We start from the raw sequence: 63,215 nt of genomic DNA, 5'->3' as shown, positions 1-63,215 counted from the left end.
ACATATTTAGCTTAGTCCTGGACTAAACTGAGTTTCGTATGGAGAATTTCCATTGGAAATATAATTTAGTCCATGTCTGTGAAACTGGCCCCATGTGTGAGCTATTTGTCCCATTTGGAATGTCTTGAAATGGGACAAATGTTGGTTTTGTATTACGTCATAGATAAAGGTAGCGGTAAATGGACATGTGTAGATGGTTTATTTACCTGTGAGAAGGTTCCTCTTTGTAATCTAGTCACTAGCTCAGCCACTGAGATGCTTACTACCGCTCGGAGTGGTAAATGGACTGCATTTATATAGCGCTTTTATCCAAAGCGCTTTACAATTGATGCCTCTCATTCACCAGAGCAGTTAGGAGTTAGGGGTTAGGTGTCTTGCTCAAGGACACTTCGACATGCCCAGGGCAGGGTTTGAACCGGCAACCCTCCGACTGCCAGACAATCGGTCTTACCTCCTGAGCTATGTCGCCCCTAGAGTGGATTTGCAGTTCTGTTTGGGTGCAAACCTGCATAGGTTTCAGGGACGGTGGTTCTGCATTCAGAGGCTTTGGATCGTTCCTCTGGTCATTACTGTGCACCATCACACAGTCATACAACAATACTTACTCAGTCAGTATTCCAGAACATTCCTTGACAGTCTGAAGAGAAGTAAGACTAATAAATGTGTTACGTTAAGACATCTAATAAATGTACATTTTTAAATTAATGTTTTTACTGGTACAGTTGTTTGAAATCATATGCATATCATTTTTCTGCTTTTTAGCATTCGCCTTTGTCAGTGTTGTAGCACCCGTTTGAGCTCTGTCACCTGCATCAGAAATAACATAGCACATACCAGTAAGTCTACCAACACACCCAGCTCGCAAAATTCCTGAATCTTCAGTTACTTTTTCCAATCTATTTCAATTTCAGTTTAACTGGATGATAATGTACTAGGTTTAATTTCTGCAAATCAGCCAGGGTTTGAGACCCCTGGTTAATTTAAGACAATGAACCCTGCATGTAAAGCAAATCCCAGGTACTGATGCACTGTGGTTATTAAACGGTATTACGGCAAAGCGGGGCTGCCTGTATGGGTAAAATCAGTGCGTGTCCGCACTGGCGCGAGCTTGTTGCCGACTGCGCAGATGGGTAGACAGCAGGTCCCGGATGCTTCCCCGCTCTACCCGCTCCCCCCGCCCCCTTTGACATGATAATGGGTACAAATTGATGAAGACGTTTCACTTGCTTTCTGACACAATACACAAGCAACCCCCCCCCCCCCCCCCCCAGCGCACATTAATCACCGGCCGCTGCCTCCTCGCCGCCGACAGCTAGCTGTCTCGTTTAATCCGCTATTTTTGTCGTCCCGCGGACAGGCTCGTGCAGCTAACTGCTATTGTGCTGCTGGAAATCCCCGTCATACTCAACAGCTTAATTTGTTCTAATGAAGTCCGGGTTTACCAATTAGACACTGTCACACAGTACCCTCGCAAAACAAATTGCGTGCTCAAAAACCACGCGTGTTCATAAAACCACATGTGAACACCCAACATATGAAGAGTACACATGTGAATTATATAAATAATCACACTTACATAATGAGAGTGGAAAATGGTAACCACTAGCCGCTGTTTCCACGGCAATGTTTTTGTCATCCAAGGCACTTGTATTGTGTCACAAAATTAAAACACTGTGTTTTAATTTTGTGTTTTTTCAATTCAATTCAATTTCATTTGTGTAGCACTTTGTGTAGGGCATCGTCACAAACCAGCGTTCACAGTGATCAGGGCCTGAACACACCATTATGAGTTATGTACTGTCACTTCAAGTAAGAAGTTAGAGTGCCTGTTATCTACCGTGTGTTATCTGTACGTGTTATCTGTCTGTACGTACAGACGCGGGAGGAGACGCCACCACGTGGCTAAATACTTCTCAAAGCTCTATGGTTCTTTTGAGCTGTGGTCGTTGGCGATGCACTTTTTGGTGTTTGTCTCCCACTAGTGGAGGTATAGTAATACTGTAGCTTGAAAAAACTAGATATAGTATGTGAAAAAGTCAGGTCAATTTGGCTCAAGGATCATATATATATATATATATATATTTCTAATAAATATGCATACTGTTGAAATATAGTACACTTAGAAATGCCTATAAATCTTGAAATACTAAATGCTTTCATAATATGGGCAGAACAAGTATTCAGCTATACAGGCACTAAAAGTTCAATGGTGGTAAATAAAAATTAATTCCATTAAAATATTTAGAAAAGAACAGATGAAAGTTAAATAATTGAATTTGTCTGCCCCAGTATGTATATAGGCATTTATTTGTAAACAGATTACCTAATGAACGCATTTACTTGTGTTATTTCTTGAATTAATTTGCACATTTGAATTAATTTGCCTAATTCCATTTGCCTAAATTATAAATCAATCAAGCATCAAACAGAAACTAATCATGTTGATTATGTTTGTATGCAAAAAATAATAATAATAATAATGAAAATACAAGGTATGACAACAAGTATTCAGATGTTGTTTATTAAGCATGTTTGGCAGTCACTGTTTGTGCCAATGAATCAGGTCAGGTCAAAGATCATTTCCATGACAACCCACCCATTTTCTGTGCTACACACTGGATATTTACAGTAGTTGCCTTGAAGGTGAGCAAACAACACGAATGCAAAAAATATCTACAAAAACCGGAGGACATCATTTCCTTTTTTAAAGCGTCCATTTAAGTTGTTTCATTTTCCAGTGATGTAATCTAGCTAATCGTTTTTTCTTTGGTTTCACTGGCACGACTCTACTTAATACTCCTCTCCCTCCTCGTCCTCTTCAAAGGAGTCGATGCCCACCTCTTCATAGTCCTTCTCCAGGGCGGCCATGTCTTCTCTGGCTTCGGAGAACTCTCCCTCCTCCATGCCCTCCCCCACGTACCAGTGAACGAAGGCACGCTTGGCGTACATCAGGTCGAACTTGTGGTCCAGACGGGCCCAGGCCTCGGCGATGGCGGTGGTGTTGCTCAGCATGCACACGGCTCTCTGGACCTTGGCCAGGTCTCCCCCGGGCACCACGGTGGGCGGCTGGTAGTTGATACCCACCTTGAAGCCGGTGGGACACCAGTCCACAAACTGGATGGAGCGTTTGGTCTTGATGGCGGCGATGGCTACGTTCACATCTTTGGGCACCACGTCGCCGCGGTAAAGCAGACAGCAGGCCATGTACTTGCCGTGACGGGGGTCGCATTTCACCATCTGATTGGCTGGCTCAAAGCAGGAGTTGGTGATCTCGGCCACTGAGAGCTGCTCGTGGTAGGCCTTCTCAGCAGAGATTACTGGAGCATAGGTGGCCAGTGGGAAGTGGATGCGGGGGTAGGGCACCAAGTTGGTCTGGAACTCTGTCAGGTCCACATTCAGGGCCCCGTCAAAGCGCAGGGAGGCAGTGATGGAGGAGACGATCTGGCTGATGAGCCGGTTGAGGTTGGTGTAGGACGGGCGCTCAATGTCCAGGTTCCTGCGGCAGATGTCGTAGATGGCCTCGTTGTCCACCATGAAGGCGCAGTCGGAGTGCTCCAGGGTGGTGTGGGTGGTCAGGATGGAGTTGTAGGGCTCCACCACAGCTGTGGACACCTGGGGAGCTGGGTAAATGGCAAACTCCAGCTTGGACTTCTTGCCAAAATCAACAGAGAGGCGTTCCATGAGCAGGGAGGTGAACCCAGACCCAGTGCCACCACCAAAGCTGTGGAAGACCAGGAACCCTTGGAGTCCAGTGCATTGGTCTGCCTTTGAGGAAGAAGAAGATAAAAAGACTTGACTGGTGCACATTCATTTAGCCCTTTGAAGATTCTGTTCTTGGGAAGGTTTTTTCAACATTCTGAGTCAGTGTTCTAGAGCTCCATTGCTTACCAACCACCGGTAATTACTGCAACGTCAGCATTAGAATGTTCAGTTAAGGACATTCTAACCACATATTTGTGATCTCACACCTTAAATGGCTAAATAATGTCCTTCATCATTGCCTGTTCACGTTGCTACCGTAACAAGGTGCACAATACCTTTCTTAAGACAGGTCATCACCTGAGAATTTACATTTTATAGTAATCATACTTCAATGGCATTTACCAGTTTGCGTATCCGGTCCAGGACTGAATCGATGATCTCCTTGCCGATGGTGTAGTGTCCGCGGGCGTAGTTGTTGGCGGCGTCCTCCTTGCCTGAGATGAGCTGCTCCGGGTGGAACAGCTGGCGGTAGGTTCCTGTGCGTACCTCATCTGGAGGGGGGGGGGGGGGGAAGTGTCCAATTAACATTTCCAACTATATTGTGACAAACAGCTAGTTAGCCGCAGAACAGCTGCTGATACGCTACATGGCCAAAAGTATGAGGGTTCCCCTTCTAATTAGCGTGTTCGGCTCACCCATCGCTGTCAGGGGCATAAAATGAAGTATACATTACATTACAGGCATTTAGCAGACGCTCTTATCCAGAGCGACTTACACAACTTTTACATAGCATTTTTACATAGTATCCATTTATATAGCTGGATATATACTGAAGCAATTTCGGTTAAGTACCTTGCTCAAGGGTACAACGGCAGTGTCCGACCTGGGAATCGAACCTGCGACCTTTCGGTTACAAGCCCAGTTCCTTACCCACTGTGCTACACTACGGCCATGGGATCTCCATAGACAAACATTGGCAGTAGAATGGGTTGTACTGAAGAGCTCTGTGACTTTCAACGTGGCGCTGTCATAGGACACCACCTTTCCAACAAGCCAGTTCATAAAATTTCTGCCCTGCTGGAGCTGCCCCTGTGAATTGCAAGTGCTGTTATTGTGGAAACGTCTAGGAGCAACAGCAGCTCAGTAGGCCACACAAGCTCACAGAACGGGACCGCTGAGTGCTGAAGTGCACAGCGCGTAAAAAAAATCACCTGTCCTCGGCTGCAACAACCCTCTACCAAGTTACCAGACTGCCTCTGGAAGCAACGTCAGCAGGAGAAGTGTTTGTCGGGCGCTTCGCGAAATTGGTTTCCATGGCCGAGCAGCTGCACGCAGCGCTAAGCGTCGGCTGGAGGGGTGTAAAGCACACCGCCGTTGGACTCCGGAGCAGTGGAAATGCGCTCTCTGGGACTGGAATGCCGTCTGTGAGCCAGGCCTTGTCACCCAACGTCAGTGCCCAACCTAACTAATGCCCCGGAGGCTGAATGGAAACGAATCCCTGCCGCCAAGTTCCAAAATATAGTACAAAGCCTTCCCAGAAGAATGGAGGCTGTTGTAGCAGCAAAAGGGGGCACCAACTCCATATTAACGCCCATGGTTTTGGATAAAGATTTTCAACAAGCACATGTGGATGTGATGTTCGGGTGTCCACATACAATTGGCCATGTATGTACCTGATTTGATAACAGGGAGAAACCATGTTTCTTTTTTTGTTGCTCACAACTGTAAGTCAGTAAACTGTTTTTTTCCAAAGGCTGAGGATATCATTTTCACAGAGGGATGGTATTTCTTATAGTTAGATGGTATTTATCATACAATTATTCCACTTCTCTAAATATTAATTTAACATCATCAGGAGGACCAATAATGAATAATTAAATATTAAACTTTCAAATAGGATAAATATTACAGTATTTGATTTCCTAGATGAGAACCCACGCAAACTGAAAATGAGAATGGGCAACAGATGAATGGCTATGTTCTTACAGTCACACATCACAAATCCGTTCTAAAGGACAGAGCTGCCGTTGAACGCCATTTTGAAGAACAGAGCTGGCCACTGGCATAAACCCTCCATGCGGTCATTTAAAGCCACAAATGTCCCCATTACTTCCAGGGGCCACAACAACACTGCTGTCTAGGGCCACCAAAAAACCTGGGGCCGGGGCTCAGCTGAAGAACTGTGACCAGCTCCCATGGAAATCTCTCATTCTGCAACAAAAGGCAGAGTGGGTAGATCCCCTTCAAACAGAACCTCTCTCCTTTTCTTATAAAAAGGGCAATTACCATCCACAAAACAGAGTGCGAACTTCCTGCATTCAGTAGATGAACATGTATGTACACGACAACGGGCGAAATCCTGAAGCACGTTTAACCCCTTCTCCAACTGCCATAAGATTTAAATAAAGCTAAATTAAACTTCCATCAGAAAAACTGGCCCTAGCACACTGCAGTCAGGTTAAACTTGTGCATGACCGAATAAAAATAGACATTAGGTCACACCTAAATAATCAGTTGTCCTCGGCATCAGCTGAAACCTGTTCTCTGCATTTTGAATTTGTAAATATATACTTCCTGTTCTACTCGTCTTACATTTTTACCTTCTAATGCCTTACAACAGCCACAAAAAGCACAAACGCACTAGTCACCAATGCGGTTTCTCAGGACAGAACAGTAGCTTCCAACCCTGGCCCTGGAGAGCTACAGGGTCTGCCGGTTTTCACAGTGACTCTGCACTTCATGAATCAATTAGAGCAGTTTGATTACACAGTTAACTCAATTCACCTGGCGTCTTGGGTCTCAACTGGGTGCTGATTTTAAGGCGAAAAAACAAAAACCAGCAGACCCTGTAGCTCTCCAGGACCAGGGCTTGGAGACCACTGGACCAGAACATACGCACACGGACGCGCGGTGTTTCCCCGCGGACTCACCGATGACGGTGGGCTCCAGGTCGACGAAGATGGCGCGGGGCACGTACTTGCCGGCGCCGGTGTCGCTGAAGAAGGTGGTGAAGGAGTCGTCGTGGCCGCCCACCGGCTTCTGGCTGGGCATCTGGCCGTCCGGCTGGATGCCGTGCTCCAGGCAGTACAGCTCCCAGCAGGTGTTGCCCATCTGGACGCCCGCTTGCCCCACGTGGACCGAGATGCACTCGCGCTGTCGAAGAGAACGACGCCACACGTTCGTATCGCGCGTTTCAGCGGAGGGTTGCCGCGGTTTCGGCGTTGATATGAAATTGGCCTGGCCTTAAGTGGCCTCAATTTTGCTTTTCAAGACATGCCGTATTTCACCACTAGGTGGCACCTGATATATATATATATGTGCTAAAGATTTTTGAATAACCCGTTTTAACTTGTGATGGGGGGTCCCTGGATCAGAAAAGCTTGAAAACCTTTGGGTTGGATCACCTACACCTGGGTTAGATCACCCACAGGTAGAGCAGCCAGGTGTTCTCAGGGCTTGTGGAAGGGAGGTCGTAAGTCAACTGAAACAGTCATAATCTTATGTAGATTCTGATTCTGCATTGTGTGAATGATAACTACCCTTTTGCAAGTAATTTCTTCTGCGTACTGCTCTTCTGTGTACTAAACCACAGAACTGAGGTTTCCAAAGTAGTACCAGAAGCCTTTAGGCACTAATCTCAAAATGCCATATAAAACACAAGTTCTAGTCTATGCATTATAGTGTGCAGCCACTAATGGGAAAATCACAATTCACATATCACATGACACGGAACGACCTCTTCATATGAACTTTATAGCGTCAGTTAACACGGCAACATTTCATTGATGTTTCAAAAGCCGAATTGTGTTGTTGAATATTGAAAGAAAGGTTTTGTTGAAACCTTTGCTCCCACTTTTACCTTATAAATTCCCTTCAGCTGTAGGCTCTGAATGAACTACGCCCAGATCTCTTATCGGGTCCGATCGGGCCAGGGAAAAGTACATATTTACTGTGGCTTTATTTACCCGACTGTTTGGCGGCAACTCGGCTAGCCACGCCCTCTCTTCAGAGTACACATCAACCGGTTCGTCCGTGTGAGAGCACTGTAAGTATGTGACGAATTCGCTCGAGGAGCCCGGACTGGTTTTTTCAGAGCGACAGTATTTGGAGCATGCAGACCGCACAGTAGCAGAGAGCCGATGGGATCTGAGAAAGATTTGTGAGTATAAGGAAGGCAGCGTAGTATAACAGGTAGTAGGGAACTGGACTTGCAGCCCAAAGGTTAGCAGGTTCGACTCTCGGGTTGTATCCTTGCCATTGCACCCTTGAGCGAGGTGCTCAACCTCAGTGTGTATCCAGCTGTGAAAATGCATGCGATGCAAAAATGGTAAAAGCTGTGAAACAACTAAACCAAAAGTCCTCTCTGGACTCTCTTGTTAACTCCATTAAGCTGCAAAAACTTAATCCCAGATTCAAGATCAGGTTTTGTAAAATCATGACGTATATTTGTGTGTCCATTCAAAAAAACAGGTACAGTCTACAGTACAGACCTGGTGATATGGGGTGGGTGGGTAGGAGTGGGGGGGGGGCGGGGGGGCGGGCGGGCGATGCTTGCGGCGAACTCTGAGCTGGAAATAGCCCCCCACCTCTGAGGAGGTGCCCCAGTTCTACTGTACGTCTAGAGAGCACCGTGACCCAAAACTGCGTCCAACTTTCCCACAATCGGGGACTTTCTTTTATTTCTCCCTCTCTCCTGAGGACCAGGGGCTTCTATTTTTAACACTGTTCTGTCACAGCTGTTCCTGTCCCTCCAACCTGACAGGACAGACAGACTATGCGGGAACATGTGATTTCCCCGTTTGGGCATGAGGGCCCAAGTCAGTTGGCAGCTATTTCAAGGAGACTCTGTCTGTCTTCTCTCCTTAGTGTGCGCACGAAAACTAGCCAGGCCTCGCACACCGCAGAAGTCTAAATGGCAATCTAAACAAACATAAAACTCCAGTGTCGGACAGTGGACAGGTGGCTACTGTTTGCTTATTGCAGTACGTCAAGTGTCTTCTGTAAATGATTGTCGGTCACATATGCTGTCAGCATAGGCAATTCGCTGCTGGTTCCAGTTAATGCGGCTTTACGAAGTCTACGCTGGACCGAGCCAGTCGGAACCTCTGACTTCCCGTTCCACCTGCAAGGAGTAGGGCAGGGAACGCCCAAATGCTAATCAACGTCTGGCGAGGAACGCAGCCAAGTCTGCAATGTGCTGCTCTCGATCTCGTAGCCTACGAACTCCTAAACTACTCTCGTTTCTGACGTCAAGACCGTGCATGCACAGTCTTGCCTTCAGAAACAGGAATAGTCTAAAAGAGGGCATTGACGTTAATATACGTAGGTGTATCCGTGCAACGCAGTTACCAGCAGAATGATAGAAAAAGTACATGAGCTCATTATTCTCTATCTCTGCTGTAATGTATATCTAATTATTAATGGACCACAGTTTTATTCTCCCTTTTTCTTAAAAACGGCAATTACCATCCACAAAACAGAGAGTGAACTTCAGTAGATGGGAGAAATCCTGAAGCTTGTTTAACCCCTTCCCTGACTGCCATAAGATTTAAATAAAGCTTAATTAAACTGCCATCTGAAAAACTGGCCCTAACGCAATGTAATCCAGTTAAACTTGTGGATCACCAAATAAAACAGACATTAGGTCACACCTAAATAATCAATCATCCTCTGCATCGGCTGAAATCTGTTCTCTGCATTTTGAATGCAAATATACTTTTCTGCTCTACTTGTCATTTTTACCTTATAATGCCTTATAACAGCCACAAAACCATGAACACAATCATTAATGGAGTTCCTCATTTTAATATCTCCACATATATCACTGTCATATCACTGGCTTAGGGATGGTGGATGACCTGGGGTGGGCAACAGCCACCTAAATAATAAATAGTAGCTTGGTCCACCCATTTATCTTGGCTGAACCGCACCCAATTGTACATGCCCACCAAAGTAGTCTGGCCCAACTAGTTCTATTTCTGCCTCTCTCTCTCTATATATATATATATACACACACACACACACACTAAGGGACAGTGCATTACCTTTAGTGCGTTACACTAAGGGTAATGCACTGTCATTCTGGGAAATCGCGCCCCGTCTGGTAATTCATTACCACTGCATGTACGGAAAAATAGCTTGCGATGCGTCAGCGCTCACATTATTAGAACAGGGATTACAAAAACTCTTGCGACAACTCTGCTGCATTGCACCGAGTGCCGCTCTGGATGTTGCAATAAGTAATAAAATCCGTACAGATAATGCTGCCATTGGTCGCAGCAGCTGTAATGAGCTATAATTAAACTCTTGTAATAACTATTTTAATAATCTCTGAAGGTTGTTCATATGAACTGGCACCGCGTCCAGCCAGTCACTACGTTTATTCAGGGAAATGACAACCGCGACTGGTGTTGCCCGCACATTTTAAGTGCGCACCTTGTTAACATTGTTATAATGTACTGTACTGCTCAGGAAATTCAAAGAACATCAGGCACAATTAACATCGGAAAACACTACAGTTCATATTAGAAGAGTTAGAATGGCTCATAAGGAGAGAACTCTTTCACGCAGTGTATAAATGATAAAGGTAATGTTTTTGAGAGAGAAAAATAACTCACCATTTTGTTTCTGTGTTGGTCTTTCTTTAAAAGTAAAAAATATAAATGGTTTAAAAGCGAAAAGTGCTTATCAGTTGAACTCCTCACAGTACACCTTCAATGTGGTCTCCGTGAGCTAGTTGTACCAGACTGTCGGTTCTGTTTTTAGGTTATATAGCCGACTGCACCGAGCGGAACTGCGAAGGAGGGGCGCTATCGGCACTCTCGCGCACTCACGCGCATGGCGTAATAATAATGGTGGACACTGAAGACTAAGCGCTTTACCGCAACGGGAAAAAACTGCTGAATTTATTTGAGAATATACAGCACGGAAAAGTTTTGGGTATGCATAAGGTAGTAATGTCTGATTCATCAATCGTATACCATCATTAACAAGATGCTAACTGGGGAAAATAAATGTAATTTTGTTTCTTTACCTAAAACCTATACAAGGTGTCATATCACAACGAATAACGCAAAATACATTCATTTTAACCGTGCCAAATTACAGATTATTACTATCTGTGAATCAAGAAAAGCAGGTCAAGAATTTGATCAAATAATTTAGCTTGATTATGAGTGATAGTGATAAATATAATGAAATACAACAAGTTACTGAGAAGGTGCCTGACATACACACACACACACACACAAACACACACATGCACGCATGCATGCATGTACGCACACACACAAACACACATGCAAGCATGCATGTACACACACAAAGACGACACACATGCACACGCACACATACGCATGCTCGCGAGCATGCGCGCACACACACACACACTTACTCTCCAACAAACAGCAAGGCCTATGCTCAGTGGAGAAAAGGAGGGCGTGTGTGTGCATAGCTTTAGGGGTGTGTGTGAATTAGACTGTTATTGTCTGTAAACAGGAGTGTGGGTGGGGCCCCCGAGGTTCTTTAGACCTTGTAATAAACCTTGTGCTTACTGCTGCAGTGTAGGGTTGGCTGCTTTTCTTGTTGTGTAGGTACTATAGCCATGAGTCCAACGGGATTTCATTCATTACAAGAAGAGTTTCATCATCACCTCCAATGAAAGACTATACAGAGCGTATTTAACATTCCCTGGATAGTAATGGTCAGGTGGAAGTCTACCCACTCTAACTCAGATTTGAATAGTGAGGAAAGGAAACAGAAAGTTGGTCTTTCCCTTTTAATAATGGCGCCCTACTTTACTAGCCAACCATAAAAATGTCAGACTGCCATTTTATATGTCAAGGTGGTCATTTCCTTTCCCCAACATTTAAATGGCGGCACAGTCAATACTATGCAGTTTTTATATTTTACCACTAATGCTGTCACTGCTTACCACTGTCACGGAACACAAGCTTAAACTACACAGATGGTATTAATAAATCTAATTTTAAAAAGTTTTTTGAAAGTTTGAAATTTGTGCAAAGCCCTGTCATCTCAGTTTCCTCTTCGGCAACTCTGAGCCCTCTTTACATATGGGGCGGGATTACCTAGAGGTTACTCTACACTGGGAATCTGGTATCTGGTAGCATGTGCATAATTATAGGCACATAGTGCACTTGAGTTGCTGTCACACGAATAGAAAGTTAGGCCTGCGGGCCATTTGTTATTTAGTTACCCTTTATTTAGCTAGGCTGCCCCCTAGAGGTAAAATTATCTCTGATACAAGACAGTTCGATATAGCAGTGAGTTCAGCAAGAAAAAAAAGAAAAAAAACATAAGTATTTCCAATCTGTGAATTATTTATCATCAGCTCTGATTTGACATCTGTAAAATCCAAGCAGGTGCAAGAGTAATGTTTGCCATTTCATTTCTTTGAAAAAAAATTTAAAAATCAAATAATTCCATGAAAATATGCTTTGCATTGGCAGCCAGGGGCATCACACGCACATGCACAAATGCACACATACACACACGCACGCACACACACACACACACACACACATACACACACACACAGGGGCGTCACAGTGTGGGGCAACAGTGGAATTGACTACCCAGGGCCCCAAATCAGAGGGTGGGGGGGGGTGCTCAAAAGGCCCGGACTAAAACTTGCTTTAGTTTTAGTTTCAAATTTAGGGGAGCTACAGAGACTGCATATGCAGACTATCGTGCTGCACCACTGTTGGCAGCCATCTCTCTCTTTAATCTGACATGGTGTTGCAGCTGGAATCTACAGAGCCAGGAAGGCAAGTGTCAGTCACAAGAATACCATTCCCTCCTGCCTCTTCTTTTTCCCTCCACGACCACTAGGGGACAGCGTATATGCACTTGTCAATCTATGGCTTTTTAAGAACAGGGAAGTTCAATCCAGATGATGATGCACAATATTCCACTGATCCACACAGACACAGTTGTTAAAGGGGTCAAGCTAAATTTAAGGCTTTAAGATGTGAGATCACAAATATGTAATTAGAATGTTCTGAAGTGAACATTCCAATGCTGGTGTAACAATCGGCACTGGTAATAGAAACCGATGGAGTTCTAGAACACTGCCTTGGAATATTGAATAAGCATTCCAAAAAACCTGCTCTTCAAATGGTTTAAAGTGCTTTTGCATATATCAACAGTATTTGAAGTCCGAGCTCTTGTTTGTTGCCAGAATGCAAATACATGATCAAACAAAAGAAGCAGATCTGAATCCTTAAAATTATATTCCCCGCAAAGGTGAAATAGCAAACATATTTTGGCTTCAAATCGCAAAATAAATGTGATTTGATTAAATACATTTTGGGCAGAAAGTGCAATAGTCTACACTCCACATTTCATATTCTATGTCGGTAAATATGAATGTTAGTAATATGAAATATTATGGTCTGTGTCAGTCAACAGAGCCCACGGGGGGTTAAGTGTCTCTGAGCCTCTAAAGAGGCCATCAAAGGCCGACACAAGTAAATGTGAATCATGGCTGTCTGGACCTCAGGGCGACAGAGTGACTCAGCAACAAACAGCAGCAGCAGCAGCAGCAGCAGCAATGCGCAGGGGATCAGCTCCCTCCGTCTGGTTAATGTGCCCTGAAGTCTCATTTTCATCCTGACGGCTCTGCAGTGCAGCCCGCTGAATATCTGTGTTATCTGTGATCGTCATCATCATTATCGCACACGAGCAGATCACAGAACTGTGACTGACTCTGTCTTGGCAAATGGTAAATGGACTGCATTTATATAGCGCTTTTATCCAAAGCACTTTACAATCGATGCTGCTCATTCACCAGAGCAGTTAGGGGTCAGGCGTCTTGCTCAGGGACACTTCGACACGCCCAGGGCGGGGGATCGACCCGGCAATCCTCCGGCTGCCAGACAACCGCACTTACCTCCTGAGCTATGTCATCTTGTGTTCCGGGTTGCCAGCTTCACTCTTAAGAAGATGCAGAATAAACTGGTTCTGAGGGCACGGTGTTCCACCAGACCCCGATATACCCTCAGCCCGCTCAAGAGAAATTGTTAAGAGGTTAAATATAGGCCACGCAGGACACGGCACGCTAGGTTTTTCTCAAGCACCATTTCGAAAGTACACTGTTGAAACTCAGAGGAGAAAAATCCATGTTCAGAAAGCAAAAGTCCTCCCCCTAGTATTCTGTACCAATGACCTGGATTTGTATAATTAGCACAATTCTGCAAGCCAGGAGGTTGAGCTAATTAGTGAAAGCAAAAGCAGGACTTTTATTTCCTGACCCCTGGACTCTCCGCCTCTTTTGAAACCGCAGGTAGATTGCTGCTCCCGTGGTGTTCAGCTCACAGTTACTGATTCAGGGCCACAGGGAATATTTACGACTCAGCCAAGCACATGCTAGACTTTTATTGGTCCACCTACTTTGGTAACAAATTAGGCCATAAGTAACTAATACAAAAGAAAGCATACTATAGTACACACAAATTTATCACGTGTAAAAATGGTGTCTGTACAGTAGTAATGGTTTTCCAGCTTTCTAATTATGCGTGTACCAGAGAAATTTGCGAGAATAAAAAATTGCAATGGGAGATTGCAATCATGGACCAGAGGGGAGAGAGATTGCAATAGCGAATTCCAATTTTTGGATTTGCTTCGGACACCCAAGGACACAACGCGTTGCCGCAAGTGCCATATTATAGTTCCCTCTGATCAGGTGAAGTACACAGAGTAGAGACTCGGTGAGTGAGTTCACAGCCTACCTGTTTCTATGGGATCCTGTCTTTCTCTAAATACTACAGGAGTGCCCTGGGCAAAGAGCATAGGGAAAAAAAATAACAGCAGAAAGAGTTCCTGGGGAAATTAAGGACTCACTGGCCAAGCTGAGGAGAACTGCACAGAGAAAGAACACAGACAAAGAGGAGTGAGGAATGCTTTAGCATACGCATACCAGTGTCTCAACTCTTAATACCCAACACAAAGAACATAGTTCCCCTCCATTCATTTCATGAATGTGGTTCTTGAAGCACTGCATCAAGCTCAAATAGATGTGAACTTTCTCTGAGACAGCAGAGTATCTTTTGGCAAAGAATATCTTTTTAGCCTGTCTGTGTTTTGGCGTTTTCTGTTTGGAAAAGATACTGTTTGTATTTATTTTTATTTTCCCAGTTAAAATAACAAGGTCCTAGCTTAACAAATTATTCCCCCCACCCACCCAAAAAAAAAAAAAATACTGGTGTGTGGTTCATTTCACTTCCGTTTTTTTCTAGCAGGAATGTATCTCTGTCCATGTAGGCCTGGCAGGAGTTCAGATGGACAATGCATGCTGGGAGCTGTAGTGCCTGGAACATGGGATCCGACAAGATGGTTGGAGGGGGAGATGACTCCTTCAATACCTGCTTCAGCGAGACTGGGGCAGGCAAACCTGTCCCCCGTGCTGTCTTTGTAGACCTGGAGCCCACCGTCACTGGTAAAAGGTAACCTGTCAGATTGTTCACCTGAAAATGTAGAAATATATCAACATTCTGCATAATTAAAACATTATATCCTCAACCTCAGAACCAGTGATTTACATCAGCTGCTTCACTCAAAGCAACTCACCGCTCGTAACATCAAACGCTCAATGTCATACCACTTGGCAATAACAGTTTCCTTTTCCCACCAGACGAGGTGCAGACGGGTACCCACCGCCACCTGTTCCACCCAGATCGGCTCATGGTGCCAACAATTATGCCAGTGGGCACTGCACCATTGGCGAGGAGATCGTTGACCTGGCATGAGACAGAACACGCAAACCGGTGAGAACCCAGGCCAATTTAGCAGATCCACAAAAACATTGTTAAAACAACGTTGACACTGTGCCCCTGGTATACCCAGCCAACACAAAATGTTCTCACAGTGTTACTGGAACGTTTTGTCAAGTGTTCAGCCGTTTCATCCTCTTGAACGTCATCAAATTGTGCCTTCCCAGCATGCTAAGGGTGCACTGACGCACACCCAGGGTAACCTTTCGAGCCCCATTTTCCTTTCAGGACACACACACTGGTGCTAATTTCGCGCATGATAAAACCTGAGGCATTTCAATTTTGAGGAGTCGGATTGGCAAACGGGCTTCATGACGTGCACTGTTAGAGCAGGAGATAGTGCTCGTCCTTGAAATAGGTGTTACAACTGCAATCATTCGAAGTTAACTGAACGTGGATCTACTCTTCTCTTATTTCATTAGTATCACAATTCTGAAAAATTTGTTAAGACGTGTGCCTGAAAATAAGTAATAGTTAGAAAATAGTTGTGATAAGTAAGACACAAGACCATTTGTTCTTACTTGGTATTGACCTAGCTCCCAACCTTTGGCTCCAGAACTGCACATGGTTATAGTTATAGTTTTATTTCCTCGTGGGGCTAAAGGCCCTGGTGTTGAAGGACAGCAAGTCTTGCCTGTAATTTAAGCATGCTCTCAGAAAGCTCCTGTGCCTTTGATGAAGCACCTTTCCTAAATAAGGTCTCCGACGTCACCCTGCATTCCACAAAAGAAAAGAAAAAAAAACTTTTTTTTTTTTGTTCCATTTTAAAAAAATTTTAAAAAAAAGAAAGAAGGAAAAGACCAGTATCTTCTCAGGGAGCTGGTGGCTTTAATGAGAAAGTAAAATTTCTCTCACATCGTAGCAACAATTCAGCACAGACTCACTGAGAATTAGGTTAAGATCATTTATTTATAAGAGGTGCGGACAGTGAAATGTGAGCAACTTGGCTTTCATCACTTATAATATTATAATATTCAAAACATCTGACTGCTAACAGTGGTCGTCATGGAAGACCATCATTATAGTCACATATGTTACAGGTTGGGAACTGTAGCTGTAGAATATCTGCTGAAAGAATAGAATGTATAGCATTGAATAATAGTTTTTTACTGGAACTACAACATGCATGTCTAGGGCTCTGGACCAATCGCTTTTAGGCACTGCGATACCATTCATTGGCACTCCATGTTTTGCATATTTTGCTGACACATCAGATGGTGAATGGTCAGTAACTGAAAACCACAGGAGGCATAATATACACCCCAAAATGTAATGTAATGTAAAATGTCTCATGTATTTTTTTTTACTTTCACTGACCATGTAAAACTTACTGCCACAGCAGCACTGAGAACTGTCCCTACACCTCTCTATAAATACTTTAATGGGAAATCAAATTTCTTTTTTTTTAAGTCAGTCTGGTAGAAATAATATATCAGTCAAAGACGTTTCTTGGTGTCGTTGAAATATGTATATTGTGTAATGTATTGGAATACAATATACATACTGTATGCAGAAAGATATTGGCATGTGTGTGTGTGTTGGCGCCAGACTGAATTCACTAAGTGTTTTCTGCCACAGGTTTCGTGTGAGGCCTGGCGCTTGCTGTCAAGCTGTCTCTGATTGGATGTGTGGTTGCCATGGATACCTGGACACACTGCTATATCCTGCGAGACCCACCCCATGTGTGCATCGACAGGAAATGATCAACGAACCCCGAGGTTAACTTGAAAGGTCAAAAAGCTTTACCTTACTCCATGAAGGAATTTCAAAGCATATTTAATGACAAATGGATGTTCAAATTACAGACCCGATATGGTTTTTTTTTTTTTTTTTTTTTACGGTACAAAACATCTGCAGGTGAAGTGTTTTTGTTTAAAACACTGGCTATCTAGCAGTTCAGTCAGCATTCCAAAAATAGTTGCAAGTTTCTCTAGGCAAGCATTTATCATTCCGGTTTGGCTCTCCTAGCTGGTCACCACAAGCAAAAGGGGGGGGGGGGGGGGTTTCAAACCATTGTGCTTGAAGAGTATCTTCTATTCAGTATTAATTCATGGCTGTGTACTTGTTCTACATGGCCGCATACTGATTTGTTGTTCCTTTCATTCGTGTGCGTCAGCTGAAGTCAGCTGAGTAAAGCCGGTTTGTTTAATCTGAAAACCCACCTTCTCACTGGCTGGCTCTCGTCCCCCTCGTCCCCCCCCGCCCCCCCGCTTGCATGGTGAGCAAAAGCTCTACGGTAGTGTGTTTACAAGACTCGTATGCCCTCTCCAAATATCAATTAATCAGTGCCTAGTAACTGAACCGGCTAGTCTGAATTACTAAAGAAGACTGGGTAAAGTGTTTTAAACAGAGGGTGTTACATAAGCAGAGATACCTGAACACCAAGGCTTGCTAAGTATAATGGAATTCTCAGAAAAGAATGGGAATTGGGAAAACGTGGATATCCTGCTTCCCAGACTCCACACGGACCGAGAATTCTTCCATGGCATTCCTGACTCAGTTGGAGATGCCGATCCTGATTTCCCATTGATGCGTATATTGGCGCAGAGAGTTAAAGTTTAAACCTTGCGCAAGCGTTTGTTATTTTCAGTGTTTGCACTTGCGTGTTTTTCGCATTTCAGGAAACACACTCATTTACTTACAATGCCGGAAATTTGCAAGTAAAATTCACAAGGGCAACCTGCAGGGGAGAATGCTTAAACCCGGATACAATCCAGGCCCCACTACTCTCTTGTTCGAAGATGTTTATTGGATTGCCAAGTTTGAAGGTTTGTGTTGCAAAAAAAGAAAATGGAGAACATAATTTTTCTTTTTTAAACCCTTTTTTATATGTAAAAGTAAATTTTCACCTTTTTCGCGTTGTTCAGGATGACTACATGTGATTGGACGCACACCAAAATAAATGTTTGAACATCTGATCTGAATATATTTTGAAAACTCCTGTTAAAACCAGTTCTGCCAGGTCACTCTGCAGTCAAGCTATTAAAACCAATCCCATTCAAAGAGCATTCAGCTGTTTATTTAGACATAAATATGGTTAAGTGAAAAGCCAGTGGGACAGAGTTGTCTGTTCGGTGCCTCCCCTCCCCCGCCCAGCTCCCATATGTCTCAATGCAACCAGGTTTCCTCCCTCCCACTGTGACATCACAAAGAGACAGCCGTCCGTGTTCCATTTCTCCTTTTCCACAAGCATGGCTCTCCCCCTTTTTCAGGGGAATTCATTGAAAAATAAAACACTGTCCAGTTTTTACACAAGTGTGACTGCCCACTTCTCTGCAAAAAAATAAATAAAATAAAAACAAGAGCAACCACTAATCTGCAAAAAAAGAAATAAAGTAAAAACAAAAGAAACCATTTACACTGTTACATCCCAACAATTATTAAAACAGTGAATCATTCCTTATTTAAGATACCTGAAATGTGAGTGTGAAATCTTGTTGAATAAGAGATTGATTGTCCTTTTGTCACACAAGTGAAGTCTGTGTAAGAGATCGGGGCTGAAAATGAGCCAAAAGGGGAAATAAACAGGGTGAAACTTCCCTTCATTTCAAAGGTGAAGCTACAATTTTAGCCCAAGGCTATGTGCTGCGGCTCTGGTTCCTGTTGGTCGCTTAACAATTCGCTCTCCCTGTGGGTGTGGCGGTCGCTCCTGCATTGTCTCCGTCACCTCCTGGTGAGCAAGCTCAGAAAATCACCTGACCTCACTCCCAGAGAAAAAGAAAGAGAAAGAGATATGGGGGCGGGCTTTGGACCCTTTGAATTTAAAAAAGGGGTTGCTTGCTGACGTACGGGGACGTTCACGCGAACGTACGCACATTCGAGCACGCCGTGCATCTCTAAATTTATGGACAGCTTTCGTGTAAATACTGTGCGTGGTGAGGCTCTTCCTCACTGGTCTTCCTCACAGGATCTCGGTCCTTGTGGAAGAGGGAGTTTTGCTCCTTGGAGAAGGCCGGCCCCCTTTTTCTTTTTTTTTCCCTCTGCTAACTGTTGCTCCCGCCAACAGGGAGCCGACTTCCTGTTCCTCCTCCCTCCCTCCACCCTCTCCCTCCGCCCCCCGCCCCCACACTATAAAAACCCCGCCTCAGCCCAGTCTCTGCATTGCTGCCTTCTTTTCCCGAATCCTCAACGTTCGCCAGAAGGAGAATCTAACAAAATGGTGAGTGCTGACGTAGATGAGATCTGAATTCCGATCGTCTTCGTCTTTTCAGCTCTACGTTCTCCTTTAGCGCGCAGGCAACGTAGAAATTACCCTCTGAAAATGAAAGATGTTTAAATGTGCTGCTTGGATTTTTCATTTATTTATTATTTATTTTTTTTTATTTTTCTGATTCTTACGCCGGCGAATGAATGATTATTCTTGCAGACATATGGAATAATGCAGTCTAAATGTGCCTGTACGCAGAGAGCAGGGAAACAACAGTGTTGCTGCGGCTGTATTCTTTTTCGGTAGAGGCAGGATGTGCAGTAAGATGGAGGATGAGAGAGAGAGAGAGAGAGAGAGGGAGGGGGGGAGAGAGAGAGAGGGAGAGCCCTGCAATACCAAGAGTTGAGCAAAGCTAACAATCCCCTCACTCAGCTGGTCCTGAGCCTTAGTTCCCCACATTCACTAAAGCCGCGTTTTCACCGCAGGAACTTTACCCCAGGACTAGGAACCTTTTAGCCGCGTTTCCACCAAAAGTACCCGGAACTACTTTTCAAGGAACTAAAAGGTTCCTTCAGCCCATTGTTGTCTGCGTTTCCACCGCGGTCTAAAGTACCGCGAAGATTAGGCAAATTAGCCCACTGACGTATGAAAAAGCGACGTTGCCGTCGGTCCATCTGTCCTATGATTTCTTCTGTAACCCCATACTACCACCGAAGTAGCCTACATTATTTTCTAATAACCGGGACAGAACGGAGGGGTTTATTCCACTTATATACAACGGGTTACCAACAATGACTACATATGGTTACTTTTGTATTTATTGATTTTTATCGATTTAATCACCTGGAATTGAAATATTCTTCTGCAGCCGTTTGGGCATATTTTACCGTTGTCAAGCAAAACTGTCATTGGTAGTTGAACTTGGACCGTTGTTATGCAACAAATAGGATATAACAGGCCAATAGTCAGATTGTAACTGTTTTATACATCCTCTCAAACACGTTCATTCTGTTTTTATGCGAACATTCACTTTCATGTCTTGACATCCGAGGGGACAGAATGCATTCACATTTCCAATATAACTGGCAATATAACACTTACTGATATTTTTGTATATATTTTTATATTTTTTATATAACAAATTCACATTCTCGGATTCATTGTATATAGTTGTATGTTGTAACCACTGCTTTGGCAACACAAGTGCCTATATTTGTCATGCCAGTAAAGCACCTTGAAATTGAAATAGAGAGAGAGAGAGACTCACGCTGCAGTGTAACTGCGTGCTCTCTCTCTCAGAGCCCACGGGCCAGACGCCAGGAATCGCTGGCGCAGTTTGTCCCGGCAGTCCATCCTTTACTCAAGACGTCCTTCATTTTGCTCGCGGATTATTATTTTTTCTCTCTTCCGAGGAAATGGTAGCCTTTGTGTAAGTCAGACGTGTTAAGTTAATACGGCTTATATGGCAGGGCACCGGTTATTTTTCCAACTCTCCTGGTTTTACCGCAAAGGCAGAGGTTGTTTATGGATGGGGGGGAGGCTGAAGTTTTTTTAATTGTGCGCGAAGCCTTAAGCCTTTAAGCGTGGAGAGAGGTGCCCTGGGGGCGAGCGAGGGATCCGGGGCGAGCGAGCGAGAGAGAGAGAGAGAGAGAGGGATGACGAGGGTTTTTTTTCTTTTTTTTTCTTTTTTTCTTCCGCGGCTCTTGCGCGCTCAAATCAGATATCCGTAGCAACAAAGCAGGGCGGGCCGGGCCGCATGGCCTCGGTGGGGGGAGGGGGGAGAGGCGCCCCCTTGCCCTCCCCCCTCCCGTCCTCGGGGACACACTGGGGGTGTTTTTCCGCTTTCGCTCGGCGCAGTCTCCGTGAGGGACGGCCGGGGCGACGCCCGTCATTTTTCCCTCACGCGCGCGCGCGAGAGAGAGAGAGAGAGAGGGAGAGAGAGAGGGAGAGAGAAAGAGAGAGAGAGAGAGAGAGAGAAAGAGAGAGAGAGAGAAAGAGAGGATGAGGGAATGTGCGCGGTGACGTCGCCTCCCCCCCCTCCCCTCCCCCCCCCCCTCACACAGCCACAGGCAACCCGAACACTAAAATCTCTTTTTCTTTCTGCGGCGTGTCTTTTTTTTTTTTTTTTGCTAACAGAGCTCATTAGACTGGATCGCAGTTCAAGGGGCCTGCGTTTCTGCTTGTCACACGCATAGCTTTTGTGTTTTAACCTGTAACAAAATACATGTAGTGAATCTGTGAAAATCTGTGTGATACAGGGAGGACTCAAATGCCGTGATATGACAAAGATACTAACTGATATTACAAAGATACTAACTGATATTACAAAGATACTAACCGATATTACAAAGATACTAACCGATATTACAAAGATACTAACTGATATTACAAAGATACTAACTGATATTACAAAGATACTAACTGACTTTTCAGATGGTAAAAAACCTTTAGGGAACTGGTGATTTATGTCGTTGGGGCAGGGTAGAGTGGGGTGAAGAGGGGAGGGGAGGGGAGGGAGGCACACTGTGCATTTGAGCCGCAGAGGGCAGTTAGGCTGCGAGAGAACAAAGGAAAATCCCAGCTAATCGATTGGTTCAGATGTCATGTCCTTCTGCATGACTAAACAAAATGGGAGTCCTCTCTCCTCTTACCGCCATTAGCAGACTACGGCACTTCAGTTTCCCCCCCCCCCCCCCCCCACTCACAAAGGGTTCATTATACAGGTCAAAGACAAATAGCAGAAGTATTGCTTGTACAGTGTGCTTAATGATTGTTACAATACAACTTTGTTCTTCTTCCAAAACCTTGATCAAATAATAGCTCAACAGATGGAAGGCGGAGGGCAGTCTCTCAGAGTGAGGGTGGAGATGGAGGATTATCTGTTCCCAGCCCCTGAATTGAAACCCAGCCCTACCCCTGGGGCAACATCTGCCACTGATAGTGCTGACTGCGCACCATTACCCCAAAAAACCTGAGCCCCTGCTGTCTGTGCACACATGACCACTCAGCTCCTTTTTTTGTTCTGTTGCATTAGCGAGCGGTTCAATGCGAGCTTTCTACATACATCTGTCTCTGCCTGTCAATATGTCAAAATCACGGTCGATCGACTCTGCAAGAGGGCACACATTCTCAACACAAATGTGTTTAAAAGCAACACGTAGCATGTCATTTTTTTTAAACACACCTCCATGTCAAGTTATGGACAACACATTTTGTGTTACTCTCAACACAGTCCGTGTTCAAAAAAAAGGTCACCCATTGTAACACATAAATTGTATATTTGTAGCTCAAAAAGCAGCAGCTTTGACACAAAATGTGTTGACAGTAACAGGAAAGGTAGTAACCCACATCCTTTTTCAGAGTGTCACACATCTTAAATTAATTACCTTGCGTTCACATGGTAACCCTGTCCTACTTTCTTTCTTCCTTTTCAGCGTGAGTGTATTTCTATGCATGTCGGCCAAGCCGGTGCCCAGATGGGCAATGCATGCTGGGAGCTGTACTGCCTGGAACACGGCATCCAGCCGGATGGGCAGATGCCCAGTGACAAGACGATTGGAGGGGGAGACGACTCCTTCAACACCTTCTTCAGCGAGACCGGGGCGGGCAAACATGTCCCCCGTGCCGTGTTCGTAGACCTGGAGCCCACCGTCATTGGTAAGGAGTCTCTACATTCCCACTTGTAATGTCCACCACATAAACACTCGGGTCTCATTATTTTATGAACTGTAATGAAAGTACAGCAACATCTCTGCTGAGTGGACCTTGGTTTTGGTGATTATGTCAGCACATATTAAAAACCATTTTGAGTTTTTTTTTTTTTTGATGATGATGATGATTATTATTATTTTTGTAGTTGCTAGGCTATAGCACTGGCTAACGGTTCTCTCTGCCTTTCCCCACCTCAGATGAGGTACGCACAGGTACCTACCGTCAGCTGTTCCACCCAGAGCAGCTCATCACTGGCAAGGAGGACGCCGCCAACAACTACGCCCGCGGACACTACACCATTGGCAAGGAGATCATCGACCTCGTACTAGACAGAACACGCAAACTGGTGAGCCACCTCTTCTAAATGAGTATTATTCTGTGGATAATTACTTTTTTCCCCCCCTGTACAGAAACAGAAAGGCCATTTTCAATAAGCATCTATTACAGCCTACATATTATTTGTTTAAAGAAGTAAAGAAATCCTCTCCATTCCATACTACAGGCAGACCAGTGCACCGGGCTCCAGGGTTTCCTGATCTTCCACAGCTTCGGCGGTGGCACTGGGTCAGGGTTCACCTCCCTGCTGATGGAACGCCTCTCTGTCGACTACGGCAAGAAGTCCAAGCTTGAGTTCGCCGTCTACCCAGCACCCCAGGTGTCCACAGCTGTGGTGGAGCCCTACAACTCCATCCTGACCACCCACACCACCCTGGAGCACTCCGACTGCGCCTTCATGGTGGACAACGAGGCCATCTACGACATCTGCCGCAGGAACCTGGACATTGAGCGCCCCACCTACACCAACCTCAACCGGCTCATCGGCCAGATCGTTTCCTCCATCACTGCCTCCCTGCGCTTCGACGGGGCCCTGAATGTGGACCTGACAGAGTTCCAGACCAACTTGGTGCCCTACCCCCGCATCCACTTCCCACTGGCCACCTACGCCCCAGTAATCTCCGCCGAGAAGGCCTACCACGAGCAGCTCTCAGTGGCTGACATCACCAATGCCTGCTTTGAGCCAGCCAATCAGATGGTGAAATGCGACCCCCGTCACGGCAAGTACATGGCCTGCTGCCTGCTTTACCGCGGCGACGTGGTGCCCAAAGATGTCAACTCGGCCATCGCCACCATCAAGACCAAACGCACCATCCAGTTCGTGGACTGGTGTCCCACCGGCTTCAAGGTGGGTATCAACTACCAGCCGCCCACCGTGGTGCCCGGGGGAGACCTGGCCAAGGTCCAGAGAGCCGTGTGCATGCTGAGCAACACCACCGCCATCGCCGAGGCCTGGGCCCGTCTGGACCACAAGTTCGACCTGATGTACGCCAAGCGTGCCTTCGTTCACTGGTACGTGGGGGAGGGCATGGAGGAGGGAGAGTTCTCCGAAGCCAGAGAAGACATGGCCGCCCTGGAGAAGGACTATGAAGAGGTGGGCACCGACAGTGTGGGGGAGGATGAAGAAGAGGGAGAGGAGTACTAATGAAGAAGACATTCCCCAGGCTCACTGACCCCTCCATTCCAGTCCCACAGCCACTTCCGGTTAGCGGTTGCTGCATTCAGCTGTATTCTGAAGGGTCAATTTTAGGAATCATTCCAAAGTTTTAAAGCTTAGAATATTCTTGCCACATGTCAGGTTGAGTCCATGTTTTCAATAAATACCGAGTTGAAAGTAATACAATGTATTTTTCTATTATTTCATGTTGGGGAAAAAGGTCACATTTAAAAATGGTATATTTTTGTAACTTCAGCTTCCACACAAAAAAATTGCACATTTGAAACTTCAGGCCAGAAACTATATGAAAACAACATGCCACTCAAGTGACTTCTGCATTTTATAAACGCTGACAGCACAAAAATTCCACTGAGGAACTGAGAAACCAGTTTCCTAAATGAGGTTTTCTCTGAAGGGTCATTAAAGCTGCAGTATCTCTAACATATGCTTACATATAATAAAAGCTTACATACAATAAATACATAATTCATGTCAAACAACTTTCTAAAAATCTAAGAATGTATCTCCACATAATTTCACATAAATGTGGAACTAATGATTTATTTACAATGAATAATTATTGCCTGAATTAATTTGTTTTGCAAGAAAGATGTGTTTCCAAAGTAAGTATTACGACTCATTTAATCTGATTCCAAATGGCAAAAATATCAATTCCCAAACATTCATGCAAATGGACCAGATGTACAAATACAAATCATTACCTCACTTCCTCCATTGTTTTTGTGAAACTTATATTCATATTTTACATTCCTCTTTTCATGAGGCAGTGAGGCCCAAGCCTTACACTGTAAGCCTGTGTACTGACCACTTGTGAACATGCTGGAAAAATGCAAAGATTACATGGTGATCCTAGGGCTCCATGCAACAGAAAACAATCTACCCTTTGTCTTGTTAGTGGCCTACATCTTGACCAACCTTTTCTGCCCCAAGCAACAGTTATATTCACGTTTCACGGTTTAGGGAAGGGGTGGTCAGTTTCAGTTTCTGGCTACGACCTTGCTACTTTTTGTTCCTCGTTTAAAAAACTGGCCCGCGCACAGCACAAGCAAGCCATGGCCGGAATCAAAAAGCTCGGTAGAGTTAAAAGCGGGGAGAGATAAGAACACGCAGACACCATTACAGATTTAAGCAAACGATGAAAAAGAGGTAACACTGGATGACATTTTAGTGAGTAGCGACAGAAGAAAGTAAAGAGGTTCATCCGTTTGGGAAGGTCTTACCCTGGGATTTCTAAAATTTCTAGGCAGCTGTCTCAAGTCTGGCAGATGACTGTATTCTACAGCAGTTGGAATCAATGCGATGGAATATTTTCCAAATATGTGCACAGTTGTCTAGTTTTTTTTTTTTTTTTTTAAGGCCTTACAAAGAAGATTAACTCTATGCAAGCACAGTTGTGATCTTGTGACTTGCTTGTTAACATTAGTTTTTTGTATGTTAACAATTTTGTACCCAGTTTAATTCAGTTCACCACACATTCTGTACTCTCAGAAAAAAGGGTAATATGAAAAGGTTCCCATAACGGCATGCTTGTCACTGAGGTACATTTGGGAAATGTGTTCCCTAAAGAACAAAAAATTCTGACAGTGAGTACTGTATAACAAGAGCTAATCATCTCATTGCACCAGAGCTGTGATGTGATTTTTTAAGAATTATTATTAAATGTGACTGTACTACAAACCTTGGGCATCTAATTGACCTTCACCCAAGTATCTATTTAAGCATTTATGCTCCCCTGCCAAATGAAGAAAAATTACTCTTGTGGTGGTCAACTGGTTCTGAATTTCATGCTAAATTTTGCTCCATGCTATTGTCCCTGAAATTACACATACATTCATTCCACACATCAAAACGTAAGGTCTGCTCACTTTTCATGTGGGATACATCATTGATATGACAGTAAAAAAAATTTTTTTTTTTAAACATTAGCTATTTAATGGTAATTTCAATCAATTCTTGCGGGAGCAATGTGATTTTAAATTATGTGAAACCCACAACTGAAGTGAACCCTTGCTGTACTATAGGCCAATGACTTTATTTAAAGCTTTTGGTAAGTGTGTTTACAATGAAGATTTAACAAAAATATATCAGTGTTATTATTGTTGTTGTTGTTATTATTATTATTTATAAAATGAAGATCTTTCTGCTTTTACTAAATATTACAATGTAAGCTATAATAATTATAAGATGCAAGCTTTTACGTATATAAGGAAGTAATTTGTAATAACAAAATAACAACAACAACAAAAAAGGATAGTAGAATGAAAAATGGAAAAACACTTAATGTTTTCACGTAGGCCTAATACTCAAAAGGCGTTCCACTCAAAATGCATGTTAGAAGCGATTGTAGCGTCTCCATGGTAACCAAGATGGACAAAGGTTAACTAACGTTACTGTAACGTTATACAGTTTATGGTTAGTCCACTGATTTCTTATTTGAATGTAACATAGGTTGCTATTGAATAGTAACTACCGAGTGTTAGCTATTTTGCGAATAAGAACAATAACATGAAAAAAACATGTATTTTAACCGGGGACAGTTTCTCAACACAAAAAACGGCTAGGCCGTATAAGCCTAGTCTACCTTGTTAGCAAGCCGTGTGTTTTGCTGTCGCCAACCTAAAGCTGTTATGAATAGCCAACTAACTTTAAGAAGTTTTTTTTTTTTTTGTAGTAGATTACTACACTTGAAATTTTAGAAAATAAGTAGGCTACGCCACATTGCTGTTTACGTTGATGTGGAGCGCTGGCTTGCTTGTGGCGTCACCTTGTGGTAAATGTATCCTAATAGTCCATATGCTTTAGACTAGAGTTATAAGTAGTTGCACCCAATATTGTCGGCCAGACTTATTTTTATCACCGCGTCTTTAGTGTTAATTTAATTGCATATATTCTCCTCGGTGCTGAACAAATAATGCATACTTATAAGTAGAAGCAGATTTGTACAAAAAAATTGAACTTACGAATACTACAGTTGAAATATATTTTAGTGTGTATGGGCTATTTCAATATGTGTTATCTAGCGAATTGCTTACCGAGTGCAACCTGCCACTTAATCTTCATAAAATTACACCACTTACAGGACGTTTAGGCTACCGTTACACCCCCACAGTGACACCTATTCTTCTTTATGCTGCAGGCTATTTTCTGTTTCTTTTTTGGACTTAAATTGTTGAAGACTGTGATTTTTCTGAAGCAGCCCTTTGTTTTTAATTTTTTTTAATTTATTAAACTTGCAAATAATTTAATATCTGATTTGACGGTGGTGCAAAATGTTCATAAATGGACAATTATCCTGGAGTGCCCTCTTTTGGCCAAAGTAGAACGGTTGCATAAAGTAGAAGTCAGTGAGCCACTACACTTCCTTAAACAGATAGTTCAGCTGTTTTTTATACGATTGTCCCATACAGTTTCTATGTTCATTGAGGGATATTTTAGATAAGACAGCCAACTTTACAATGGCTGCAATAGTGGCGTAAAGCAAGAAAATAGACTTCAAGTAGGCCTAACTCCGGAGCTGCTTGTACAGTGACATTATTTTTCCAGGGGCTGCGAACAGATTAGTTTTATAGCTCTCTTAATAATTATGGTTTGCACTTACAGAGCGTATTTCATCTCATGGTCTCAAAGTTATTTGCAGTGAACGAGTAAGCTCACCTCAGCCATCACCAATGAGTAACACCCACCTGGCCATTTTGCACCAGAATGTTCACCAAACATGCTCCTCAGTGGAGACAGAGAGTACATTTTCAGCCGATCTCTGTAACCAAATCTTAACGTCTTAACCTCTAGCTCGTTAGTCAAACCATTATTGAAGGTACTTTAGCAAGCTTTCACGCAGAAAGCATGTGCATGCGCGCACACACTAAGCCCTCCGGCACGTGCAGGATAGTCTAGCCTACTGCCCGACCAGTATATTTTTAGTAATAATTGTTGGGGCCTATAACTATTCCAAATACAACACTAACATAACAGTGCCAAGAATTATTAGCTCTGTATTTATTTTTTTTAATTTCCCGTTATGCTTAAATTGTTGACTTTAATGTAGTTCCCCAGGGTGAAGTGGAGAGGCCACGATGGCCCAAATAATGAACGTGCTCCATAGAATTAGCTGGTAATGGTTTGTAGGGGGTTGCAACACGCTTATTCATGTGTCTATGGTCAGTGCAATCTGGAAGCTAACAAAAATCATTTCTAATTAGAAAAAAGGGCACAGACAGCATCTTGCTGGACAGAAGAAGAAAAGGTAAGGTATCTGCATAGTGTTTAGTGCAAGACTATATATACTATATTTGACTACATTGCTATAATCAGCTAATATGTCACTACAGTTTAATATTTTTGATGCACCTGTTTGTAAACATTCTGATTCTCAATTGGTTTGGATTTTTTTAATGTCTCTGTATATTGGAATATGTAGCTACTTCATATCTGTATGCCGAGCTAGGCCTAGTACTCTATCTGCAGCTAGCTTTTATTAGTTTCAGTACACGCAATCCTACATTGGTTCTGGCATAGAACATTCCAGTATTAAGTAAATGTCACGACACAGTTAACTTGCTGCTTGGAGTGTCAGTCGTTGGCAGTGTTGTGAGGTCAGAGGAAGTGTGTTCCCCCGATTGTTTTGAGAGACAGGTGGCCTGGAGAAATTTCAATATTTCCGGCCCAATTGTCTCTCAAAACAATTGGAGGAACAGAGGACGATGTACAGTGTTAAATCGACTCTTACGGAGTACATACTTGTACTCTACTCTGCTTGAGTTGAATTAACACCGGACATTTTGCTATGAAGAGGAAGGAGGCTGAATTATAACTTTTCAATTTTTCCTGTAGCCTACCTATTTCTACAAATATATTCCGTGGTTTTCACGGAAAGATGCACAATTTAATTCGCGACACACTGTATCTGACTGCACCCACGGTGGATTTTCAAAGTTACCCAACTATTAACAGAAAATAGTAACCGAGGCTTTTTTTTAAACCTGCACCTTCATCTTGAAAGTTTAAGTATTTAGGTGAGAAAAGCCGGGACGGCAGGGCAACCTTGGAAAAGTGTACGCGCATTTATTGCCGCTAGGGACATACCCATGCGTTTAAAAAGGAACAGTGTAGAGATCCTTAACCTACATGAAAGAGTTATTTATTAGATCTGAGTTAGCTACGTTAATGTAAATATAGTACGTGTAAGTATGCTGTGTTCATATGTTATGTGTCATATGTTACAGAGCCAACGATCATGTGAACAGCAACCAAAAGTGAAAGAGATTCGGAGTCCTATAAAACCAGTAAGATTCTCCAGACGCAGATTGTCGTAGCCTATAACTGAAGTGCTTTGTTTTTGGTAGGTTCTTGAAGTCTAGTAAAGACATGGTGGATTATTATCACGTTCTGGGAGTACCGCGAAATGCCTCCTCGGAAGATATAAAAAAGGCGTAAGTCGGCGATCCTTTGTTGTCTTGAATGGTTTTGTGGTTTGAATGTTAGAAACTTTTAATAAACGGATTCTGCAGTAGTAGTTTAGTATACATTAACCAATGCATGCGTCGTTTAAAATGATTATTAACCATAAATTGTAACACAGCGGTATGTAGTATTGGGCACTCTATAAACTTACTCATAAAATTGCATAGAAAAAAAGATAGGCATAAATAAAAGGCGTGAGATAGGAGAACGCGTTGCTTGTAGTACAATTAACCGCTTCACAGTGATCTGAGGGTTGTTTCCAGTGGTTAATATTATGCCCCAAAGCTACAGTATAAAACTGAAAGCGAAACTAAAACTAGCGATGGAAAGCAGGCAAACTTACAAAAACGCGTTTGTCTGAGAGTTAAACGCTTTTCAGAACTCTACAGTGCCCCCACTTTGGAGCATTTGCTAACTGTAAAAATTAATTTAGCGCCTGATCTACGAAATCGGACGCATTAGTGCGCTTACGAAACAGGGTGCATTAGTGTTCTCCTTAGTTTTTCAATTTACGAAGGCCGAGTTCGTGCTCCTTGGAAGAACAAATGTTCTGCTTGTCGGGGTTCCGTTGTCGTAGCCACTAGATAGCGATATAGTGGTGCACAAAATATTTTTTCCCCCCCTGAATGTAGCCTAACTTCGTCAAAACGGCGATAAAATGTTGCTGTCACGGCAGAGGTTCAAACTCCAAAGTGGTGGTGGAAAAAAAAAGACAGAGCTCAGTTTCACCTTTGAATAGTCTAGAGGGGGTTTCCAACCTTTTTGGATCTAGGGATGTCCAACCAAGCATAAAGGCATTCTGGGGACCCCCATTAGTTATAAAGTGTTACATTAAAAAAAAATATTCTTCAATCAATACATTGTATATCAAGTCTGGTCAATAACCCCCTACACTACTTTCAAGTTCCCCCAGGGGTCAGTGGACCCCCTTGTTGAAAACTCTAACCTGTACTCCACCCTAAAATTTGAGTGCCTGCTTTTACGGAAAAGTTTTTTCTGTTAACGCACGCGCGCGCGTGTGTGTGTAGGTATAGGAAGCTAGCCCTACAGTATCACCCAGACAAGAATCCAGATAGTAAGGAGGAAGCGGAAAGGAAGTTCAAGGAGATCGCAGAGGCCTACGAAGTTCTGTCTGACAGTAAGTACTGCTCTGCCCGCTCCAGGCCTCGCTCCTCAGGGTCCGAATTGGGGTTAGGATCGGGGGGGATAACAGGCCTGAGTTCTCATTTAATATAGTCTTGTTTTTTCTGCTTACTTCTTTGCTTTCATGTTCAAAACGTTGCTCTGAACTCATTCTCAGGTTCAAGGCGAGACGCTTACGACCACGGCAGCAGCCATGGAAACCGTAGCACAGGTGAGAGGGTGTGCTCATTATCTGCCTGTCTCGCACCCCGTCCCTCTGTAGACTAATCAAACCAGCATCAGCAAAAAACTGCCATCAAAGTACGGTGTGACTCTTTCACTTGGTGCATGTAAGGCTTCTTGGGGGTGGCAGGTGCCGTGCAACAGTGATGGAACTGGGCTGGTTTTCAGTTCATTTGCCGGGTTGGATGCCTTGCATCCTTGAGCCGAGGTACCTAACCTGAATTGCGTTCGGTAAAATGTCCAAGCCGTGTGAGTGGATTGTACGTGTAAAAAAAGTAATCTGTAGAAATTGCTGTGGATGAGAGTGTCTGTTAAGTTTAAAAAAAATATATATATGTTTCACTTGCAGCCGTTGCTAAGATGGGAATTTTTTAAATTCCGAATTCCGTTTCTTTGTCGCGCAGTATCTCCAAATCCCGCCGCGCCTTCCGGATTACCCGTCTCCGGGTCACATGACCTTTTTACCGTTTCTCCCCAGGCTTCGGGGGCTCCTCCGCACAGAGGGATTTCTGGGATACGCCTTTCCGCAACCCGGACGACGTTTTTCGGGATATTTTCGGGGGTAACGAGCCTTTCTCCAGCTACTCTAATGAGTTTCGTGAGGCTTACTGACAATTTACTTACTGCGGGCCTTGGGGCAGAGTTGGGCCCCCCAAGGCCCCCACAGCCACACACAGCGCAAAGCCTCCTCGTCACAGTGTGCGCACAGTCCAACTGCTTTTATCACGTCATAGTGATACGTTATAAAAATCTACAATAAATACATGTACTTAATTTAATTCCTTCTTTTACAGTTTCCTTTTAATGTCTTTATTTTAATGTGTGGTATTGCGGGTTGTGTTGCATCGTGTATTCCTTTCTTCTTGGACCAATGAGCCTTCGACAGCTTTCCCGTCTACACAGTAAAATGTGCAGCGCTAATTCAGCTCTTATCAGAGTGCAGAAGGGGACCATGTGTACTCTGTAAGAGTTGATTTAACGCTGAACATTTTACTGTGTGCATGCTATGTGAAGTAAAGATTTCTGAAAGTTGAATTGTTGTGTTGCAGAGTGGGTAAGAGCTCACTGCTTCTTCTCCATGTCTGGTTTGCAGATGACTTTGATTTCGGTGGCAGGATGAACGACAGGGCCTGGGGAAGTTCTTACAGCTCGCAGCCTGGGACAAGCTCCTTCTTTTCCTCCCCCTCCACCGGAGGTAAAAGTGCACCCAGGCACACAAATCGTCACCAGAGTGTGAATGGATTGGATGGCCGAATTATGACCAACTCTGCATATGTGCAGTGTGGAAATTGTGGAATTTTATTGAAATTCCAGACGTAATTAATCTGTGATTCAATGCACCTCATCCTAGCTGACAAAACAGGAGGAAAACCGGTTCTCTGGAATATGGACTCACAAATGGAATAAAATCACTTCAAAAAGACGAGCCCTTAATAAGACTAACACTCAGAAGTTACTAAGGAGTAGTCCTTTCGAGTCTCTGGTAAGCAGAGACTCGAGACTGATCTTCTCTGGTATATTGGAACCTCCTCTAAAAAAGTGCAAGCCCTGCCTTCTGGTCATACTGGCAGGCTCAATTACACCAGGCAAGATCAATAGAGCACAGAAAAGTATTTGAATCCAAAACAAATACGTATTTGACCCAGGTCTGCTTACCAGAGACTCGAAAGGACTACTCCTTAGTAACTTCTGAGAGTTAGTCTTATTAAGGGCTCGTCTTTTTGAAGTAATTTTATTCCGTTTGTGAGTCCATATTCCAGAGAACCGGTATTCCATATTCCAGAGAACTGGTTTTCCTCCTGTTTTGTCAGCTAGGTCTGCTGGTAAGGTGGATGTTTCTAATCTGGTAGTGTTGTAATCTTGTTCATCTGTCAGGAGGGAGCTTCTTCCAATCATCAATGGTTAGGACTGAAATATGCTTTATTTGGAGGTTGGATTACATCCACCTCCGTCCCCACATGCACACGCACAACGCTGAACATTTTACTGTGTGCATTTTGTGTCAAGTAAAGATTTCTGTTAAAGATTAACTGTTATGTTGCAGAGTGGGTAAGAGCTCACTGCTTCTTCTCTCCGTATGGTTTGCAGATGACTTTGATTTCGGTGGCGGGAGGAACAGCTGGACCTGGGGAAGTTCTTACAGCTCGCAGCCTGGGACAAGCTCCTTCTTTTCCTCCCCCTCCACCGGAGGTAAAAGTGCACCCAGGCACACAAATTGTCACCAGAGTGTGAATGGATTGGATGGCCGAATTATGACCAACTCTGCAAATGTGCAGTGTGGAAATTGTGGAATTTTATTGAAATTCCAGATGCAATTCATCTGTGATTCACTGCACCTCATCCTAGCTGACAAAACAGGAGGAAAACCGGTTCTCCGGAATATGGAAAACCGGTTCTCCGGAATATGGACTCACAAATGGAATAAAATCACTTCAAAAAGACGAGCCCTTAATAAGACTAACTCTCAGAAGGAGTAGTCCTTTCGAGTCTCTGGTAAGCAGACCTGGGTCAAATATGTATTTGTTTTGGATTCAAATACTTTTCTATGCTTTACTGATCTTGTCTGGTATATTGGAACCTCTAAAAAAGTGCAAGCCCTGCCTTCTGGTCATACCTGCAGGCTCAATTACACCAGGCAAGATCAATAGAGCACAGAAAAGTATTTGAATGGTCTGCTGGTAAGGTGGATGTTTTTAATCTGGTAGTGTTGTAATCTTGTTCGTCTTTCAGGAGCAAGCTTCTTCCAATCAGCAATGAGAGGACTGGCAAATACTTTATTTGGAGTTGGGATGAGATCCACCTCCGTCACCACCTGCACAAGAACCGTCAATGGAAGAAGCATAACCACCAAAACGTCAGTTCTTTCTTTTCCTTGTTACGATTTTGTCTTCTTTATTTAAATTATTATTATTTTTTTTAAATGCGATTGACTGTGCCTTTGATGCCCTGAAATCCATGACTGTTGAACAGAGTGAAGGAAAATGGCCAGGAGAGAACCGAGATTGTGGAGGATGGAGTCTTGAAGACCGTGCTGACCAATGGTTAGCACCTGCTGATGTGCATCCTTTACTTTGATCCCCTAACCCAGTGGTAGTCAACCCTGTTCCTGGAGATCTTCCATCCTGTAGGTTTTCATTTCAACCCTAATTTGGCACACCTGACTCTACTAATTAGCAGCTCAACGTGATCTCTAGCTGTTGAATGAGGTGTGCTTCCTTAGGGTTGGAATTAAACCCTACAGGAGGGTAGATCTTTAGGAACAGGGTTTGATTACCACTGCCCTTACTCAAATCTGGCTCACAGATCCAAATCCGGCCCTGATTTTCTATTCTCCCAGGTAATTAACTGAACAGTTAGTGTTACTGATTGGCCAGACTGTCTTCGCACCTGACTCCCAGGTAAAGGGAGGGTGGAAAACCAGCAGTTCTCAACCCTCATGGACCATGATTTGAGTAACCGATCCCTCTCCCATCTTCCTGTTATGACTCCCCACACCCCACACCCCTCCCAGAACCCCCCCCCCCACCATCTCCCACCCTCTTTGTTTCTTTTTCCCAATCCTACTGCAGTCCCTCTCTTTACAGTGCCTCTCTCCGCGCAATGTCCCTGTACACAGTATAATGACCAGTGTTACTTCGAACGCCACGTTTATGCGAGTCCAGTCGGGGCCACGTGCACACTGTGAGAGTTAATTCAGCGCTGGGCGCTTTGCCGTGCGTTGCTTCGTTACAGGCGAGGAGGACCCGGCGGCCCTCGACGTCGCGCGAGGACGGAGACCAGGCCAGGGCCCGGCGGTACGGCGGCAGCAGCAGCAGCAGCAGCACGACAACAGGAAGAGGAAGTTCAAGGACGGGCAGGACCCAGGGACCCCCGTGCGGCAGCAGGGGGCGGCAGCCGCCGATTTGAACACAGGTGCTGGGGGGGGCGGGGCCTGGGAACACGAGGGCGGGGCTAGAACCTGGGAGGGCGGAGTCTTCAACGACCGGGCAGACCCAGAAACTGGGCGTCAGAATTTCAACTGTGTCCTGCTGTGAGGCGACTAACGAGGTTCCTGTCGTTTTGACGGTTTGCACAGTAGTGTTCAGTGTTAAATTAACTTAGAGTACTATTGGATTTGTTTATACCCTTTTAGAGTTGAATCAACGCTGGCCATTTTACTGTGTATCTTTCTCTTCTTCCAGCGGGCTGGCGGTGATGTGGTTTCTCCTTAGGGTTTTGTAGTGTGTTTTGAACTAGCTGAACTATCTTTTCGTGGAAAAGATTTTAAGCCGTTCAGAGTGACAAATGTGCAATAATAGAGAAAATCGAGTAAACAGGGGGCAAATACTTTCTCACACCACTGAATGCAATGAAGTACACTACATGTGTTATCCTTTCTGCTTGGGGCACTGACACTCTGTAGAGCTGCAGTGTGCACCTGGTTCTTTTGAAGGGTTCAGGATTGTCCTTTCTGTTTGGGGCACTGACACTCTGTAGAGCTGCAGTGTGCACCTGGTTCTTTTGAAGGGTTCAGGATTGTCCTTTCTGTTTGGGGCACTGACACTCTGTAGAGCTGCAGTGTGCACCTGGTTCTTTTGAAGGGTTCAGGATTGTCCTTTCTGTTTGGGGCACTGACACTCTGTAGAGCTGCAGTGTGCACCTGGTTCTTTTGAAGGGTTCAGGATTGTCCTTTCTGTTTGGGGCACTGATGCTCTGTAGAGCTCCAGTGTGCACCTGGTTCTTTTGAACGATTCCTGGATTCTCCTTCCCAGAGATGAACAATTTCACAGCATCTTTGCGTGAATTATTTCCTGGTTTGTCTGTGTGCATCATGACCACTAACATAGTGTGGCCATTCGTGTGCTGGTTTCTTTTCGCCAAATGTTTGTGTGGAATCTGCCCCAATGATTTGGTGTCCCTGTCTAGAGGGAGAATCTCTCTTAAGTGCTGATGTTTGTAATGCGTTTCAGCGTACAGGTGTTGTGATAGTTATGTGTAGCATTTGAATAAGTATTCTATTTATTTTCAATATATATATCTGTCATGAATGAATGGATGCTGTTATAATATAGCCAATGCCATCTTAAATGCTTGCTATCAAAAATTACTTTTCTTTCAATATCTTTTTCTTAGACTTTTAATGCATAAAAGTGCTTGTTATCATATGACAGAAGGACACGTGCTGCAGTTTTTTATAAAGATTATAAGAATATCAGCACTCCTCTTTCATAAGATCAAAGTTATCAAAAAGCTTGTATCAGTATATAATCCTTTTTGCATTTTGATGTGAATATGATGCACTAATTTAGTTAGGAAAATGGTGAGCATCGTTGGGCTGAATAGCCTGTTCTCTTCATTATGTTATGTTATGTTATGAAGATCTTTGCTCTAACTAATTGGGTAGGACCCAATTGTCGGATGTGGGCAATAGCTGTGCCCCAAAAATAAAACCAGTATTTTAAATATAACGACGCTCTGTACTGACAATGTGAAATCAGTTGCCAAAGATGTTTTGAAACAATGTAATGTGATCAAGTCTTGCACACTTTTCTTTTGTGCTTTATTGAACAGGTCTGAGTAGAGGGGCAAACAAGTCTACGTGGCGTACAAAAGAAGCATAAAATCTTCTCCTTCCACACACCCCCCCCCCCCCCCAACACTGTGAAATGATCAACTTTTGAGTTGCTTCTGTTTGCCCCCCCACCCACGTCTGGCCCGTTTCTGTCATGGCGCCTGGCTGACTTTGCCCGTGTCAGACCGGCTGGTGCCTATCACATCACTATGACATCACATCACTATGACGATAAAGGAGAGCAAAGTTCAAGGGAAGGAGGGCTGCTTAGCAACCAAACAGAACGGGTATTTTTTTTATTTTCTGAAATGAGAATCTTGTGAATGTCCATTACGCCTTCTTCTTTAAAGTGAATATCAGTGAAAAGACCTTTCAAAAAATTTGTGTTTGTGTTTAGACGTGTGTAAAGGTAGAACTTGTGCCTCGTGTCAGTGAATTCATTACTGACTCGTTGTGTGACATCAGAATTAAAATGTTTACTTTCAAAAACCTGTGTGGCTGCTGTCGACTTACACCCGCATGGCTCAGTCTGGTTCAGGTGTGACCATAAGAGGAACACACACTGCTTAATCTAAGTAGTACCTGTCCCTGCCGTTTCGCCCTCCTATTCATTCATCGGCATTCCAACAGAATACTTTCCAACAGAACCTGCTTCATTACATTACATTACATTACATTACAGGCATTTGGCAGACGCCCTTATCCAGAGCGACGTACAACAAAGTGTATAACCAAAACCAGGAACAAGTGTGTTGAAAACCCTAGAGCGAAGTACTTCCCTCCCACACACTCTTTGAATTCTGTTGTTTGCGTTTTGATTCCTTTTCTCCCTGATCTGTCTCTTTCTCTTTCACCCTCCCTGCAATCTCAAGGTTTCATTGACCGATTCGCCCCCTGGAGGTAAAAAGAAGCCCGGCCTATGGCTGCAGGCTTTCCTGCCTTTGCGTGTGCATTGATTCAAAGCTGTCCAATCGGCTCCCTCGTCCTTGGACCTTTTGTCTCCTCGCTGCATGCGAGAAAAAAAAAAATACACATGAAAAATAATGGAAGTGAAAACTACAAGAAAGATGTGTGAAAATGGAAAAATATGGAATGTAATTTATGGGAGACAAAAAAAAGGTACTGGGCTGTTTGTTGTGCACTGACCCAGATATATCAGCATCCAACAAGAAACATGCACGCCTGCACTGTTTGAGAAGCAGATCCAGATTTTATTTATTTATTCTAAATAAAGTAATTGGAGAGAAAATTTTTTAGCGGAATTTCATTTTATTTTCTTGTCCTCGAAACTGATATTAGTTTTTGTTTTCTCCTGGATGCATGTCTGGGGTTTTCTCCACCTTGCTGCACATCCTGAGAACCACAGTGAGAGTTCAGGATGTTCACATTACACCTCAAAATCACGTGGGCCTCACAAACACCTGCGCTCCTTTGCTATTATTGGCTGCGATTGGCTGAGAAAGAGAGCAGTCTAATCAATTCCACGGTATGTACTGCGGCCCTGTACTTTGCGCCTTGTGTCCACACACGCTCCCAAGTGTGCGTGCCTGCCGATTACCTCTCCCAGCTTCGTTTAGGAAAATGTGGATAATTAAAGAAATGGTCATTGCATGTGCTATGATAGAAAGACTTCAGTGGAGGTATGAAGAAGGGATGAGTGAAGGAAAGAAAAAGAAAATGTGGCCAGTCTGTGAAGACCTGGCACTCCTCATGCCTGTACTGTAAGGACACACTGCAGTTGTCTAATGTCGTTGTATGGATACTTTTCTACTTCAAAGCGTGTAAGTGTACACATTGATGTGTTTTGCAAATTAAAGCATTTTGAATGATAATTAATTTCGGTCATGATTGTTTTTTCCCCCCCGCAAAATCGCGTTCCAAAACAGCTTGGTAAGTGTGTGCCTTACCATTTTATTCACTGTAAATACATTTTCAAAAGATTTAAGTGAGTTATTTTTTTTCATGCCTCATATCTTCTTAGATGATCATGTGACCTGACCAGGTCCATTGTTCAGACCACGTGACGGTCACCCTGGAAGGTCCGTCTAATCAACCGCGGGACCTCGTCTAAATGTTACACGCTCCTCTGAGGTTGGCGGTTTTTTTTGTGGATTCCCATAGTTCCCAGGGAGGGTCAGGAAATAAGGATTGGAAAAAAGAAACGACGATAAAGAAAACACACAAGCCCACTGTGCAGTTGCAGTCACTTCACAGACAAAATGTATTCATCACAAAGTTACAAAATAAATAGATTTTTTTCCCCCTATATAACATTCATGTTTTGTCTTTTTTTTTTTGTTTATTTATTTTGTTTTCTACTTGTTTGCTACAGGAACACAGCAATACGAGATCAATCATTTACAACGATCATTGATGGCGACAGAGGTTGAACCTGCTCCTGTGTTTATGGGCAGAGAGAGAGAGTGAGAGAGAGTGAGAGAGAGAGGGAGGGAGGGAGGGAAAGAGAGGGAGAGAGCAGCTGCAGGGTGGTACAGGAGCCGGGTATAAATGTGGAAAAATGACGTAGGGAATCAGAGGAGCCCCAGCAGTCACGACTCGCCTCCCCCCCCCCCCCCACACACACCCCCACCCCAAACACGCACACACACACACACACACACACCACCTATAAAGGGATCTCCGACAGGCAGTTGTAACGGCTCGATCGTTTCGGTAACACTTGTTGCATTCTGAGCACATCCAAAAAGACCTGACAGAGAAGGTTTGTGCATATGCAACAGTGAGAAGAAAAAGAAAAAAAAAAAGATAGAAACGGATTCTGACGTTTTTGTCGTTTTGAAAATACCGTGACAGGTCGACAGGCAGAAACAGACAGTTTGTGAACGTGCTGACAGGAAAATCAAATAGTGTGGGGGTGGGGGGTGGGGGGGGGGGGGGGTAGGGGAGGGGGATATTTAGAGCAGACCAACTCCTCATACATGTTCAGTGGTCCCTATCATGGCATAGGTAAACTTACGCTAGTTTTGCGTGAGATTTACCTCACAAAACTGGCATCTTCTGAGCAAATGCAGGAAGAAAACACTGACAGTAGTGAGATAACTGCCACAAAGACTAAAGAACGGATGTAACACAAAATACCAGCTTTTTATGTATTAAATTGACCTTATATTGACCACCTGTTGAGTTGTTGTGAAAACAGAATTTTCTTGGTGTAATGCTGCAAGAGATCTATCCAGTTATGTGAGTGGTGTCTAAAAAAACAGTAAGCTCAATCATAATTTGTTGTGCACTACACTCTCAAAACAGATGTGTTTAAAGGATAACACAGGTAATTTAAACTTTTTCAGTATTGTCAACATGATACTATGAAAAGACCAATTAATATTTTCTACAAACAATTATTGTCAGTCTAGCCAATGCTGATAATACCAGAAGTCACAGAACTCCAATGTTGTCCAAAAAAGTATTAAACCAAGTCAGAGACATATTGTTGCTCTGGTCAGTATAATTCACTACTACATAGAACCTGGCCTTTGTACTTTTTACTGACAACAACTTTTTAAAAAGCGAAAACAACTTTTTTTCCAATATGTGGAAAGTAGTTAGGCTGAAATTCTAAAAACGTTCCCCACTCAAATTAACAATTTGCTCCATTTAATGTAAATTTGGTTTTTAAAAAGTACACTGGCCATGTTGTTTTGTGATAATAGGTCGCATTTTCTAAAAATGAAAATACGTCATTCTGAGCTGTATTCAATTACTTCTGTGCACAACTGAAATGAGAGGCTTTCCGAGCTGAACGCTAAGTGAGGTACGAAAAAAGTACCATTGTCAAAAAGTACTGAAGAGTTGGACAGAAACATTTTCGGTTTTCACGTTTTCATGGGATACGTTGATGATACTGAAAAAATGAAAATTTCCGGTGTTACCCTTTCTTTTTTGAGAGTGTACTTTAGAACTTTAGAAATGATTTTTTAAAAGTGTGGAATCACTCAGTCCAGAGAACTGCTGAAGAAGCTAAAGACACTCCACAGAATCGGAGATGACAGGTGGTAGATAGTTCTGGATACAGTTAGCGCATAGTAAGTTTAGATTAGCGATATTCACATCCATTTAGGCCTCTGTGCTTTCAGCAGTGTAATGTTTGAGACAGGTAATCATCTGAGTGTTTCAAAGGGGGGGGGGAATCCGTTCACAAGATCACAGAGGAATTGGGAGCACGCAGCCAGGAGAACGCTAGACAAGCGTCCTTCTGCATTTCTGCAGTGGAACTGTCGTAAAAAGAGCTATTATTATTATTATTATTATTATGTTACTGAGAGAAAGTGCAGAGCGTCATAACAACCAGCGAGGAAGGCACAGAAGTTGGGTGAATTTCCAGACAGGTTTTATCGGTCTCTTGTCACGTACAGGAAATGCATCTCTGCCTGATGTTCCCCACACTTCAAAGCGCAGCGACCGCACCTGATCACCTGACCGTAAAAGCCAAGGCTAATGACATTAAAATGGCGTCTGTGATCTTTGTGGGTTTCTCACAGAGCTGTGCCCTCTCCCGGCATTCCGCTCTGATCTCACGAGGGGCTCGGAAACGGATTTGTGTTCCGCCATCTCGGGGGGGGGGGGGGTGCGGCTCTGTCGTTACCATCGCGCTCACCCGGATATTCGCCGTGTCTTCCGAAAAAAAAAAGGGACAGTAACACAAGGGGAGAAACACACAGCTCGTTTGAACGACTCGTACTGTATATTCTTTTTTTTTTGTTGAAGTCAGAATGAAGGCCATGCAGGGATGTTTCCAGATAACATTTTCCGTGTGACTACGAGTGTCAGGAGGCGCAGGAGAAGAAGATGGCGGGAAGGGGGGGGGGGGGGGGGGGGGGGGGGGAGGCGGGGGCGTGAGGGAGGGCAGGGGGTCGGCACGGAGTGGGCGGAGCTTATTGGGGCAGCGCTTTCAGGATGGCGTTGACCTCCTCCGCCACGGCCGTCAGGGCGAACTCAAACTGGTCCTGCGAACGGAGAGAGAAGGCGTGGGGACATGTAGCGGTGCGTACGCATGGTACACGCACACACGCTTGCATCGTACATGCCACACACGTATTATACACACATACATCATACACGCCCACACGTATCATACACACACGGTACACGCACACACGCTTGCATCGTACATGCCACACACACGTATTATACACACACACATCATCCACGCCCACACGTATCATACACACACACATAGTACACGCCTACACGCACGCATCATACACACATGCATCGTGCATGCCACACACACGTATTATACACACATACGTCATACACACCCACACGTATCATACACACACACACATCGTATACGCCTACATGCACGCATCATACACACATGCATTGTGCATGCCTGCATGCACGCGTTGTACATGCCCACACGCATGCATCGTACACACACATCGTACACGCACGCACACTGACACATTCTCACCCTGCTATTGCTCAAACACACATTATCGCATTGAACACAGCAGGTTTTTTTTTTTTTTTTCATAATTATAAATCAGTGTTCTAGAACTTCTAGTTGTTTTCATATATAAGCAGTGACTGTCGCATCCACACTGGAATGTACTGTTCATTCGAAAAAAAATTCTAATCTCAAATTTGTGATCTCACACCTAAAAAAGGGCTAAGGAAGGACTCACTGCTTTCCTCCCGACATATGAATTAATTGTGAATTATTAATAATGAACTGAGGCAAAATGGTCGTACCTTGGTGCGCACCATGCCTGGTCTCTGGTCACGGATATGTTCGAGGGTTGCAGCGATGTCGATTTCCTTCACTCCTGAAACGCAACCTTTATTCATTTTAGTGACTGATATGCAGAAGATGCAGTTGTCCACAGCAAGGTACACATTTGTTTACATATTATCCATTAATACAAGAGTAAAGGCATTTGGATTTTGTACCCTACTAAAGCATTGCTTCGCTCAGAAACTGAACCTGAAATAGGCGGAATGCAAGAGATATTCTCAAACCACTGTGCTTCACACATATTGGTCCAAAAGGGTCTACGTGTACTCTGTAAGAGCTGATTTAACGATTAACATTTTACTGTGCATACACACAGATGTGCCCACATAAGCCAGCTCAGATATTACAACATTGAATATTTCTAAAGGAATTTCTTCTGCCATGTAATTTCAGAAATATGTACATTTGAGAAGGAAGCGAACAGGAAGGTTTTTAGACTCACCTTTGGCCATGCGGTTCAGGACCATGTCAATCAGGATATAGGTGCCCGTTCTGCCTGTTCCATCGCTGCATAAAACGGAGAATACTCAGAAACGGCAAGACAACCGGCACAAAGCATAACTTACAGGAATGTACTTATTGCTAATGCTACTGAATATGAACACAAATAACAAAATGCTACTTTGATTCTACTGTTTCCTGAGATGTGTTTTCTACCTAGTGGCCACTGTTGGTATTGCAGTCGGCAGTTTTACCTGCAGTGCACGATTATTGGGCAGGACCGGCCTCTGTAGCACTTGTTTACCTTCCTGCGCAGAGACCGATGAGAGAGAAAAAAGCAATTGAAAGAGCAAATGGTGAAGGAGAAGGATAAGAAAGTGAGACAGGGAGGGAGGGAGGGAGGGAGAGAAAGAGAGGGAGAGAGAGAGAAACGGAGAGAGGATCAGCCACAGTAATGGCCCTGTCGAAAAATACGACATTGAAACATGAAGGCAACATCAAACTTGATTTATCTGCGCATAATGAATATTTAAATTTTAATCTGAACCCACATTACACTCCCTCACAGTCAAAGAACAGAGGATACTAGATGGTACAAAGGGATCAGGCTCGAAAAGGGGGAGGCGGGACAGGAGCTGCGACCGAGGCCCTGATTGGTGCAAGCTTAAGTAAGACAGGAAGATGAGCCAATTGACAGACAGAGTAGCCTCTGCAGGAGGAGCGGCCCCCGAGAGCAGGAGCTGGCCCTGCAGCGGACGCCCTGGAGGAAGAGGAGCAGGAAGAGGAAGACGAGGAGGAGGAGGAAGAGGAGGAGAAGTAGAGGGAGGAGGAAGGAGAGAGGCGATGGACCGTCCAGTCAGCGTCGCTCTTGCTGCAGTCACACCTGCCAATGATCATTTTTGTGACTATGCAACTGGACCCAGACTACTAGCTGCAAATCACAAAAATGACACTGACAGATGTGGATTAACTCACGGGCCCCGCTGACCCCCATCGCGGAGGGAGGGAGGGAGGGAGGGAGAGAGGGAGGAGCATGGAGAGGGGGGTGGAGGTGGGAAAGAGGAGGACCGCAGCCCGAGGCGAAGGAAAGGTGGAGGAAACAAGAGAAATGAGATAAACGAGAGGACCAGGGGAGAGAGGAGAGGAGGAGGAGGGCCCTCCACACACAGGGCCTTTAAGGACAGCAGGAGGAGGAGCCTCACACGGGCCCCAGGGCTCAGGGTGAGCGTTTGAGTGGAACGAGGCGTGACAGACAGACTGGTGTGAGGGCGACCCTGTTGGGCTGGGTGATGGGAAATAAAATAGTTGGCACAGTGACCAGAATTCCATTATTGTTACAATTAATTAGTGTATGATATTGTGTGTGTTTGAGCGTGTGTGCGTGTGTGAGTATGTGTGTTTGTACGTGTGTGTCTGTGTGTGTGTGTGTGTGTATGTGTGTATATGTGACAGTGTGTGTGTGTTTGTATGTGTGTGTCTGTCTGTGTGTGTGTGTGTGTTTGTGTGTGCGTATTGCGATTATTATTTAGTTCATTTGCAAATAATATTCACAATATAATGCACGTAACATACGGTACACCCTGTGGGTAAGCATGTGCGTCAGTACCTGCGGAAGTCCAGCAGGGGGCGAGTGGAGGTGGGGATTCCCTGGGCAGGCCAGCTCAGGAAGTGGAACTGCGTCAGCGTGCGCGTCTCCTGCGTCTGCACGTTCTTCAGGTAGAAGCTCCGCACCAGGAAGTCATTACACCAGATGTGCTCGGAGACCAGGTTCACCTGAGAATGACAAAGCACGGTTAGAAGACCACGTTCACCTGAGAATGACCAAGCATGGTTAAACCAGGTTCACCTGAGAATGACCATGCTTGGGTAGAAGACCAGGTTCACCAGAGAATGACAAAGCACGGTTAGAAGACCAAGTTCACCTGAGAATGACCACGCTCGGTTAGAAGACCAGGTTCACCTGGGAATGACCAAGCATGGTTAAACCAGGTTCACCTGAGAATGGCCATGCTTGGTTAGAAGACCAGGTTCACCAGAGAATGACAAAGCAAGGTTAGAAGACCAGGTTTACCTGAGAATTACCACGCTCGGTTAGAAGACCAGGTTCACCTGGGAATGACCAAGCATGGTGAAACCAGGTTCACCTGAGAATGACCACGCTCGGTTAGAAGACCAGGTTCACCAGAGAATGACAAAGCACGGTTAGAAGACCAAGTTCACCTGAGAATGACCACGCTCGGTTAGAAGACCAGGTTCACCTGGGAATGACCAAGCATGGTTAAACCAGGTTCACCTGAGAATGGCCATGCTTGGTTAGAAGACCAGGTTCACCAGAGAATGACAAAGCAAGGTTAGAAGACCAGGTTTACCTGAGAATTACCACGCTCGGTTAGAAGACCAGGTTCACCTGGGAATGACCAAGCATGGTGAAACCAGGTTCACCTGAGAATGACCACGCTCGGTTAGAAGACCAGGTTCACCTGGGAATGACCACACGCGGTTGGTTGCCGCAGGGCAGCGGTGCATGCACACGTACAGTGGACAGTGGGGGGGGGGCCTGTACCTCGTAGATGTGGTAGAGGGAGGAGCCCTCATCCGGCCAATAGCGGTCGCACTGCTTCTCCCCGTCCTCCACCAGCGCCGTCATCATCACGATTACCGTGCAGCCGTTCTCCCACACCATCTGCAACGCAGCACGACCGGCTGGGTAACGTGCCCTGTCGCACCGGCTATGGTGCAAAACATACTGCCGTGCGTATACCATCCACAGGGCACAGACAGCTACTCAAGCAAGCACACACACACACACACCCACCCTAGGGCATCACTATACGCTGTCACGCACACCAAGAACACATGTGCAGCAATGTGCATTTTGCTTAAAGACACACACACACTCAGACACACACACACACATTAACACACACACACATAAACACAGATGGTGTAACGCGACCAACCTGCCAGAAGTCGGCGATGGTGTGTGAGAGGGGTCCCTGGGTGGCGATGTAGGCGGGCATTCGGGGATCGTGCTCAATCTGTGGCCACGGAAACGACACAAGTCAACGGTCACAGCACAGCCCGGGGACTCTCACCAACCCCCCCCCCCAACCCCCACCCACTGCCCCCCACCCACCCCCCTTCGGGGGCCGCAGATGGCATTCCATCGGCCTGCCTCACCCCAACACTGTTACTCTATTCTCTCTTCTCTAGAAAGAGTTCCTTCTCGTCCTGTGAACGTTTCGCCGGTTCAGAGGACAGGGGGAGGAGGAAGGGTACGTTACCGTCGGTGAGACTGAGTCACTGGGACCAATGAGAAGGACCGAAGGGGGGGAACAGTGCGGTGTGTGCGGTGGCTAGCCCGTGCGGCGGCTAGCCCGTGCGGCGGCCAGGCAGCAGGGAGAGGAACGCGGGGCGGTGCTTACGATGGTGCTGGCGTTTATGTAGTCCGCGCGGGAGGGGTTGACCTCCGCCTTCAGCTTCACTCGCGAGTGGTCGTCTGCAACAGAGCACAGCGCGCGCAGACGCCCCGTGAGCAACGCGGAGGAGCGCGCGGGGAGAAACGAGCGAACAAACGGAAGAACGGCCGGCTAGCGAGCGACCGTGAGAAGACGGCGAAGCGGACAGATGTCGGGGAGAGGTGGAGCAGGAGGAAAGGGAGAGGTGGAGCAGGCGGGAAAGGGAGAGGCGGAGCAGGAGCGAAAAGGAGAGGTGGAGCAGGAGGGAAAAGGAGAGGTGGAGCAGGAGGGAAAGGGAGAGGTGGAGCAGGAGGGAAAGGGAAATGTGGAGCAGGAGGGAAAAGGAGAGGTGGAGCAGGAGGGAAAGAGAGAGGTGGAGCAGGAGGGAAAAGGAGAGGTGGAGCAGGAGGGAAAGGGAGAGGTGGAGCAGGGGGGAAAGGGAGAGGTGGAGCAGGAGGGAAAAGGAGAGGTGGAGCAGGAGGGAAAAGGAGAGGTGGAGCAGGAGGGAAAAGGAGAGGTGGAGCAGGAGCGAAAAGGAGAGGTGGAGCAGGAGGGAAAAGGAGAGGTGGAGCATCAGGGAAAGAGAGAGGTGGAGGAGGAGGGAAAGGGAGAGGTGGAGCAGGAGGGAAAAGGAGAGGTGGAGCAGGCGGGAAAGGGAGAGGTGGAGCAGGGGGCAAAGGGAGAGGTGGAGCAGGAGGGAAAAGGAGAGGTGGAGCATCAGGGAAAGGGAGAGGTGGAGCAGGAGGGAAAAGGAGAGGTGGAGCAGGGGGGAAAGGGAGAGGTAGGAGTAGGGATGAAGGGGGGGTGGGGGTGGCGGGGGTGGGTGACTCACAGGGTACGAAGTCGGGGTTGCGGTTCTTCTTGAGGTTGGTCTCGCTCTGGGCCACGGACACGGCGCTGGGCTCGGCCTGGTAGGAGCACAGGGCCTCCCACTCCCTGAGGAGGCGGTCCTTGTTCTTCAGGTGGTCCTCCATGTAGGCCTGGGTATGCGGGGCACAGGCACCAACTTCAAGAGGTACGCCCCAAAAAACTCACAACCGCTCGGCTCAAACTCACTCCTGAGGCTAAAAAATTTTATACTATGACAAGCTAAAGTCAGCACCCACACTTTGCAATGAATTCTTATCATTACTATTATTCTTAAACGCATAATCTCATATACTGCATATTGCAGAATTCAGTAATGTCAGAAAGTAATAAAGCTTCAGAATTTTATTGTAGAGTGTGAATGCCAGCTTTTGTTTGCTTGTCACAGTATTCATCTAACTTTCGGCATGGAGATTGTACATCCTGTATGTTCTTTAGTGTTTAGTGTTCACAAAATTATATTATAAATAAATCTCCATTGCGCTTTCTGAGAATTTAGACGTTTACTTTCAAAATGTCAGTTTGGCGGCCGAGGCGATGACGCGAGTCTCTCACTGACCAGGATCATGTGACCGGTGGAGATGTCCATGTTGGACTGTGCCGGCTCCTCACACCAGGAGGGGGTGCTGCTGTGCGAGCTGGGGCTGGGCTGGGGGGCGTCGCTGAACTGGGACGACACGCTGCTCACCCTGGAGGTGTCCGTGCCCCCCCCGCCCCCGCCCCCTCCGCCTCCCCCTGCCCCGCCTCCCGCCTCCTGTCGACCGAACTTGGCCGCCATGTGCTGACGACACAATTCCTGAGAAGAACAGAACTGATTCAGTCCTTGAATTCGTATGGAGATATTGCTAAGTAACAAAATGCACACCCCTCAAGACCAGGCATCACAAACTCACATCCCAGAAGGCTGCTGTGTCTAGTTTTTGCACTTAAGTGCTTAATTTAAGTCTCCGATTGTCTAAAGGGTCCGCACACCTTGTTTCCAAGGCCTAAACCTGCTGCTGATTTATAGAAATTCACAAAAAAAATCACAGCAGTGACTTCACCCCTCCAGAACTGGGGTTTGAGACCCCCCCGCTCTATCTATTCCCCCCACATACATGTGCGCCCGTCGTCTTCTCGCTACCAGCGTGCATTTTGTCCCTGTGGTGTTGCCGTACCTGGTAGTCATAGTGCGTGTCGCTTCCCCCCTCGGGGCCCAGGCCCAGCTTGCCCGAGGCCAGCTGACGGGCGTGGTGTCGGAGGCAGGCGATGGTCAGCGCCGCCACCAGGATCCCGCCCACGCACGCCACGCCCACCAGGGTGAGGAACACCCAGCGGGAGCCGTCCCGCACCCGCGTCGCCTGGGGCAACCCTCGCCCGTCGCTCCTCTGCGCAGGCGAAAGAGAACGAGACGGGAGAAAGCGAAACGGGAGTGAGAGCGGGACGTTTCCCAAATTGATTTTATCGACCCCGCGAGGCCACCGCCGCTGTTAAACGATAAAAGGTAAGGGACTCCTCTCGTCCCTCCAGTAGTTCACAGAACGCAGAGCTAGGGGGAAGACTGAGCAGGGGACTAGGGGGGAGACGGCATCGCTCTCAGCCAATCAAAACAGAGGGAGAGCACACCGGGGTTCTAATGTCACAAAAAGACCCAAGTGAACAAAAGTGAGAGAAAGCCCTGGGCAGGGGCCTAGCTTACTGAAGCAGAGCTCGTTTTTTGTGGAGGAGTTGTGACCTGTGACCTATGACCTGTGCAGGGGTCAAAGGTCAGCCTCCCGCCATTGTCTTTGCAGAAACTGAATGGCGGTGAAGAGCCTCCCCCCCCCCCCCCCCTCGGTTGCCCGGGCTGAGGGGGGTGCGCTGTGTGGTCCCACTAGGCGTGTGCCCAGAAGGTGCCCTGCCCGTGCCCCCCTCGCCCGCTTTTGTGTCTCCCTCTGTTTGTGTAAAAAAGCCAGCCGTCGGCGCCATCATCAGCTACTAATTACCCGGGCAACACATACACATACGCCACACACACACACACGCGCACACACACACACACACACGAACACACACACACAGCCCGACACGCGCCACACTCATCAACCACAAATAATTAGTGGAAGTCACTCCCCCCCCCACAACTCGCTTTGCTTCATTACTGGCATGTAAACGATTAAAGAGAACCCCCCCCCCCGCTCACCCCCCCCAAGCTGAGTTAATGAGGAGGACACCCTGTCACTCAGCTTTGTGTCTGAGCGCACGCATTGGCAGAGAGAAAATGAGAGAGATAGAGAGTGATACAGAAGGAGTGAGAGAGAGAGAGAGAGAGGGAGGGAGAGAGAGAGAGAGAAAGAGAGAAAGGGAAGGGGGTAATGATGCGATGTACCCCCACACCAGCCCTCAACCCCAGCCTGTTGATGTTGCCATGGCAACTGGGAGCCTCAGCAGGGGCTCGGAGAATGGGCCCTGACGCTGCCATGGCAACAGCAAAATGCTCCATGTAATCCCCGTCCATCAGAAGGAGAAGAGAGGCACTGCAACCTCTTTCAGACAGACAGAGAGAGAGAGAGAGAGAGAGAGAGCGAGAGAGAACTAGCACTTTCCCCTGTTTGCTCCTGTAGCCTGTGTCTTTATTCTCTCAGTGCCATTCATACACGGTGTCTCCATACGGTGATAAGCTGGTGCTGTCGAGTTCTGGACCGCACGCACGGTAGAGGAAGAGAAATATAACCGTGTACGTGAGCGAACTCTTCTAGATGAAACGAGACGACAAAAGCAGGTGGCGACCCGTTGTGCCGTGGATACAGCACGCGGGACATTTGTGGCTGACGGTTTTAGTCGCGACCCTGGAGGAAAAGCAGGACGGCGGGTCTTACTGGAGGGGAAGCCGACGGGAGCACAGACACCTTGGAGTCGGCCATGATAGGGCACAGACCGACTCCCCGTCCCTCCTCTCTTCCTTCTCAAACTCTCATCTATTCTTATCTCTCCCTCTCCCTCGGTCCTCTCCTCTTATTTCTCCGTCCCTCTCCTGCCCCCTGCCCCCCCCCCACCAACCCCCCCAACCCCCCCTCACTGGCCCCTGGAATGCGTGAGAGGGATGCTTCACCTGCTGCCCCAGCAGTGGGGCCACGGAGGGGAGACTGACAGCCTCTTACACTGGGAGGACAGCGTCACAGAGAGAGAGAGAGAGAGAGAGAGAGAGAATGAGAGGGAGAGAGGGAGAAAGAGAGAGAGAGAGAGAGAGGAAAAATGGGCCGAATGCGGACAGCGGGACAAAGACACCCGGGGACAGACTGTTCGGGGTGACAGACAGGAGGACCGGGGTGAAGGGGTGAGGGGGCGAGCAGGGCGGGGGAGCAGGAGCAGGAGGGGGGCGCTCAGGGGGCGTTTAAGTGATGAGGTAATGAGGAGCTAGGAAGACAGGAGGTGGAAGGAAGTGAAAAGGGTGTGGCCACATATACACACAGACACACCCACTCAGACGGTTACGTAAACCACGGAGACGCGTCAATCATCAAAGCCCAGGAACACAATTAAATTGCATTTCAATGTTTCTCCTCACAATTGCACATTACAATACAACACAGGCTGCCTGGCGATAACTAATATTAGTTTATTTGCAAAAAAGCTATTGTTATTAATATGCTTATAAGCAAGTGACAGACACCGAGATATAAAGATTTATACATGCTGAATATGTATCTCAGCTGTATGAACACTAAATACAAAATAACCCCACAGTTTTAATACCCCGCCCTGGGCATGTCGAAGTGTCCTTGAGCAAGACACCTAACCCCTAACCCCTAACTGCTCTGGCGAATGAGAGGCATCAATTGTAAAGCGCTTTGGATAAAAGCACTATATAAATGCAGTCCATTTACCATTTACCATTAACAGTACACACTCATTAGCCACAGACAAAAAAATAAACAGACAGCATTGATATTCATGTTTTTTAATTTGCAGTTAAATCCACATCCATATAGTGTATCCCTGTAGTGTAGTGTATGTGTAAGTTGTAGTTGTATCCTTTTCATTTTCACAGTATATTAAACCATTAAAATATGGATCTTGTCATTTTATATTTTATAACGAAATGAGCAATTCTGAAAAATCTATTGCATTTCATGATGTGATATGATGTTGTTTTATGTTTCTGTGTTGCTCAAAACTATGATGCCTTTCGTCATCTAGAGAGGGCTAAAAGAACATCGAGGACTACGATGGAAATAAGCCCCGGTCTTTGTCGTATTATCCTCGACAGTTTCTCCACGTTTCAACCATTTCAAATATGTCAAATAAATAATCTAAAAGTCAAAAGTCTCCTGTCTCTTCAGAAATTTAATTAGCTAGTTGTCTAGCTATAACAAAACAGTCAGCCAGAATCCAGAGATTGTAGTTCATAGCTAATTCGTTTTATTACACTTAAATGGGTTTATTTGCTTAAAGGGCAGCGTTATTAAAATAACTGTAAATAGTGGTAGCAGCTAACTTTTTGGCAAGCTGTTCTGCCGTTGTCTAGGGGATAAGAAAAGGTTGCTAGCTAGCAAGATTTCACCTGTAATTTCCTAATCAAGCCAAATTGGGTATTCTGTACAGTCATCGCTGATGCCATGACAAGGTAAGCCTTGCAGAAATATGTGTGTAGGTGCATTCAGTTCCGTCAGTAGCTATAAAATGTATTTTTAAATTATGTATTATAGCTATATCATATATTCAATGCACATTTATATACATCTGCAACTGAGTATTACCAGGAAACATAAGGTCCTTATAATGCACACGAGGTCCTTATAACACACACATGAGGTCCTTATAACACACACATGAGGTCCTTATAATGCACACGAGGTCCTTATAACACACACATGAGGTCCTTATAACGCACACATGAGGTCCTTATAATGCACACATGAGGTCCTTATAATGCACACATGAGGTCCTTATAATGCACACAAGGTCCTTATAACGTACACATGAGGTCCTTATAATGCACATATGAGACCTTTATAATGCACACATGAGATCCTTATAATGCACACACACAGGCAGCTGGCCTCATTCTCCATACCAAGGCATAAAATTAACCTTTTCACCCACTGGCCAGAGTGCCGTGTGGATTCTAAAAATCACCCGCCATTTTCAACATTTTACAATATAACAGAACCTGGTTGGTTATCAGACAAAGTGGCTGACGGAGTAGAAAAATATTTCCAGCCACAACTAAAATTTTACCAGCATTTGGCTGACGGATGGTGTTCATCTCATGCCCTGCTCCAGAGATACAGATCGAGCCAGTGAACACCCTGCTAACACAAAGCGTTCTCACAATGTTGCTGTCACGCAGCAGCAATGTTAAAACACTGACAGAACATTCCAGTAACGTTGTGAGAACATTTTGTGTATGCTGGGCAGCCCCTGATACGAAGCGAAGGATGCTGGGAAGAGTAACAAAATGGTACACTGAACAACAAAAAAATGCTTTATTGGATAAACCTACAATTTTGACTTCAATTTGTTACTCCTATATTCTTTAAGTTTTCTCGACTGAAAACTGACAGGTTGATCTGAATGACCCCGAAAATTTTCAATAGCAAAAAACCTAAAAAAAAAAAATAAATCAATAAAATAAAATACAGGTGTAAAAAAAATTGAAGTAAAATTTTTACTCCTCTCAAACGAAGCATTTGTTTTTCAGGGCACCACGCTGTTCCTCCTCCCAGCAGAGACCACAGCCGAGGGGAAATGTGTGCTCTTTTGTGACCCCATATCGCGCCAAATCCCCGTGTTCTGCTATCTCTGTAAAAGTGCAGTGATTAGAGGGAGGGGAAGGGGCACTGCTGTTACCGCAGCAACCGCGAACACTCCTCACTTTTACACCATCCGCTACGGAAAAGCGCGGAGAGAAAAGCACTCTACTCCACAGAGACAGAGAGGGACAGGGAGGAAGAAAGAGAGAGAGAGAGAGAGAGAGAGAGAGAGAGGGACAGACAGAGTAAGAGAGAGAGGAGGAGGGTGAGAGACAGAGAAAGAGAGAGAGGCAGACAGAGAGAGAGAGAGAGAGAGAGAGGGGGAGGGCGAGAGACAGAGAAAGAGAGAGCGGCAGACAGAGAGAGAGAGAGAGGGGGAGGGTGAGAAACAGAGAAAGACAGAGAGAGAGAGAGAGAGATAGAGGGAGAGAGACAGAGGGAGAAAGACAGATACGCAGGGTCCCAGGACCTCTATAGCACCCCCCAATATCACCCCTTGACCTTTGCTGACCCTTTCAATCACCCACAGATTCGGGGGTCCACCCCTTTCCGCCCACCCACCGGTTACACCCACAGATCCGGGGTTTCCCAGCAAAACAATGCTGGCCGTCCAGCGGACTCGGGACAAGAGTGCTGACCCCCGCATACCTCCAAGAACAGGGTCCCTGAGACAGGCCCGTGGCCCTGTCCCACACTCTCTCCGTTTCTCATCACGCACAGGAAAACGTTCGGTAAAAGTAACCGACAATCTTTCCCGGGAAAACTGAATGTGTGCATGAATACGTGCGTACATGCGTGCGTGTGTGTGTGTGTGTGCGTTGTGTGTGTGATTTGCGGGGTGTTTGCGGAGCAAAGACAGTCAGATGACAAAGGGAATTACTATCTGCATCACAAAAGGGGGGGGGAGGGGTATGGGGGGGATATGGGGTAGAACAGAAGGGGAAGTCACAGTCATCTTATTTGCCCTCCGCAGAGCGTTCTGTCTACATCCTGCACCCTCCACACTGAGGGGAGCAAACACCCTCTCCTGTCTGTCACAGCACAGCAACAGCCCTCCCCTGCCATCCACCAGCTTTACGAGTCCCTCTGAAATGCACAGGAGAGCACGCGCCAGAAAAGCACACGGGTACAGCCGCGGGTCTAGCGCCTGATCGTCTTTAAAACGCTAACGCACCTGTGGCTCGTCAGAGGTCGTCGAGGAAACGAACGGCGTTCTGTAATTACAGCCGACGGTTTCCGCGGCGATCTCTTATCTCCGAAGGAGCGTCGCCCCCGGCGTCGCGATAAGCTCGCGGTAAACTTTAAACAAACGGGGCCTCGTCGGTTCGACGCGTCCGCGATTTTTAAATCGTCCGTGGGACGGAGAGGAGAGCAGAAGACGTGTGGAAAAAAATGATAAATCGTGTTTGGGAAAGATGCATTCTGAATGCGTGTGTTTTCTGGTCTATAAAACTGGGGCGGGAGGGAGCGCGCAAACCGACGTGAAATATGCGAGAATTACTGAAATGTGCGATGGAGATGAAGACCGCAAGAGTATGGATGACAAACGCATTACATCATCGCCAATGTCCAGACTGCTCTGACCTCGGTAACCACAGCAACCGCCTCACCTGACATCACCGTCTGAGGGGGGAGGGGGGGAAGCATGGGGGGGGGGACAGCAGTGAACACAGTGACAACTCAACCTTCAGTGCACGCCTGAGCACATACACACACCCAAACACACACACACACACACACACACACAAAACGCAGTAATCCGCACATCCGCAATATTCCTCACAATGAAAACAGGACAGGAGCCCTGATAGGCTGGATCACCTCTGAAGGAGAGCTCTGAATAACCTGTCTGTCACTCTGTGTGTCCGTGATAAGCTCTCTGGGGTATCACAGGACGGGAAGACACCCATCACTAACACCCAACTACCAGTCTACTCACATAAGACCTGTCCAGCTTCACTCTGTTTTACTCAATGCTAATATAGCGTAATATTTTTTTAAGGCTCGCTATGTTTAGTTTTACGTTAAGGGTGACGAATGAATGAGATGCTGTTCGGGTGTGCATTGCATGCTTCTGTGTGCCTGTGTGCGTGTGTGTGTGTGTGCATGTGTGTGTGTATGCACATACATGTATATGTGTGTGCGTGTATGCGCATACGTGTATGTGTGTGTGTGTATGCGTGTGTTTTGCGAGGGGGGGAGAAAAGATGACCCAGCAACAGGATTTGCAGACACTTACAGTCCCCCTATCCCATTTAGACCCCCCGGAGAGAGTGGGGGTGGAGGGTTGAAGGCTTTACAGGCTTTCTGATTTAGGCGGCTACACACCTGCGATAATTAACTTCGGGCCACATGTTATCTTTCAGGACAAGCTCCCAATAAACTCTGACTCTAACGGAAATTGATTTTTAAAAATATCATTGGTTATTATCAGCATAATGACAAGAATCACCTTTCTAATTTAAAAAAAGACTATTGAGAGGGAAAGGGAACGATCAGGTGCTTTATGAAACTTTCGGCAAGAGAAGTCCGTACAGACGGAAGACATCAAAGAAAGCAGCCTGTCATCCCTGCAGAACACATAGATTATATGGAAAATGGAACTTCCAAAATAGGCTCAAATTAATTGTCCAAGTTTAAATCATATTCATAATTTCATATATTTACTTTGACTATATCTTTTCTAAATCCAAGAATGGCAAGAAGCCCAGATTACCCTGATGTTTTCCAGTACAGTAGCTGTCATTTTTACTGCAACTCAAACATACTCATGGGGGATTTACTTAGGTATTCAACAGGGGCATAAGTTTATTCAATCAATTAACAATCTGAATACACCTGCAGACTTTCCCAGGTGCTCATTAATCCTCATGCAAACTGTCAAAATAATAAACATCCATGTGAATCACTCGGTGAGTCTATTCAGCAGGGGAGTTTATTCAAATGATTATTTATAAATGCCAAAAACAATCAATAATTCACAGCTTCTTCCAGCGCAGTTTTTTCTAAATCGTACGGTAACTTGGTCTTCGTCTTTGAGGATGAGGATAATTAAGACGGGTAAACAGGAAACACTGCACTCTGCAGAGAACTGCTTTCCAGGATCAACCGTTACAGATAAGCATCTGTAACTCTACTAATCCAAGAGTCCCTACGCATTCTGATGATTAACTGACAGTCATTGACACTCATGAGTTTGTGTGTGTGCATATAAATATATACATATATATATATATATATCAAAATGTCAGTTATGAATAAATACAAAATAAAAGAGGTTTTCTTTGCCATCTCTTGGCAATTATTTGGGGAAAACTGCTCGCTGCTCTTCCGAATAATTTTTCGTGCCGTGGAGGAAAAAATGTTAATTTTGTGCGATAAATATGAAACTATTTCTCCAGCAGCACCCTCCCGGCTGGCCCTGGTCGTGCTTCAGGGGGCAGACGCGGCGGGGAGAGATGAGAGAAGAAGAAGAAGAAGAAGAAGAAGAAGGAGAATACCTCTCATCTGAAAAAGCCTCTCACTGCACTGCACTGCATGGGAGGGAAAAGCCCCACCAAACAAAATGGACGCCTCTGGAGTTTGAGATGCTTTTATGACAGATTTCCGCCGTGCCCACTTCGGGGTAACTAATCCTACACGGCGACGACGCACAGGAAAGGACGCGCGGCGGCGGCGGCGGCGGCGGCAGACGCCGGGGCAAATCAGATGATGCACAGCAAGGCCTCACCGGGGCAAAACGAGGACTGAGGAAGTTATTAGAATCTTTATCACATTATTAGCCGCAGCAGTGAGTAATGGTATTAGTAGCCGATTAGATTGTGAGCTAAAAATAGACCTGATTGACAATAAATACTTCCAAACGCAATCACGTTTGAAAATATGTAAACATAATGTATATGCTTTTTTAAACTGCTGTTATTCTGAAAATATATGTAAGTAAATTGTTACAATGCCATATATGTGTGTCATGAATTTTCATCTTATAACAGGATCAATGTAGCAGTTTAATTGCAAAAATTTTTAAAATAACAAATAAACAGTACAGTTTATAGTCAATAGCACTGTTTGTGCTATTGACAATAACAAAAGAACATAAAATCAGAACATATTATTTGTATATATTTCATAGACATTTGTATTAAATATATACAACTTTTTTCTTACTACTGGCTTACTATTACTACTACTACTACTACTACTACTATTATTATTATAATAACAATAATAATAACAATAATATTTAGCTAAATACAGATATATTTTGCAACTCATTCATGCCTTACAGAGTAGAAGCAAAAAAGACAGCATGTTAGGTTGCAATATCCTCTCAAAACTGCACATTCGCATCCTCTCAATTCTCCTGTTTGAGATGAGCGAGCCTTAAAGCCAATGGCGAGACCTCAGAGAATATGCAACCGGGAATTAAAAATCAGGACCAGATTTGTAGACATGTAGTTTTTGTTTCTCAGAAACTTTGTACTTACAGCTAACCTATCAATGCATTTGTGTTATATAACCAATGCTAAGTATAATTACTGTCAGTAAAAATAGCATTTATTCAGCAAGCCTAAACCAGACTGTTACCTTTGTCGTTCTTAAAAATCAGTATACACTTGGTGCACATTTGAAAAATACTGTTATTTCTGAAGTGATTTCTTAATTTTTGTCGTTCGGCCCAAAATACTTTAAATGTCAAATAAGGTTGGCAAATGAACTGTTCAGCTCTATCCAATTTGAAGCTAGCCCTCAAAAAAATTCTCAAAGGATACTGATAATCCCGTTTATAAATAGGCCAAATCTTAAAATGAATGAACTTGCTTTAGGATCGTTTTGTAAGGTGAGGGTGTCAATTTTATTCATTTTTATTTCTTGTTTTTCAAAATATACATACACAAAGAAACAAAGGGAAATACTACATCATATGTTGCTTATCAAACCAACTGAATCATTTCTTAAATATCATTTACAAACACGGCGTGTTTTCAGTTATTTAGCCTACCGAACAATTAAACTTAATGCTAAGTAGGCTATTGCGGGTCGCCCTCAATAAGGGCGTCTGCTACAGCTGTTACTGTATACGTTCAAAATAAAGTCTAATAACGCGTGGATGTTACGATTTAAACGTATACCGGCACCATAACCTCTGGTCGTAGATGCTGAAATGGGGGACACGTCAAACTGCAGCAAATCTGTTTTCAATATTGTCTGAACTGATTGTCAAGTAGGCCTGAACTGGCCGCTTATACAGACAGGTAGGCTACTCCTACGAACTGGAACACGCGACGGGGAGCGCTGCATAATTAAAACTAAACATTCCAGGCACAAAAATTGATTGCACCAAAAGAAAAACCGACAAACTTCGTTTAAACACAGAACTTTTTGAAATGAAACGAGTAGTCTACTCGGAGAATTGAAATTTGATCTCTCAAACGGTTGCGGAGCAATGGAATTAAACTCACCCGAACACATCTCGCGAAATCTGTGTAACCGTCGCCCGGTGCAAGCACTGCCCGGTCCCCAGACTGGGAGAAAAGGCAAAACGAACCAAAACAACAAAAGCGAAAAAGGAGGGATTTTCTCAGGCGTCTTCTTTAATGCATTATCGAATGCTAACACACACAAAAAAGCGCTCTCTCTCGGAATTGCACACTGGAAAGTCCCACATAAAAGGTGTTTTAGATACGGAGGTGGAATTAAAAAAAGAAGAAGAAGAAAAAGGGGATAAGCGAGAATGAAGAAGAGGGAGCTCAAGGGAAAAGGCTCGAGGTCCGACAAAAAAAAAAAAAAAAATGAAAAGGCGTTGTAAAAGAAAAATGAGAGAAAGGCGAATGAAGCAGAGAAGCAGCTGTGAAAGCCAGAAGAGGAGAAAGAGGAAGAAAAATGTGCGTCTCTCGGCCGCGCTTCCTCGGCTTGTATGGAGGCCCCGCTCTCGCTCTAAGCCGCTACCCCATTCACCCACCGCCGCCACTTGTCTCATCAAAAGGCGTTGCCGTGGCGACAGCTCCACATGTTGCTGATGGTGATGGGGCGGGTGGGGGGTTTGGGGGGGGGGGGGGGGTGATGTTCTGGATAGGCCGTCCACGGAAAAATGAGAGAAAGAAAACGAGGAACAGGAGAGGAACACAGATGAAAGAGAGGCAGGCCTCTTACATAAACCAACTATTACTTATTAGCGACAATAATAACAATAATAATAATCATAATAATAATAATAATAAATTGTTTATTGTATCCCAGTTCAGGATGATACAAACAAAACTGAAGCAGAAAGAAAGTCTACTGGGAATGGACCCAGAGAAATTCATCTCTGATTTACAGTTGTATCTTTACTGATTGTTAGTAACTGAGTCTCTTATAAATGATGGAGAGTATGGATTTTTTTTGAGTGGCTCAAAAATGGTCTTTGGTTTAAATGTTGAAATTGCGTCAGACCAAGTAAAAATATCACAGCAAAAAGCACTCACAATATTTACGCCACGAGGTCTGCTCCAGAGAACACAGCAAACCGAAAAAAAAACTTTAACAGGCTTCTGAAACGCAATCTCACAGTAAAATTGTCATTGTTTCACAATAAGTTTTTTTTTTTTAAATGAGTCACACCACATGAACTCTGCTTGGGTTAAAAGTAAAAGAGTTGATTTTGTTTACTTAATATTTTGTCATGTATTCACACACACACACACACATGCACACACATGCATGCACACACATACACACACGTGCACACACACACACACACACACACACATGCATGCACACATACACACACGTGCACACACACACACACATGCACACACATACACACGTGCACACACACACACTTGCATGCACACACACACACACGTGCACACACACACACACACACATGCATGCACACACATACACACGTGCACACACACACACACACACACACAATTTACTAATAGGAGATAAAGAGATAAGGAACATGGTGGGCGGGCTTGTGCTGACACAATAGAGTGAGGTCGAAGGTCATTAAAAAACAGGCCGGAGCAGCACATAGATAATCCCTGGCCAGGTGCACAGAGTCTTCACTCAATGGCTGTTTTTTTACAGTCAGCGATAGCCTCCTTATTATTAAAACTATGTAACTTTACCCTGCCACAGAGGCAATCTTGGAGGGGTTCTGATCATGTAGAGATGTGCACAATGAACAATAAATAAGGTGTGTGGTTCAGTTTTATCTACATATTGTGAACATGAAATTATTGATCACTATAAGGCGTATTTTTATAATACGGTGTCACATATTCACATTGATTAAGGGGAGGGTGGGCTGATCTGAGCAGATATTTGGGACAAAATGGACAAGGTCTCTGTAAAGTCACAGAACCTTAATAAAACATTTTTAAAAAACATTTCTGAAATATTTTGCAAGCCGTCCTAGCATTCAGTGTCCTTGGAGACAGCGGCTAGTGTAACGTTGTGTAAGAGTAGCACGGCATACATGTCTGGGACGTAACCAGGGTTATTCAAATGCAAAGGACACAGACTGTGGCATAAGCGTTTAGTGGTGCCAAACCAGAAGTAAGAAGTAGCCGCAAAAAAACGAACACAATTTTTTTTTAGTACTCGTTTGGCACAAAGTAACTGGAAACGTCTTTAGAGTGTCTTAATGAACCTAAATGCACTGTGTCCCTAAAGTGGCATCAAAGAACAGAGCAATTTGAGGATTCTCCAAATGAAAACGCTCTCAAACTCTCGAAGAGAGTGTTTTTACTTAAAACCTTACGTCCTAAAAACAGCACCATGCAGAACTAGTTTATCTGGATGTGATGTGGCATGTGTTTATTATTGCATTACTCCATAACGAGGGTGGTCAAACATGTACAGTAATCTTTTATTTTGAATAAAAATATTACTGTTTAGCAAAGAGCTAAAAGCTAAGCTAATAAGCCAATAAAAAACAGATGTATACCTTATTCCTTGACACAAGGTACATGTCACCTCAGACTGAAGATAAATTCAGTATAGCAACAACCGGTAAGTTCACACACTTGGACAAAATAAGTTATCCTAGTTTAAAAAATAATAATGAACCGTGGTAGCAATGGGATAAGGATAAAAGATCAGTAAAACACCCCAAAAGACAACATGGCAGTGATTTTAAACTGTATACAAGTGAACTGAATCTCATAATTAGCATCTGCATTAGCCCCTCTTCCCTCCCCACTTCCCACCCTGCCCCCCTCCCAAGCTAAGTCAGGTCGAGCAAAGGGCTGTCCGGTGGGCTGCGCCGCATAAGCACTGCTACTCAGAGCAGTGCTGAGCCTGACAGTCCCTAGCCTAATTATGAACAGGAGTGGTAGCGGCACGTACATCCGCTGTCCTTAATTTGGGGCCGGTGCAGGACGGAACGGCGACCCCCGGTGCTACGGTAAGGCAAACGATGGTTCCGTACCAGACCTGGGTCAAATACGTTTTTTTTTTTTTTTTTTTGGATTAAAATACTTTTCCGTGCTCTATTGATCTTGCCTGGTGTACAGTAAGTGAGCCTGCCAATATGACCAGAAGGCAGGGCACTCTTACTTTTTGAGAATATTTCAGAAATGCAGAATCCATAGCTCAGAGGTTGTAAATTAACAATAATAATAATAATAATAATAATAATAATAATAATTTCTTGCGCTTATATACAGTAGGACTTTTCTCACACTCAAAGCGCTTTACAGTGATGAAGGGGAAACTCGCTTCAACCATCACCAATGTGTAGCACCCACCTGGGTGAAGCCCGGCAGCCATTTTTGTGCCAGAACGCTCACCACACATCAGCTGTGGTGGAGACGGACAGTAAAATGTCCGGTGTTAATTCAGCTCTAACAGAGTACGTATGAGTTCAACTGGAACCGTGCGTACTCCGTAAGAGTCGATGTAATACTGAACATTTTACTGTGTGGGGCGAACACATTTTTGGGGGATGATTAAAAATTGTCGCAGAAAGACCATAAGTGTAGCAAGCTGCCATATAAGCCATGTGTCTAGCCTTTTGAAAAATAATTTTATAGCAGAATTACTTACACCAGGCGATGTCTGCACATCACATTGTTTAGTAAAAGCAAACACTAGCACAAGATCAGCGATCTGAATCCCCTTCTCCACCTTTTGGTGCAGATGAATGTACTGGCCCTGCCTTCAGGAAAAATCAATGATGTAGCCCCGCCTTCCATCAGACTATGATGTAATAGCCCCGACTTCTACAACAGTTGATAGCCTAGCCTAGCCTTTACGAGAACCCTATCTTTTGGCCTAGCTTCCCTTTAACATCGATACCCAAATTTTCAACGTCAGGAACAACAAAAACGCAAGAACTGAGTCAAGACAAGACCCCCCCGTCAACACACGTAAAATGTTTTTACGCAACATAGCCATATTAAAGGACAAGTTTTCGAGTCACCACGTCTCTCTGCGTTTTTTTGCGCGTGTGTGTGGGCGACGGTATCCAAAAACTGGGACGAGGGGCAGCGAGCGAGTATCGCAATTAGCGAGAGAAGCGAGACAATCACAGCATGGGTCCTGCAGGACAAGTACCTTCCATTCAGCGCAGATTTCAGAGCAGAGAAATGCTAACAGCAAACCATAAATACATGAATTCACTGACGGAGAGAGAAATGGGGGGGGGGGAGAGAGAGGGAGACAGACAGAGAGAGAGAGAGAGATACAGAGAGGAGAGAGATACAGAAAAAGAATGAGAGAAAGAGAGAGAGAGACAGAGAGAGAG

At 44.9% G+C, this 63,215-nt stretch overlaps 4 protein-coding genes across 8 annotated transcripts in view; 2 read left to right on the top strand and 2 right to left on the bottom strand.

Moving 5' to 3' along the window:
- Positions 1–2,505: 2,505 nt before the first annotated feature.
- On the bottom strand, positions 2,506–10,474 carry LOC118222971 (tubulin alpha chain-like). The gene is made up of 4 exons (XM_035408967.1): positions 10,320–10,474; positions 6,633–6,855; positions 4,105–4,253; positions 2,506–3,765 (listed from the first exon to the last, which is right to left on the bottom strand). The coding sequence occupies exons 1-4, from the start codon at positions 10,320–10,322 to the stop codon at positions 2,791–2,793; spliced, it is 1,350 nt and encodes a 449-aa protein (XP_035264858.1). The 5' UTR covers positions 10,323–10,474; the 3' UTR covers positions 2,506–2,790.
- A 9,081-nt stretch (positions 10,475–19,555) lies between these two features.
- On the top strand, positions 19,556–25,022 carry LOC118222970 (tubulin alpha chain-like). Its single transcript, XM_035408965.1, has 4 exons — positions 19,556–19,650; positions 23,073–23,295; positions 23,547–23,695; positions 23,852–25,022. The coding sequence occupies exons 1-4, from the start codon at positions 19,648–19,650 to the stop codon at positions 24,827–24,829; spliced, it is 1,353 nt and encodes a 450-aa protein (XP_035264856.1). The 5' UTR covers positions 19,556–19,647; the 3' UTR covers positions 24,830–25,022.
- Positions 25,023–27,256: 2,234 nt separating this feature from the next.
- On the top strand, positions 27,257–38,279 carry LOC118222972 (dnaJ homolog subfamily B member 6-like). 4 transcript variants are annotated; one of them, XM_035408968.1, is made up of 12 exons: positions 27,257–27,274; positions 29,062–29,105; positions 30,205–30,291; positions 31,351–31,460; positions 31,623–31,676; positions 32,166–32,249; positions 32,781–32,882; positions 33,776–33,877; positions 34,418–34,541; positions 34,658–34,728; positions 35,420–35,599; positions 37,238–38,279. In XM_035408968.1, the coding sequence occupies exons 1-12, from the start codon at positions 27,272–27,274 to the stop codon at positions 37,285–37,287; spliced, it is 1,011 nt and encodes a 336-aa protein (XP_035264859.1). In that variant the 5' UTR covers positions 27,257–27,271; the 3' UTR covers positions 37,288–38,279. The 4 variants fall into 4 exon arrangements, with proteins under 4 accessions (XP_035264859.1, XP_035264862.1, XP_035264860.1 ...); XM_035408971.1 differs by lacking the exon at positions 33,776–33,877; XM_035408969.1 differs by lacking the exons at positions 27,257–27,274; positions 29,062–29,105 and adding an exon at positions 29,937–30,042.
- Positions 38,280–42,071: 3,792 nt separating this feature from the next.
- The window catches only part of LOC118222967 (receptor-type tyrosine-protein phosphatase-like N), a 39,897-nt gene continuing 18,753 nt past the window's right edge, over positions 42,072–63,215 (bottom strand). Inside the window, exons 13-23 of one of the 2 annotated variants that reach the window (XM_035408961.1) lie at positions 48,920–49,129; positions 48,322–48,558; positions 47,728–47,875; positions 46,863–46,936; positions 46,398–46,475; positions 46,001–46,120; positions 45,044–45,210; positions 43,692–43,745; positions 43,439–43,503; positions 42,954–43,039; positions 42,072–42,202 (exon numbers count right to left, since the gene is read on the bottom strand). In XM_035408961.1, coding sequence (XP_035264852.1) covers positions 42,131–42,202; positions 42,954–43,039; positions 43,439–43,503; positions 43,692–43,745; positions 45,044–45,210; positions 46,001–46,120; positions 46,398–46,475; positions 46,863–46,936; positions 47,728–47,875; positions 48,322–48,558; positions 48,920–49,129 — 1,311 coding nt within the window. In that variant the 3' untranslated portion in view covers positions 42,072–42,130. The remainder of the gene's footprint in view (positions 42,203–42,953; positions 43,040–43,438; positions 43,504–43,691; positions 43,746–45,043; positions 45,211–46,000; positions 46,121–46,397; positions 46,476–46,862; positions 46,937–47,727; positions 47,876–48,321; positions 48,559–48,919; positions 49,130–63,215) is intronic. The other variant, XM_035408962.1, reaches the window with a different exon arrangement.

The sequence above is a fragment of the Anguilla anguilla genome, chromosome 3 (genome assembly GCF_013347855.1).
Source record: "Anguilla anguilla isolate fAngAng1 chromosome 3, fAngAng1.pri, whole genome shotgun sequence".
NCBI classification, from domain to species: Eukaryota; Metazoa; Chordata; class Actinopteri; order Anguilliformes; family Anguillidae; genus Anguilla; species Anguilla anguilla.
Note: the sequence above shows the minus strand (reverse complement) of the source record. Positions and strands in the feature narration are given on the sequence as shown.

Excerpts from the sequence above, each read along its gene's own strand:
- LOC118222971 (XM_035408967.1), bottom strand. Across the intron at positions 4,254-6,632 it reads CCTGGAGCCCACCGTCATCG|ATGAGGTACGCACAGGAACC; the intron begins GTGAGTCCGCGG and ends CCCCCCCTCCAG. Across the intron at positions 3,766-4,104 it reads TGGACCGGATACGCAAACTG|GCAGACCAATGCACTGGACT; the intron begins GTAAATGCCATT and ends TCTTCCTCAAAG.
- LOC118222970 (XM_035408965.1), top strand. Across the intron at positions 23,296-23,546 it reads CCTGGAGCCCACCGTCATTG|ATGAGGTACGCACAGGTACC; the intron begins GTAAGGAGTCTC and ends TCCCCACCTCAG. Across the intron at positions 23,696-23,851 it reads TAGACAGAACACGCAAACTG|GCAGACCAGTGCACCGGGCT; the intron begins GTGAGCCACCTC and ends TCCATACTACAG.
- LOC118222972 (XM_035408968.1), top strand. Across the intron at positions 31,461-31,622 it reads CTACGAAGTTCTGTCTGACA|GTTCAAGGCGAGACGCTTAC; the intron begins GTAAGTACTGCT and ends ACTCATTCTCAG. Across the intron at positions 35,600-37,237 it reads AGCCGCCGATTTGAACACAG|GTCTGAGTAGAGGGGCAAAC; the intron begins GTGCTGGGGGGG and ends TTTATTGAACAG.